Below are 72,089 nucleotides of genomic sequence, written 5' to 3'. Positions count from 1 at the left end.
GAGAAATACTTTTAACGCCTTAAGGAAAGCACAAAAGAGAAAGCATCCATCGCTGCTGCAAAGAAAGCTTCCCTGATTGCATTATCATAGAAATATCCTCCTCCTCCCCCACCTTCTGCCCCTCGCCTTAACTGTCATGCCATGCTGGTTATATACAATTTCACTGCCAGAGTGAAACATTCATGTGCAGGTTGCTCTCACTTATTTGTTGACACTCAGAATCTTGATATCTCGGAGAGTGATACCACTTCTGTGAGTTTCTCTTGCTATTTACACATCCAAGTTGTCCATATTGGCTTATAAGCCCCAGTGGAGCAGAGACGATCCCCACTGAGCTGGTTTAACAGATCAATAAACACAAATATTCTTCCCCTACCTTGTAATCTAAATCCTCCTTCCCTATGTGCTTTCTCGTGCGCGTCCAAGTTAGAAATTATTAGAAGCTACTGTGTACTTTTTGAAACCCATCAAGCTATCCCTGATGCAAAAGGGAAACAGCCCCCTTCAGCTGCTAGTGAAAAGCCCTTCTGTTAGGCAAACTCCCACTCTATAATTAGCTCACATTGCTTTCAATCTCTGGCAGCAGTAACAAATAGGCCATTTCAAACACGAAGAGTTGAAAAAGGTACACGGAAAATGAGCACGAGAGCACACAGCTACTGATGGGGACATTTACTTCCACATACTGCACATACTGCATATCTTGTCATTTTTATCTGCTAAGAGTAGGCAGAGAACTGAGAAATGGACATGGCATCCGGCTCTGAATTGCAACTATCTTTTTGGAGAGCATTTGCCTAAGAGATTGACTGCATCATAATAAAGCATCCTGTTTTCCCAGTATAATCAGAACTGTTTTTAACACACTACAGATGATAACCCTTTTGCTTAGCTATACCATACCTGAGTCTTTCGCTAGGCTCTCCTTTCTTTCTAGAATGCCATGTATAGCTGTCATGCCATTAAAAAGAGCACCACAGTACCCTGACGCTGCATCCAGTCTCCTAACCCGGGGGAGCCCCAGGGCATCCAAGCTCATCCAGGGTTTATCAAGATCCATCAGGGAGCAGCAAGCTCAACTAAGCAGAGGGAGGGCTAAGGGAGGGGAGCTAACATCTACTGAGAGCCTGCCTTGCTGCAAGAGCTGCAGCTTTGTCCCCTGGAGCCCTCACAACCACCCTAGGAGATGTACTTTCTCCATTTTGCATGTGAGAAAACTAATGATGAAAAAGTTTAACAAACTGACCAATGGCACATGACTTTTCAAGCCCAGATCTGGAGTCAAATGCCATGCTCTTTCCACTGTACCACATTGCTCTGATTCTGGAGCAGGGCACGGGGTATGGGAACATGAGAAATTGTGGGAGTTGACATTTTATCGTAAAGGCAAGAGTAAGTCATCGCTCACATTAAATTTTTTCCTATATATAACACCCTGGAAAGAATGTAGAAAACTTATTGAAGGAGGGTAAAATTGAAGATAAGGAGCCCAGTAAGATAGCGCACTATTTCAGAAGAGGGTTGATAAGGGCTGGAAAGAGTCATGTATCAGCTAGGCTTACTTGATTTTAAGCAACATAAACAAGCAAAAACAGCTGTTCAAATCTGCTATTTTGGAAGAGCTTTTATTGGCAGGGTTTGGTGGGCTCACCTGGGTGACAGGAGGCAGGAGAACTAGGCTTGAGTATATGCTAGAACCAAAAGCTCCAAAAGCCAGGGGACCAGAAAGAGAGATGCCTAGATGCAGTCTGGTTGGGACACTTTGGTCACCAGCCTGCAATGAGTGGCTCCAACCATCCCTCTGTCCTTCAACCTCTCACTCAAGTTTTAGAGTCCTGGAACAGAGCAGCTACTTGGCCAAATTGCATGCACCAGAGATCTAGTTTGAGGAAATGGGCATGGAGAGGATCTTGTACTCCGGGATTCCATAGTGGAATGCAGGTACCTGGAATTGCCTCCCCAAAAGAGGACACACGATAACTAAGAGGTATCCCCAGTGGAAATCAGAGTGCTACTCAGGAGACGGAAGGATGCTGGGCTGCCAGAAAAAAATAAAAACAATCAATATGCATAAGAAGAAGCACTAACAGTGGATCTAAGGAAGAGAGAATGGCATTTAAAATGCTATAAGCATCAAACACGCATTGAGAACCAACTATGTGTGAGGCAGTAGGCTACTACTATTAGAGATATATGGAAGTATAAGGCACTGATTTGGACTTTAAGAGATCCTCACACAGAATATAGGATATGAACGTCAGAAAGATAAGTGACAACATTAGTCACACATCTTATGTGCTAGATAAATGGTGCAGTTGATAACCTATGAGATTCAGAGAATGGGCAAGATTGCAAAATCTAAAATAATTAGGAAAGTCATCCCAAGCACAGTGAAACTCGAATAGTATGTATAATTGGGGCCAACAGACTGGAAAAGAGAGCATTCTAGGCAGGGAGAGTGAACTGAGCGGAGTCATGGATATGCAATCTACGCAGGGCATTTAGGAATGAACCCATGCATCGCGGTCATGGAGAAACCATGGTTCCTTCATATAAGGAACCATTCCTGACTGAGAGTCAATAATATTCAAAATGCACCAAAGTGCATCTTCCCTTCTCTTTCTTTAGCTGACTTTGGTCAATCACTCAGCAGTTCCATTTTAAGACTTTAGGGAGGAAAGTAAGGAAGGTGCTCTATTTGCAAGACTGAGAGGTTGGGCTCAAATGTGTCAGTGGTAGTGAGAGAAGAAAGAAAACAGATCTGAAACGGACTGGGATTGTGTGCCAAGTTCCTGACTCCCCTTCCTGGACCAGGGCCTAACTCCTCCAGCTCACTGTCAGGCTGCCAAATGCCCGGGTCTACCCCAGCTGCCCCATTACCCTCCCTGCTCTCGCTCCTCTCCACCCTTCAGCAATGCGGGCTCTCACCAGTCTGCACAGCCAAGCCCCAGGAAGAGGGACGGATCCACCTGGATCCTGGCCCCCCAGTGCCAGGGGTCTTTTGCCCTGGTAGCTGGTTCAACACCGGAACCAGACTCAATAGCACCCCACCCAGGGCTTGCTCAGCCTCCCCACATTCCTTAAGCGGTACTGCAGAATGGTGTAAAAAAGCAAGCTTGGCCATTGTGAATAGTACCGCAATGAACATAGGCGTGCTAATATCTCTTCAAGGTCCTGATTTCAACATTTTTTGAACAAATACCCAGAAGTGGGATTGTTGGATCATATGTCAGTTCTATTTTTAGTTTTTGAGCAATTTCCATACTTTTTTCCATAACTGCTGCACCTTTTTGTATTTCCAAAAGTGTAATTTTTCCGCATCTAAGACTTGCCAACGCTTGTCGTCTTTTGTTTTTTTATGATAATAGCCACCCTGACAGATGTGAAGTGATAATCTCATGGTTTCGATTTGCATTTTTCTGATGATTAGTGACACTGAGCACTTTTTCATATACCTGTTGACCATTTGTATGTTGTCTTTGGAGAAATGTTCATTCAAGTCTTTAGCCCATGTTTTAATTAGGTTAGTAGTTGGTTTATTTCTTTTCTTTTTTTTTACTGTTGACTTGTAGAAATAACCTAAATATCCATAAACAAATAACTGGATTTAAAAATGTGTTACATACATGCAATGGAATACTATTCAGCCTTAAAAAGGAAGGAAATCCTGCCATATGCAACAACATAGATGAACCTTGAGGACATTGTGGTCAGTGAAATAAGCCAGCCACACAAAGACAAATACTGCGTGATTCCACTTACATGAAGTGTCTAAAATAGTCAAATTCATAGAATCAAAGACTGGGATGGGAGTTTCCAGGGGCTGGGGAAAGGAAGAAATGGGAAGTTACTAATCACCAGGCATAAAGTTTCAGTCAAGCAAGATGAATAAGCTGTAGAGACTGGCTATTAACATTGTAACTATAGCCAACAATAACGTATTGTATATTTAAAAATTTGTTAAGAGAGTAGATCTCATGTTAAGTGCTCTTACCACAATGAAATAAAATAAAGTAAAATAAAATAACAATATGCTAATTACATCTCTAGCTGCTTACTTGTGGGAATTGGTCAAGATTCCAGACAGTCCTGCCAGCAGTTCTAGATGCTTGCATTTCCAGATACCTACAGCCACCAGGATGTGGCTGACTGCTGTTTTTCCCTCTCCCAGTTCTGCACCATAATGCACCAAGCTCAGTACACTGCATCAGTAAAACGGGATTGCAGAGGGGCAAGATACACAGCAATCACAGGCTGAAAGGAAGTCCTGAGAGCAAGCTTTTCCTTTAAAGAAACTCAGAGGAGTGTAAGATGCTTTGTCCCAGCAGAGAGGGCTAGCTCAGGCAACTTTGTTTCTTTCCACCATCTTATTTGCTCTATGGATCATGAAAACACTAGTCACTTTTATTACCTAAACCCAAGTTTGTAGCCAATGCTAAGAGTCAAGTATGTAAATACTTTCCATGCTTCTAATTTTTTATGATATTCAGTGGACTAAACAAGAGAAGCCAGAGATGTAGATTAGGCCCTCAAGAGCTCAATGGAGAGACAAGATCTAACTGCATGAAATCTAACCACTGAGACAAGCCTGGGACACTCAATTCCATTCAATGACTGTTTAGTATATTTTCCATGAGGAGCCACAGAATTCCTAGGCACAGTTGAAATGAAAACCAAGTTTGTGCAATTCAAGATATAATTGCTACCGAATTTAATGTAGATGTGACTATAAAAATACAAAAATAAATAAATAAGGTTTTGTAACAGAGCATCCCAAATGCCCTCTTCACTCTGTACTAGATTGATTACAAAAATGGTTTCAATTATCACACCCTTCACAGTGTAATCTTTCAGCTCTTCCCATTAAGAGGTGAGGTCTATCACACTCCTCCTTGAATTTAGGCTGAGCGATGTGACTTGGTTTGTCTAACAAAAGTAAAAGTGTTGGTTTTACATTTCCAAGCCTATATTGCAGGGGACTTGCATGTTTTTGCTAGCTCTTTGGAATCCTGTATCCATGATAAAATAATCCCAGGCTATACAGTGGATAATGAGAGACTAAGTAGAACAACTGGGGTGGTCATTTGAGGCATGTAGGCCATTAGCCCCCAAGTGACTTGGCAACTGACCATGGACACATGAGTCAATCAGCCAAGACCAGAAAGACCATCCAGATTAGATTTCCAACCTGCAGAAATGTGAGCTAAATGAATGGTTGTTTTAAGTCAGTGATTTTTGGGTCATTTTGTTATGTAGCAATAGGTAACTGATACACTTACCCTTAGGTTTTTGGACACCCTATTTCTTCTTGCACATCAGAAATCAATGTAATTGTTCCCTCCACAAGCTAAGCTATCACCACTCTGCACACCTGCCCCAAGCACCCTATAGAATACACAGATCTTTTCCGAATTTTGAAGTTAACATGTCTGAGAGTTCTACTTAGCCTTGCCCATCTTTCCTTTCCATCTCAGCTATCATCAGACCTTAATTTCCTTTGCTGGACACTGGAGACAGTGTCCTACTTGGTCTCTACTTCTAGCATTTCCCTGTTTTAGCCAACCTCACCACCTCTTGGCTTGGTCTGAAGATGACACTTTGCATGTCTGATCTTGTTCTTTCTGTGGTCCCTCGCTGTCTAGAGAATTAGGTTGAAATGCCTTATTTAAGGTCAGGACAAAACAAAAATAAATGGTATTGAGTGCCCGCGTGTGCCATACAAAGTTGAATAAGATAGAGAAGCTGAAGTCTACTTAGAGTGCTAGAGGCTCTCTTTACCCTAGTCCCATTCCACCTGTGCAGATTCCTGCTCCACAACTTATCTACCTAAAACATCTGCCCTATCCCTAATCAAGAAACCGCTACACTGGCATTTTTGCTCATGCCTGTTCTCCTAAAATCCTGCTGCCTAAAATCTCCTCCTTACTTTTCCCAGCTTCTCTAATTCTTCATTTTCCTTAAAAAGTCCAACTTGAGTTCTGACTCTGCTGAGACGTTCTCCTACTGCCTCTGTCCAGGTAATCTCTGTCTGCATTCTCTCTTGCCATGGTTCCTTCATGCTCCCTTAGCTGTTAGCTAGGGCATCGGCATAGCCGGTCACCACACTGGCCTGGGGACCAGGCCACCGCTTATACCCTCCCTACACCCAGCCCAGTGCCAGACCCACATGCCTGAGGGTGATAATAGTAGATAAAGACGGACTTCATTATACAACTCTCTCCCAGCACAGTGTAAAGTGTTGGCTTTCTTGCCTTTCAAATAAAAGGCTTATACCCTTAATTTTGGGTATTTGCTTTGATTAAAAAACAAACAAACAAACAAATATAGACCCTCACTATCCCTGCCTTGCCTCACAAGAAGTCAGGTAAAGAAGGGAATGCTTCCTAACGTGTAACTACCACTTACTGAACACTCACTAAGTACCAGGTACCACTGTGCACATTTCATTTGTGTTGTCTTATGTAAATCTTACAGTGGGCACCACAATTATTTGTATTATCGTATTTAAGTCTTACAACACTCACCACAACTATGTGGTGCATGTTATTTCCTCCATTTTACAGTAAAGGAAACCCATTAGCATGATTGATTTCTGTATCTAAAATTCCACAGCCAGCAGTGACAGAGTTGGGGTTTGACCCCCCATTCTGTCTGAACCTAAAGCATGTGTTCATAGTCAGTAAGCTATAACGCCTGGAATTTATGTGATTATTTTGCTCTTGAGACATTTGGAACAGTCTTTTATCATTATTGCACTCTCCCATCAATAGTCCTCAACTCCTAGCCTGGATTGCAAATCCATGGAGCCTAGGTGACCTTGTGTGGTAGGCACGGTGACGCCCCCACTCCAAAGATGTCCATGTCTTCTTCCCCAGAACCTATGACTATGTTGTGTTATGTGGTATGGGGAATTAAGATTGTAGATGGAGTTGAGAATTGCTGATCAGCTGACCTAGAGATGTGGGGATCATGCTGAATTATCCGGTGGACCCACTGCAATCACAGGGGCCTTTAGGGTTGAAAGAAGGAGGAAGGAGAGTCAGAGAAGGAGACGCAGTAACAGAAGCAGAGATCACAGTGATGACGCACTTGCTAGAAGGGCCCCTAAGCCTCTAGAAGCCGGAAAGGGCAAGGAAACAGATTCTCCCCTACAACCTCCAGTAAGAATGTTTAGTTTTAGCTCAGTGAAAACCATTTCAGACTTCTGACCTCCAAAACTATAAGGTCATAAGTTTGCGCTGTTTTGAACCACCAAGCTAGTGATCATTTGTCACAGCAGCAATAAGAAATGGTTTAAGAAAGGACAAGAGCAGACCCCTCTCTCCCCTCCTGGGCTCCTGCACCTGGTAGCAACATGTTCCGTTACGATTCTGATTAGCTGAGATTTCCTGTGGAACTAATGTGCTCTTGCTAGTTTCCAAATGATGTCTCTCTCCTCCCAGTAAAATCAAGAACCGCCAATGAGGTGCAGGCCAGCTGCTGGCCCCACTCTCTCAGCCATACCACATACACAAATAGGAAGATAGTCTCCAAGGCTGTAATTTCCTGGCCAGCAAGTGTCTTGGGTTTCACTTCAGTGGTTAATGATGTGTCACCCGGGCACTTTAGTATGGGACATTTCCAACCTTCAATTAAAGGACTATCATTTACTCTATATATTAACATCCAGAACAATAAACACAGTGGAACACAGTCATTAGAGGCAGCCATAATCCATGGCCTGCTGTGTATTGATGTCAACCCTGCTGCGTTTGACATCTGAAATAATCCCAAAGAAAGCACTGCATTTTCAAGGCTAGGACTGCATGGAGGATATCCACCCCTGGCTGCATTCCATCTTCCCACCTCCGCCTTCCAACCTATCAACATCTTGATTCAACCCCAGAGTTAAAAACCCCTTGTCTTTACAAAAGGACAGCCAGGCCAGCCTTCTCCCTTGCTGGGAATAATGCCACCAGTTTTGACTTGATTGGACCTAGTGGGTCTTCACTATAATATAATAAAACCCACCCAGGGCAAGCTATGATTACTCATCTAAAGGATGTCAGATGGCGTAGGGCTGAAGACATACCAACAAAACAAAACAGACAACCCTGAGCATATCAGGGTTGTGCTCAAAGTGATCAAAGTTGACAATACAGAAAACCAGAAAAGCAAATGAAAATTTCACTCAAATGCAGCTGAAATGTGGAGCCATGTGAAAAGTGCAGTAATTCTTCCTTAACTACAGGGCCCACGTCCTTCACGTTTTTTTGACACAGCGCTATTGTCATTTCTGGGGGACCAGCCAAGCTCAGCTTTTCCTCCAAGGGGATGCAAAATTAAAACAGAATGCAAATGCTTCCTCCCCGGTCAGGGAGTGGGGGTGGCAGGGCAGGGGAGTCTCAGGGGGTTTATCCTACACTGACAGGTTGCATGGGAGAGATGTGCTTGGGTCATCCAGGCTATGGAAAGATAATGCATAGTTAGATGGGGAAGGGCACAAAGAAAGCCTTCTCAGCAGCCCAGGGCACCCTGGGACCCAACAATTCCATGACCAGGACAAAAGGCAAGCCTTAATTATGCAATGACTGTAGGAACTTCCACTGCCTGACTGGGTGAATCTCATAAGTGAACCTTCCCTGGGAGAGGGTCTGATAAGGCTGGTCATCCAGTTTAATCTGCAGCGTCCCTACTGAGAGGTGCCGTTAGACCTGACCACTTCATAGGCAGGGGCCACCCTGTGCCCAGCCCACAGAGGCCGCCTCCGGCCGGTCATCAAGGCCTGGCCCGGCCTGCTGGGTGGCAGCAGAGCCAGTGAGCTGCCAGACACAGCACAAGGAAACTCCATGCACCTACAGCAGCAGTCCTCAGAGGGAGGTTTGTGAACACAGCAGGCGGGCAGATGCCATGTGTGCACATATCATTAAAGTCAGATATAAGTGACTTACTGGTCTTCTGAGTTATCCGTGCCATTGTGCCTCTCTACTGATCATTTTCTTTTTGCTTTTTTTTTTTTCGGGGAAGCAGATCCGAAAGAGTCTCAGCCACCACCTGATTCTCTGAGCACAGGCTCTGGGGACTTTCTGGAAATTATTATTGGGGGGAGGGTCCCAAGTTGCTAAGTGCGCTGTCTGTTCTTAACACCCGGGAGCCCTTATGGGGCAGGAGTGGAGAAAGTGAGCGGCTTGCTGGCGGAGGCTTCCTGGGCTCGCCCGTGGCGTGTGCCTACTAGTCTTTGCACACTTTGCCCGGGTCCGCGCGCACTCGCAACCTGGTCGACTCACTCTTTCAACCAAACCTTGGGAGCTTTCCCTGTGCGTGGTCGCCACCTGCTGGACAGGCCTGGAACTGCGCGCCGGGGCCGCGTGAGGCGGACACCTGGCCAAGGCAGGGAGGTGTGAGAGAACAGATTGTCAAGGTCATTCCATGGCTCTCATTCCAGAGGGAGCCACTAAACTGGCCTTGACACACAAGAATCTGTTTTTTAATAGTCTTGTGGAGACCTAAAGTCTACAAAGCCCTCTGGTAACTCATCTGAGAGTTTAATCACCTTCTCTCAGAAATATTTTCCCTATTTGGGATCTCCACGATGCTCCTGTTGAGGTTAATTTCCCTCTGATCTGTCTTGATCAGGGATGAAAAGCAGCTGCTGTCGCTTCTCTGGGTAACAGCCCTTCCTAGGCCTGGAGACAGATCAAGGAACGTGCCTCGCTTCCCTGGAAAAGCCCCAAGTGTTGTTTTTCTTTAAGTCTACTTTAGCCTATTTTAAAACTTGCTTATCATCTCTGTGGCTGTCCTCTGCATGCTCCCAACTTCTCTGCGTTTCTCCTTCCTTGGGGACGCGACACCCTTAGTAAGACTCTAGCTAAAGCCAAGTGTGCTGTTCCTGCTGTCACGTGTACCCCCCTAGATGACCATTCCCCGCGTGGCAGGTATTTTTGAGCACCTACTATGTGTGAGGTGCACAGGTAAGGTCCGCGCGAGATAGAGAAGGATTTCTCGTGGACTTTCCAAAGATTAAGGAGGTAACGCTAGGGCGCCTGCGCGCAGATCATGCCCACAGCGCGCGGCGAGGCAGGAGCAGGTGGCAGCAGGTGGCAACAGGCGTCAGGGCCGCCCGAGCCTGCGAGCACAGGATGCTGCAGCCAGGGTGCGCGGAGGGCTTCACGGAGGCGGCAGGGACTGGACTGGTCTTTGGAGGACACGTAGACTTTGGTTGGACCTGAGAAGAGAGAGAGGAGAAACAGCATTCCCAGCAGAGAGGACGGCCTGGGAAAAGCCCTGCAGGCCGTAAACGCAGGGACTAGATTTGATAAGCCGGAGGTGGCTGTATTTGGGTGAGCAGAAAGAAAGGAAAAATCCTGACCCGGCCAGCACCCAAAAGCCTCCCCTGCAACGGGGAGCCATGAAAGAATCCAAGCGTTGCATTCACTTCGTGTAACTCCTGTTTGATTTTATTAACGTGCAGACAACTTGTTTTTCACCATGCTGACCCTAAATCATTCTCAGCTGTTCTTAGTGTCACTTTGTCCCCATCCAGTACTGGCTCTTGGTTTTGATTTGTTTGTTCCACGTCCCAGTTCAGGGTTTACTCTGTTGTGTCTCTATTTCTGAGAAATCTGTCTTGCCCTGGCATTATCCACAGCTGCTCACACCGGACCTTTGGCAAGATCAGTTCCAGCTGACCAGCTCCGTCCCAGTCACGCCTCACCTCTTTCCCTGAGGCAGTGGGCCTTTGACACCCCTCATTCCCTTCAAGACACGTAGGAAGGCAGGACACCTGGAAGTGAGACCCTGGGCCAGGTGGCCTCAGTGTTCTCATCTCTAAAACAAGAGGGGAGGTGCCTATCTGACCTCTCTGGGCCTTCTAGAGCTTCCGCCCCAGAAGGCAGTAACCTCAGCTTTTTGTCCACAAGCCATACCCATACTCAGCCATTTCCATGGAATAATTTCAGCTTTCCGGAAAGAATTTGCCTATGAAATTGACTGAAAATGGAGTTCGAAACCAATTGGATCTGCTAGGAAGTCAACCAACTTTGAGTTATTTATTTCCAACGGGGATGAGGATAGAGGAAAAGATGAGCACAGGCCCAGCTTCCCTCCTTGCCAAAGGGCCTCTTCCCGGGAGATATTTTCAAAGACAAAGAAGAAGTGATGGATTCAAAAGCACAAAAATGAGCTGCAGGTGGCACCCACCACCCTGCTGCCTTCCTGAGTCAGCCAAACTCTTTCCTTTTCCTTGGCTTCTCCTGACCATCAGGCCAGCCCAGTTTGATTCAGCCTGTCAGCAAAGGCAAGACTTTCCTTCCAGTGTGGTTCTCACCATGGCCAGTTGCCTTGCAGATCCTGATGTACCCATCTCTGCCAAGTCTCACACATGGCTGCTTCCCTGCCACTTACGACCCTGGTTCTCAGTCTTCTCTTTGGTACTAATTGCCTCCAGCATCTACCTACGGGAGTATGATATGAAAAGTGCTAACACCCAGAAAATTAGCAAACTGCAGCCTCAATTTCTCATCAGGTACTGGAATCACCATGAGCCCATATATCAGGAAAAGTCTATAGGGTCCTGAGGGTGACAGAGGGAGGGCAGAGCTAGCAGTGAGGGCAGGGGGCACGAGGTCACGAAGAAGAATTCCACCCTGCCTTGCTACTTCCGTATTGCTTTTTTTATTATTTGGGGTGCTTCCATAAAATGACTCAACATCAATTATTTTAATTAATTCTCATGATAGCCCTATAAAATCAGGTATAATAAATCCCATTGTATACACAGGGAAATTAAGGTTTCAATTATTTTATGCTTTACAGTGAGTACACTTGGCAACCATTCTAATATGGCTTTCCTTGAATTGAAGGAAGAAAACATCAGCTGTTGAGATAGGGTCTGATGATAGAAGATTAGTAATGTTTTCGACACAAAGGAATGATCAATGTTGAAGGTGATGGATATCCTAAATTTGATTATCACACATGCATGTATCAAAATATCACATGTACCCCATAAATATGCATAATTATTATATATCAATTAAAACTTTTTTAAAGAAATAATGGGGAAAACAATGTGCACCATTGTTGTCCTGGTCCCTTAAAACCTCAGAAGTCTGCAGCTACTTAACGATAACAACATCAGGCTTCTCAGGGAGAAAAATTTCCATTTCCAGCCCTGAAGCTTCACCACGAGGGTGACTTAAGAAGATGCAAACTAGGCAAGGACAGTGACCAGAGGGTGGTGAAAAGTGACAGCAGCTGGATAGTCAGCTATATCGGGACCTTGCTGGGGGTGATTGCTTTGATCTGACTTGCCCATTTCTGCTCACTTCCAAAGAGAGGGAACAAAAAACACACTGATGAGACCAACCTGACTCAAACACCAGGGAAGTCTTAAAAATGCTACAGGAAGAAGAAAGGCCTTGCATTATGAGAGAGGACCCACAGGAATGTGGAATGTGCTCCTCTGACTTTATTTAAAAATACTGCAGATTCTTTTTGGTATTCTAGCATTTAAGTAGCTTGGACAAACAGCTGCAGCAGATTCCAAGATCTCTTCAAGCTTCGACTTCCCTCTATGCTTGACCCATCCTGGGCCAGTGAACACTTGTTAACTAGGTAAGCAACAGTGGTGGTTTGGTCCACAGCAGCCTCTATGCCTAGAAAGCCCCTTTTTTGTTTTGTCCTATTTCTTGTTTTGTTTTGGTCAACATTGTGTTAATCCTTTAACCCCAACTCAATTCCTACATTTTCCCTAACGCTTTCCAAGGTCACTTCAATTCACAGTATCTGGGTACCAAATCCAATTACTTAGACTATGCAGTTGGCACTTCTGTCCTTAAATAATTAACAACACTGGCAGCACAGAATACATTCTTTCTCCTACAAGGGAAGAAACTTTTAATATAGTTCACGGTTCTTTTAATAATAGTTAGTATTTATTGTTGCACTTCAGGTTTTCAAAGAACTCTGTGTACTGTGTCTCATCGGACCCACACAATCATGCTGCAAGGCAGGCAAGCTCCTTTGGTTGTAAGTGACAGAAGCCCAACTTGATGGAGCTTAAGAAATGGAAATTTAGTAGAAGAATACTGGGTGAGCGCATAGAACAAATTGTGGGCTCACAGACAAGAATGAGGGATTTGATGCCTCTGATAGTTGAATACCCCCCCACCTTCTCTCTTTCTCTCTCATACACACACATATACTTTTGTGTGTTCCATTCTCTCCTGTTTCCTTTGGCTTTCTTTTTTTTTTTTTTTCAGTCCCCATAGGGACCGTCAAAAATTGCCAATGCTGACTATATTGCAAGCCATCATGACAGAGTATTGGGGAAAGTTTTCAATTAGCAATAATCATCCCTCGGATGAACCTCATTGGCTGCGATACTGCCACTGCGCAAAGCTGTCCTTTGGCTTTCTGGGGAGAGGGCAGTGAAGGAGGGGGTATTCCCATCCCAGGTCAACATATATTAATATATAAATTCCACAGGCACAACAGAATCACAAGATTGTAGTGAGGAGGGAATAATTCCCCCAAACAAAGGCAAGGTCTGCACCTGAAGAAAAAGGAGGACACAGGATACAAAACATGAATCTGCACTAATGATAAGGTTACACTTGTTATTATTCTCTGAAACTACATTGAAACTGAAGTTTAAACAAGCTACACCGCTATTCTTTAACACATCCAAGATGAAAAATCAAGTGTCCCAGAGTTCTCTCCCCTATAATACACTGTTTCCGCACCTAGCATAAGGCTTTGCTCGTAGTAAGACTCAACAAAAATTTGTTGACAGAAAATTAATTTAAGCCTCCTCTATCCCATGCTTCCTTTCTAAATCAGAGTATTTAGGACTGTAAGAGAGAAATTGCTATAAGAAAACGAAGCCGCCCCTCAATAATTACAGTGACATGTAATTTGGAAATCCTTAACATAACAATTATAACAGCAACAACAAAACCTGACAAGGATCAGGTGCTTAAAGTATGCGAGGAACCATTCTTAGAGGTCCTCAGGTATTAATTCAGTGAGTTACTCCTCACAGCAATTCTATGGGGAAAGAACCATTATTTCCATTTTATAAAGAAAGAAACTGAGGCTTAAAGAGGTCGAATCAGGCCTGAGATCACACAGACGGCTGGTAGCAGTACAGAAATTCAAACTCCCGACAGTCTGGCGGTGAGCAGGCCTAGGCCCCTGCCTGCCCGCTTGCTGCCCGCCTCTGCAGGAGGGCTCCCAGAGGACTGACTACGACCCTGTCCTGGTCATTGCCAGGGCTGGACATTTCCACACGGCACCCAAGCCTCCCTTTTCTGATTTGAACTTCTATCACACTTCCTGGTTCTTTTTAAACATGGGGGAAATGGAAAGGAAATCTTTGGGGAACATAGGTGGTCAGGGATGTTTCCCGCAGCTATAGGAAGAGATGGCCTCAATATCCTCAAAACAGTTATGTTTATTCATTTTTTTCTTTTGCCCAAGCTGTTCCCTTTGCCTGAATCCCTTCTTAAATTTCTATGCTGTCCAAACCTCACTCACTTTAAGATCTCACTCGAACATCTCCTTCTCTCTGTAGCTTTCCTTGGCTCACCCCAAAACTAAATCAGACTCCTATAGACTGCAGCACTGGCCTCTAATACAAACTTGTCTTCTTCACATATATCCTGATGAGATTGTGAGGGCCTCCAAGGCAGGGACTATTTCTCCAGTGCCTTATCGGTGTTTGGGTCACCAGAGCCTAGCACTGAGCCAGTTGCATAGGATATGGTCAATGAATGCTTGTTAAATACATGGATAAGTGAATGAAAGAAAGCACGTTGATATTATCCACTTCTTTGATTGGAGGATCCACAAGTAGATTCCAACGTCATTTCCAATTTAGTCTCTTGTTACTTAGAGGTATCCTAAGACTAAAGTCCTGGGAAGGAAACCAGTGGTCTTGGAGGGAGATCAAAAGAAACAGTCCATGAACAGTCCCTACTATTGTTATGTCTGAAATGTCAGAGGAAGAAGAAAGAAAGAATAAACATAAGTTAAGCCATGTAACTACCAAGATGCTATAATCAAATTATTTTGGTCACTGCGTCTCGGTCCTAACCATAGGAGTCCACAAAGAAGATAATCTGATCTATGTCAAACACAGAAGAATTGTAGTGGGTGTATTTCCTCGGCTGTGTGCACAAGGAAATTGGCTCACTCATGGGTGTGGACCATGCAGTTGGTTTGATTTTCCCTGACCCTTCCACTCGGGCATCTGGGACCAGATGCTTCCCCCACCTGCACAGTGCAGTTCTATATGATGTCTAAAGATCATGCTCAATAATAAGTTCCAACTTTACATACCCAGAAATGTAAACACTGTTATTCTCGCCAATAACTACTGGGGACTAATGCACTTTCTGGGAGATTATAAACAGAAATAATAGAATCAAAAAATTGTGGACCTGGAAATTTTTTTAAAATATGCTACTACCCCTCATCTTACTCGTGGAAAAATACTACCTGAGAAATTAGGTGTCTGCAGGATTACATAGCTAATCAAGAGTACTGGTGACATACCCCTTAGAGAAGTTTATTCTTGTGCTTGTAATAAAAGTTCCTTTTTTTAGATAAGAATGTTCGATCATCATTACATCTATTTAAAATGATATCTGCAAAATAGACTCTAAGCTTCCCAGACTTTCAAATATGGGTCTAATTAGGTATAGTTCATCAAAAGATAAGGTAAATTTTCATTTATGATGCTCCCCAAGATGCAATATTTCTGGCCTCTTGGAGAACCAAAAATGTGCTAGAAACCAAAAAGTTTAGAGATTCAGAGGTAGGATCTTAAAAAGAGAACAATCAACTTGAAGGAATAGAGAAGTTCCTGGACAGAGAGAGAAGAAGTGAGGGACGAATTAGAGAGATGAGCCCAGCCATGGAGATAGGGTGTAGCACAACTGTTTACCAATATTTGCAGCCCAACCCTTGGGGGAGAGTATGCTTACTTCTTTAACATTAGGGTTGGCCATGTGACATCCTTCAGCCAAAGGTGCACGAGTTGGGGCAATGTGTGTTAGCTTCAGGCAGCAGTAGGTATTTCCCCATGTACTAGTTTGCCTGACTTTGGAATCATGAAATCCTGGTTTGGGTTTAGCTTCTATGAGCTAGATTCCAAGTGGCTATAATGAACGGTCCTTTTGCCAGTCAGTCCCTAATGAACATGTGGTGTGGGCAAGATCTATAACGTGCTATCTTAGGCTTCTGAGATTTAGGGGTGGGGTTTTTAGCATGCCATAGCCTAAACATTATAAAAGAGACTAGAGAATCAAACAAAAAGTGAAGTCATTAGTTTTGAGATGGAAGGATTATGATTTAAACTGAATGATGTTGGATTGGGGCTGGTTTATGTACCTGTAATTTGCCTACATGTACAATATTCATATTCTGCATTTGCTAAGTAAAGGATTTTTCAAAATCATCACAGGTCTCAAGCCAAATGATGATTCGCAACAAAGAAGGACCAGAAAAAACAATGGAGGAAAGCAGGGCCCAGGCAAAGGCTCAGGACTCTAAAAGCAGAGAAGACTAGTGTCAGTGCAAGAACTTACACAACCCCATTTATACAAATATTTTGCCCTTGGCATTGCCATCACATCTTTACTCCCATGTCACCCCCCAGTGGCCTGCCCATCTCATCTCTAGTAGCATCTGCTAAGCCTAGCAGGCAAGTCTGCTCATCTAATTGTATACACACAAGAGTATATGTGTGCCTGTGTGTATGCTCATGTGCACACTCAGATATTCAGAAAATACTTGCTAGATGCAGAGACTAATACTACCTACTCTTCTCTATAGAGATGCTCTCTTCTCTCTAAATAATCCAGCCTCCATCTAGTGACAGTAACATAGATCTAACTCTCATTGGTCGATTCCTGCTAGACTTTGGGGCCATGGTTACAGCCGCTATCAGTGGACCAGACCAGAGTATTGTTTCCACATCAAGTGCCAACGTGTTGGCAGATATTGATGGAAGAAGGTAAAGCCCTTAACTCATACATCATTTCAATCTACGCTCTCCTTCAAAGAGCATAAACAATTTACTATAAAATTTAAGCGCTGGAGATTTCTAATTGAATGTTTTAAAGATAGGTAAAAAAAGAACTAGCTGATTAATAGAATCCAGAAGCCCGAGCTGAAATTCACATTCTAGTGGATCCTTTCTAAATATTTGTATTCCTATGGTCACTTCTTTTATGTAGGGTCCACCTGTACATGAGAATCCCAGAGAGTGAGTGTTGGAAGGTGCACTAGTACAATCTCCTCTTTTTATCCAAGAGGAGGCTGAAGCCCAGGAGAGGCTAGGTGGTTTGCCAACTCCAGCAGGATGCTGCAACGCCTGGGGTTTAGAAGATATTCTAGCACCAGGCCAGCTACTGGCTACTTTGTACATAAGAAGACCAATCTTTGAAGCCCAAACTTGACTTGGAGGAACTTACTGATTGCTTTTTGTCTTTTTCATCAGCACAGGTACCGTCAGCCTTTCATTATGTGCCTGTTTACTTTGTGTTTCACTAAATGCCCTTTACAGAACTCCAAGAGGCTATTTTGGTAGCTTCCTACACATGGAAAATGTTTTGTTTAGGCTCCACCTTGTATTCAGGGTGTCTGGGCCTGTCGAAGTTGACTGAATTAGAGAAAAGAGACAAGAGGTCAAACAAACATAACGAAATAGTCATAGATATAACTAAAGAATCTCTCCCCTCCCCTCCCTTGCATACCTCTCTCTGTTTCTTCCTGCCACCTCCCCCCTTACAAGTTAAAGCTCTGCAGCAGCCATTGAAATCGTTCTGGAAAAGGAAATCCATGAACCTTGGAAATGAATCTCACACTCTAGAGAATGTGATATCAGATATCAGAGTTCCATCCATTATTGCAGTCTTAAATCAGAGAGTCCTTAGGAAGCATCTCTCTCTACCACAAATTATAATATAGCTATAAAATCTTTCTGTAATAAGTAATTTTCCATGAAAATAACACTTCTCAGTCTTCCGGGACATAGCTGAAACATGACTTGGATTGCAGTTGTATATATATATATATATATATATATATATATATATATATATATATATGAAAAGAAGACTTCAAATTCCCTAAGAGTTGTGCATTTTTAACCTTGCATGGCTTGACTTTTCAATAGAAAACCCATCTTAGGAAGCGGAGCTTATTCCTACAGGCACTTCTTTTACTTTATCCTCTAGAATATTGATTTATGAACTGTTCACATGTCTAGAAAGTCTTTGGGCAGAGAAAAGAAGCCAACCATTCTCCACTTTTCCTAAAAACAAGACAAGCTGCTTGTCTTGAGTCCAAACTGGAATGGAAGAATTAAGATCAGATATTAGGAAGCCTACTCTTATAGCAAGTATATGCTGAAATGGATCTCCTGTGGTGGGTGACATTAGGAAAATCTTCCTATACTGCATACAATTTAGAGAGTTTTAAACCAGTTCACACAGAGTTCTGAGGAAAGGAAAGGGTGTGCATTAGATGTCACATCCCAAAATCCCTGCTAGTCTGAGACCTGATCCCAGATAAAAATAGAGATCAAGACCTCAAGGTAGAAGAAAAAGATGTCACTTAAGTAGGACCAAAAAGACCAGTCCTCACCCTGTCAACAAGAAACAAGGATCCCTCTAGGGGATTCCCAGTCTGCTTTGACTGTGTGGGTTTTCTTACTCAACACAGACACCAAGAGGCAGATGACAAGAGATTAGGACCTCATATTTTGATGCTTTTCAGAGATTGATTTTTTTTTTAAGATAGAGAATTTGAAGCCATTAAGGCAAAGAAGGCATTAAGTGAGCAAATGTCCCAGGCATTAATAGCCTTTAGAAGCAAGAACATAGCCTGTCTTGGGGACTGAAGTGAAGAAAATGTAGGGGGAGTAAAGAGAGATTAGAATGGAGAGAGACCGACTAGATCACAGCAAGCACTGCAGGCCATGCTAAGGAATTCAGACATTAGTTCAAGAGCAAGGAAAAGCCATTGGTAGGTTTTAAGTAGGAAAGTAACATGACTAAATTTTCAATTTTGAAAAACCCATCTTAGTCACAGTGTGAAGAGTAGCTTACAGAGGAGGAAGGATGGTGCTAGGGAGTTCTGAGACTATCGAGTCTCCAGGCGAGAGACACTGGTGTACTGGCAGAGACGGTAGCAATGGACATGAAGAGAAAAGGACAGCTTCATGTGCTATTTAGGAAGGAGAATGGAGAAAACATGGCAATGGATTGGGTATGATAGGAACTAAGGAATAAGGTTAGGGTGATCCATGGGGATTTTATTTGAGCAATAGTAACTTGAGCAAATAATGATATCATGTGCTGAGCCAGGAAATGACATCTGGAAGAAAATGAAGGAGACTTTAAGATATTGAGTTTAGCCACAAATAAATGGTAGTGTGAGCCATTTCTCTCTGTCCTCATCAATTATTTCCTCACTATTGGATCTTTCCTATCTGTCAATATTTATGCTTCTATTTATTGCTTCTGGAAGAGGGTAGGGGAGACTCGTCATCTTACTTCTCTTCCTTATTTCCCTTTACAACGAAGGCGCCTCAAAAGAATTGTGTATACTCACTGCCTATCTCTACAATTCCTTTTCTTCCATTCTGTTTTATTCTACTCCAATCAGTTACCCCCACTGCTCCATCTAAACTGCTCTTATTAATTTCACTAAGGACCTACTCATTACTGAAAATAGTGGTTGGTTCTTAAATATCATCTTTCTTACTCTCTCAGCAGCGTTTGACATAGTTGGCCACACCATGCTCCTTGAAACATACTCTTTATTTGCCTTTCAGGACATCAACTACTTTCTTGGTTGTACTTCTACCCCACTGGCCAGTAATTCTCCAAATTGTATACTGGTTCCCTTTTATGTTTCCCCTTCAATGTTAGATTTCCTCAGGGCCCAGGCCCTGGAATTTCTTTTTTGTTTTTGTTTTTTTTTTTTTTATTTACACTTACTCCCTTGAAAGTGTCATCATCCAGACTCATGTTTATACATACTACAGACTGATAGCCATCTAATTTCTATCTCTAGCCCAGATACGAATTCTAGTTTCATATATCTAGCCACCTACTTGACATCTCTCCTTGGATGTCTAATGGTATCTCAAACTGACATATCCAGGACTGAGTTCCTGATCTTGCCCCCAAAACTGTTCCTTCCATGGCCTCCACAGGTCATTAAGTGTCAATTTCCTTCTTGTTCAACCCCCAAACCTTGGAATCATCCATGACTTCCCTCTTCCTTTCTTATCCCACATCCAATTGGTTGGCAAAGAAACCCACACCTTCTCACCACCCCTACTGCTAACAGCCTGGCCTAACCGACCATTGCCTTTGCCAGTATTATTTCAACAGCCTTAGAGTAGGTCTCCCTTCTTCTGACCTTGCCTTCCCACAGTCTATGTTAGCACAGCATCTAGAGTGATCCTATTCAAATAGTGATCAGATCATGACACTCCTCCACTCAAAACTATCAATGACTTCCCATACAAGAGAGAAAAAGAAAAGATTCATTCGATAAACTAAGATGCTTCACACTGCAGCCTCCCCCCACCCCCACACAGTGGTGTGCTGGAACCAGTTCACACCAGTTCCAAACAGCAAATTGGTAAATTTTCTGAAATTTTGTAAGCCAATTATTAAACACAGCCATTATTAAACTTAAATTATATAAACTTATAATTAAGTTGTATTTAAAACAAAAGTAATAAATACTCATAACTCATCACTTTTTAATTATCTAATTCACTTTGCTATGATTTATGCAGTTGAGGTTATTTTTGTCTATTGTGTGGGGGAAATGTGTGTGCTACTGTGCATCTCCTTCCAACTCCACATTCAATGGCTTCAAGTTGGTAGTTTGAAATCATCTAGGGTGGGATGCAAAATGGTACAGACATTCTAGAAATCAATTTGGCAGGTCTTACAAAGTTAAACACATGCTTGCAATATGACCCAGCAATCCTACTTGTAGGCACTTATGCTAGATAAATTAAAACTTATTTCTACCCAAAAACCAGCACACAAATATTTGTAGTAGCATTATTCATAATTGCCAAATACTAAAAACAAATCAAATGTCCTTCAATATGGTACATCCAGACAATAGAACATATTCAGCAATAAAAAGAAACAACATATTGATATACATAACATGCGTTATATAGAGTGAAAGAAGTGAGTCTCCAAAAGTCAACCTACTGTAGAATTCCATTCGTATGACATTCTGGAAATAGCAAAGCTATGGGATCAAAGAACAGATCAGTAACAGCCAGAGATTGAGACAGGGAGAGGTTTGACCACAAAAGAGCAGCACAAGGGAATTTTGGAGGGTAATGAAATTGTTTTTATTTTTCTAGTGGTGGTTACACAAATCTATGCATATGTTAAAACTCAGAGTTATATTAATTCAACAAATAATCATTTTACTCTATATAAATTTTAAAAATAAAATGATAATGATAACTAAAAAGACATCTGAAGCAAATGATTGCAAAATACTATCATCTTATAATTTATTTGGTAGATATATGTCTGTTATATTATTTGCTATACCCTACTGCTGCGGGCCCCAACCCCTGGGCCGTGGACTGGTATCAGCCAGTGGCCTGTTAGGCACCAGGCCCCAGAGCTCCACTGCACCCCACCCCCGGTCTCTGGAAAAATAGTCTTCGATGCATCTTAGGAACTGGGGGGCTGCACAGCAGGAGGTGATCTGCAGGTGGGCAAGCAAAGCTTCGTCTGTCTTTACAGTTGCTCCCTGTCACTCACGTCACCATCTGAGCTCTGTCCCTGGCATCCCCCCACCCTCTTAACCCCCACACCCAGTCACCCAGTCGGTGGAAATAGTCTACCATGAAACCAGTCCCTAATGCCAAAAAGATTGGGAACTACTACTCTACTGTATTTGAAATATATTGAGTAAATATTTTTAAATGTAAAATTAATATTAGCTTATTCTTAATCCCCTGAGAACTGTGTAGTGTGCTATTCATCACCCATAGCTAAATTGTACTTATAACCATCTTGGTGCCAAGAGATCACCTGAGTTGTAGCATTTAGCCTTCAATGTACTGATGAGCATATCTAATTACTGTTAAACTGACGTCCTAATGTCAAAAATGACAATAAGTACCCCCCAGCCACTATGTTTACTAATGCTGAATTATTTTATTGGTAAGAAGGTTAAAACTTGCAGTGGGCAGTTTGTAATTAAGACGTTTTAATAGACTAAGACTCTTGTTTGTTAAATTATTTAGAAAATTGAGATTTAAACGGACACTATGTGCTATATTAGTTACCAAAGATCAGTGGGAAAAGGGGAGGGGATACGACTTGTAAATGATGCACTAACACCAACTGAAGAGCCAGTGGCTTCACAGTGCATCACACGAACTTTGCTGGAAGTTAAAATAGTGGGAAGTAGTGGAAAGACTGAGTCATCCCATAGCACAGAGTAATGAAGTGCAGATGTGCCAAGTTCAATGAGTCTGAATTTAGTTTGACATTATATTTGACTGTATATAGTGTATAAAATTTGTAAGCACAAAGAGTTTATTCCTAGTTTTATATTTTTACATACATATTTAAGTAACATTATCTTAAAAATAATTTATTTCAATACTAGGGATTCTGGAGAATTCTTTTTCTTTTACTATTTCAGAACCACTTCCATAAAACAACTTATTCTACAAAGGAATCACTTTCACAAGAGTAAAAAATTCTTCATGCTTTGGAAACTCAAGTTGTCTTTTTTGATCAAAATGCTATGAGGCCAAGCACATTTTCAGGCTGTGGCAGGCAGTCCAGTCTGCTCTGGGCTGCTCGCTGATGGACAGACAATTCCTTGGGAGTCGAGTTCGGGCCCCAGAGCTTCCACAGGGCAGTGTGCCTCGCAGCTGAACTGCCTCTGCCTCCTCATCCCCGGGTCCCTGCAGGCCTTGCCAGTACAGCACACTACTTTACTAAGGTCTATTTCCCCTTTAAATTCTACCTGGATCCCAGAACACTCATTTCCTCACTGCCACCGTTAGTACCCAACCTATGACCAAGAATCTGAGTCTGTATCATCTTTGTTAGGCTCTCCTGAAACAGTCAGGAATTAGGGAAGTGGCTGACTGGAGACATCAGGTGTGGGATCAGCCCGGAGGGAAAGAAGGGTCTCAGATAAAGGCAAGGGAGGAATGGGCACAGCTCAGGTGTAGTTCAGCAGGAAAGGTGCCAGAGCCTGCCAGAGGAGACTTCATGGAAAGAAATTCTGAAGCAGAACAGGAAGAAAAATAAAAAGATATCAGCGAAGATTGACCCAAGAGAAGCTCGCAGCCCAGTGAAGGGGTAGGTGGGGGTTTCGCTTCTCCTTACCACACACCTCTGGTACTCAGTGGGCTGCCAAGTTGCTTGGAAGTGTTTGCATCTGCATGAGCCTGAGTGCTGCTATAACCACTGAACCTTCTTGAAAATAAAGCACAAGACTTCCAGCCCCTTTGGGATCTCCACCCCACACACCCTGCGACCATGGCCCGGTGCAGAGAAGGCAGTCTCTGCAGGGGCGCCTGAGATCTTTTGTGATCCCAGAGCTTGGACATTCCAGGAGGACTTCCTCCCAGGGAAAGGGACCTGAAGAGCTGGAGTGCGACTCCCTTCCACTCAGCATCTTAACCTTCCCAGCTCCCCCGCCTCTCCCCCACCCATTGTAGCCAAGAGAGTCGAATGAGCTGAGACTCTCAAGGGCAGCTGCCTCCCCTCTGCTGATGTGCCCTCCAGTCTGACGTCTCCACAGAGAGTGTGGCCCGCACCTCTCCCCTTGAGGAGCTGCAGTAGACCCAGGGGTGCTTGGTCTGGAAGTTCCCCACCCACCAGCACTCTCCAGAGATGCCTGCCAGTGGACAGACATGCTGGGTGGGTCCTGTACCCCCAGGATTCAGTTGGGATGTTAGGGTGCACAAAGGGGAGATCTGGGAGCCAGACTCAGGAGGCAAGGGAGCTCACATGGGCAGAACTGACCAGAGAGTGCAGTGTGGGTCTTAGCCATGGCAATCTGGTAGAGCACCTATCCCCCATAGGAAAGCAACACTTTCAAACTGGAGCAGATCCTTTGGCAGGGAGTTCCCAGCTCCTGGTGCCATTACTTGGCAAATTCAGGCACCTATTTGCAGCCAGACACTGGAGGGAGATTCTTGGGGCAAGGGTAAAGTGAGAGGGGCAGAGCTCACTCCTGATAGCCTATGGGTGACTCGCAGATGGTCCCTTTCAAATGAGCAGCAGACTTTCTGGTTTGGTGAAGCTGTTTTGGCCCCCTTCCCAGTGGCTTTTCCCTGCAGCTTTCCCCAGCGGCCTGGGAGCTGACCTTTGATCCCTGCTGAGACAGCGCTAGGACCTACCTGTATATATGCTGAAGGCAAGCTCGTCCAACCTAACCCCACCCAGCCTTGCTCCTCCTTTCCCCACTTCTGCTGTGGTGGAGTTCAAGCAATCCCCTGGGAGCTACATGGCATTCAGGTGCTTTTTCCTGAGCCTATTACAGGCACAAAAGAATAGTACTGCAGTTGAGTCTTTCCTGCAAGCACCAACCACTGACAGGGAGAACAACTGTACAGCCCATTACAGCATCTACTGACTCAATCAAACAAGGAGTGGCCAATTCTTATTCAGAAGTCCCACCCACAATCTCAGAGATTAAGCTGGATGTCCCAATACAGTTCACACTGCTGGAAAAAGGAGAAGACAGAAAAATACAAGCAACCTGAGGGGGCACCACTTTTTAGGAGAGGAATAAAAGTTGCAGACAGCTTGAGCTGTGAGGGCTCTCTCCTTGACTGCAGACCCCTGGGCTGATCAGAGAGCTACTCAGAGTGTGCAGAGAGCAGGTGCTACTCAGAGTAAGCTACTCAGAGTGTGCAAAGAGCAAGTACAGCAGAGATCTGGTGGCTGCGAATCCTGGGTTTCTGCAACTGATGCCATCCTCATCACTCTGGTGCATGGTGCCAAGTCCTCTCAGGACCCAGCCTTCCAGCAGTAGCCTTTGCATCACCCCCACCAGGCAGGGGAGAGAGCAGATGGAACAGATCCTCCCATGTGTTGTGCCCTGTCCCTGTGACTGTGGGCTGAGCATGCCTTCAGCCCTGCATGGCATCTGAGCAGAGGAGAAGCTTCATATGCCACAGGCACCACCTGGGAAGCCTTGAGCAACTGACTGAGTGGTTCCTAGGTGTCAGGGGAGAACCTTGGCCAACCAGCAGCTATAGCCCACTTACATAGTCCCTTGGCCACTGACACAAACCCCTGCCTGCACAACTGGGTATCAGCAGTTTCCACCCTGGTGGAATGGCCTATAATCCCCAGAGCCAGCTCTGAATCTCTCACTGCACCTGAGTCTGAGGCTCTGCCCCATGACTCCAGGGCCCCTTCCAGGATGACAACACCACCCCTGAGATTCCAGAGTTGTGCCTGAGCCCCAAGACCCCACCACTGGGTCTCCCTCACTGCTGCTGAGCCAGCCAACCCCCCGACACACAAAACGTCTAACACTTTACTGGGCACCCCTCCCCTCACTGAGCCCTGAGTAGCCATTACTCCTAGACCTGGCTTGTACAAATGCTCACAGCTTGGTCTTCCACAACCGCTACCTAAATAGACTCATCCAGCTGCCACTGTTGCCTCCACTGGATGACCTCAGCCAGAGTAATACCCTACAGCAATATCTGTAATGGAGAGGGTTGTATCCAAATCAACTTCCAGCTGGGAACAACTTCCAAGCTGGGGAACAACCCTCCACCCCACATGGAAATCATCTAGCACTGGCTCAAACTGGCCATCACAGGGGAACAGGTCAAAACAGTACAGCTGTTCTACAAGCTGTCAATGTGCCCACCCCTCCCCTGACAGGACAACATTCCAGACTAGGACACAAAAGCTCCATCTAAGGTCCTACTAAGGTCCATCTAAGGTCCCCTAACTAAACAAGAGAGTTTCCACCAAAGGAGAAAAGGTGCCCTGCCATCCTATTAACTCAGAGCCAATGAGATGAGCCAGATGAGAAGAAACCAGCACAAAAACACTGGCAACATGAAAAAAAAAAAGTTCAGCACCCCAAGGAATCACAATGAAGCCTTAGTACTGGACTTTACCTCCAAGGAAATTGCCAAAATGACAGAATTAGAATTCAAAATATGGATGGCAAATAAGATGAATGGAATTGAAGAGAAAGTTGAAAATCAGCAAAATAAAACCAAAAAAACAATATTTCAGAACATCAATGAAAATGTTGCTAAAGAGCTAGACAATATAAGAAAGGATATAATGGAACTTAAAGAAATGAAAGAATCATTAAGGGGATTTCAAGACACAGCAGAAAGCTTCAACAGCCGACTAAACCAAGGAAAAGAAAGAATCTCAGAACTTGAAGACAAGGCTTTCAAGATAACTCAGTCATTCAAAGAGGCAGAGAAGAGGAAATGTTGGAGCAATCACTGAGAGAGATAGGGAACTATGTGAAGCAAACTAACATTTGAATTATAGATATCCCTGAGGGAGAAGAAGACATAGCTAAAAGCATGCAAAATCTATTTGAAGGAATTATTGAGGAAAATTTTTCTGGTATTGCCAGAGATTCAGACACACATATTCAAGATGGTCATTAAACACCAGGAAGATTCATAGTATATAGGACATCTCCAAGACACATAGTATTCAATCTGGCCAAAGTCAAAATGAAGCAGAAAATTCTGCAAGCAGCAAGATGAAAGCAACAAATAACCTACAAAGGAAAATCCATCAGGCTAAATGTAGACTTCAGTGGAAACCTTACAAGCCAAAAGGGATTGGGGCTCCATCCTCAATTCTCTTAAACAGAACAACTGCCACCCTAGAATTTCACATCCAGCAAAACTAAACTTCACAATTGATGGAGAAATTAAGTCTCTTCTAGACAAGGAAACTTTGAGGGAAGTTGCCATGATTAGATTTGCCCTGCAGGAAATACTGAGAACTGCATTATACACAAATCAGCACAACAGAAACCCACCAGTGTAAAAGCACCCAAAAAACCCTAAAACTCATAATTTTTATAAAACAATAGCACAAGAGGGAAAACAAAGCAATAAGTTACTACCCAACATGATGGACAGCCTCAACATCCCACATATCAATTCTATCACTCAATGTTAATGATCTGAATGTTCCTCTCAAAAAACATAGGCTGGCCAAGTGGATGAAAAAACACAACCCAAGTATCTGCTATCTGCAGGAAACACATCTAATCCACAAGGACACACACAGACTCAATGTGAAAGGATGGAAAAAATATTCCATGCAAATGCAAATCAAAGAAAGCAGGTGTAGCCATTGGCATATCAGATAAAATTGACTTTAAACCAGCAAAGATAAAGAAAGACAAAGATGGTCATTATATAACGGTAAAATAAACAATTAAACATGATGTAACAATACTAAATATATATGTGCCTAACACAGGAACCCCCAGTGCAAAAGTGACCCATGTAACCAAAAGCATTTGTACCCCCTTAATATTTTGAAATTTTAAAAAAAGAAATCTCTAGTGGACTGTGAAAAAAATAAATAAATAAAATTTAAAAAGCCAACCTGCTTCCCCAAAAATCCATATGATAGGATCTTTAGATCCTTTGATATTGCTCCTTCCCACTCCCACCTTTTAATTTTACCCACTTTCATTCATCTAACAAATACTTACTGAGTACCTACTGTGTTCTAGCTGCAGTACTAATGGAATATCTGAAACATTCAGTTTCTCCTACTTCCTCCCTTCCTCTGACAGTGGTTTACAAACTCTTCTTAGTCCCCGTTAATGATTTCTTGCTGCAGATCTCAGTTGTCCCATCTAGTGGCCTTCATGGCTGTTGCCACCATGTCTGGCCATGCCTTGTCTCCTGGACCCATTATCTAGACAAAGCAAGAATGACTCTCTAACAAGATTATACCCCTCAACTCCTACAAATAAGGGTCTCATTCTCAGTTCTCTTAAATGACATGTGTGTCAAGTGTTTTATTATGTGCTAAAGCATCTTCCCCTTTGCCCATTAAAAGAAAAACAACAAAAAAACTTATGATAATTTCATTGAGTACATAGTGAGGGACATTTTAAATGACACCAAATAATTTTGTAGCCAAGAGTCCTCCTACCAGACCCACATCTGAATACTTGAACTGAATCCAAGCAGGGCCACTCTATCACCTCAAATTAATGTAACTCAATTACTTGCTCAATTTAATACTTGCCCAGAGGTTAAGAATGTTTCATTCAAAAATCTTTGTCCCACTAGCAATCAGCACATCCACTAAGTCTGGTTATATCCTTATAAGAGTCTCTATAGGAAGTTGTCACTCAATACATTTTGCATCACTTAATAAACATTATACTAGGCATAAAAAGAAAATCTGAGCTATAACCAAGCTATTTAAATTTTATTTGCCCAACCTTCAAATGCAGTTATTCTCTAATTTCCCTAACTCCCTTCATCCTTCCCAATCTCAAAAATGCCTCACATTTAAACAAAGCTGAACCCTAATCAATTAATCAATCAGTCAACCAAAATAGTCACCTGTAAAAAGTCACCTGTAAAAGTCACCTGTAGGCAGTAGTGGGAAATATTTGCATAGCACCTTACCACTTCCCTCTAGGGGTTCAGTGTGCTTTTTTTCTGATAGTCATTTCATAAAGGTTAGAAATCAATTGTTTTCAATCTACTAAAAATGAATGATGATGTTTCTAGTAATGTTTGCATTCATAAACAAAAAGAGCAAAAACCAGGAAATATGTAACTTACAATAGATAATTTGAGCATCTTATGGAATGCCACAAGGTGTATTTTACCTAAAATTTCTGAACGGTTTTCACCAAATGCTACTTCTTCAACTAGAGAAGAAAGTCAATTTCTCCATCAGTACCTTCTCATTTCATATTCCACCCCAAAAGGGAAAAAATTGCATGTGTGTAGAGGCTCAGGACAAGAAATCTATTACTTTAATAACTGAGTTCACAGGTCTCTCTAGCTAACTTTTCAAACCCTCTGTCGTCAGTTTGGCAGCAGTCCTAGTATATTTTGGCCTATTCCACCAGCCTCAGCTCAGCTCATGCTGACACATATGGAGGGGGCTGAATTCAATATCAGGGTAGACAATTTACGAGCACTTATACATGCACCACCCACGTACAATTAAACCTGAAAAGAAACTATGGATATTCTCTGCTGCAATGTGAAAATCCCCATCCTTCCGTACCTCACTTTTTCCAGATTACCTTCTCTAAGGCATGAGGGCTTGTAGTCTGGAGCCAGGGAGCAGGAAGCCATTTCTCACAGCCTGAAACATTCCTTTGATTTCAGCTCTACTGTGAACAAGAGTGTTCCCCTGTGGATCTTTCCACCCCATGTCATAGTGACTTTTCACACAAAACTACAGAGAGCTGAAAAACCCTGACCACACACCAGCCATCCAACAATGAAAAGGTATGACTACAAGTGTCAGCATGCACATTTTTGAATTTGACCTTGAGCTGGAAAAAAAAAAATACAGTATGAAGAGGAAATGCCATAGCAGAGACCTACTGGGAATGAGCTATATCTGGAATAAATGACTTCGTTTTCCATCATCTACTGTGTTGCTTTAGGTTTCTTCCAATTTCCATTTGACAAATGGGTCTGTTGACACACCACCGATCTGTCTGTCAGCAGGACTTCCAGTGGCACGATGGATTGGGGTTGATTGACAGATGTCAGGTCAATAATCCAGGAAGTCGAGGAAGAGAGCTGGGGTTCAAAAAGAAAAAGACATGGGCCAGAGGAAAGGATGAAGTGCGTCTAGAGGGAAGCTTAGGCAGGCAATCCTGTTGAACGGGGGCTGAAGTGAGCTGAAAAGTGATTGGGACATGGCAGACCAGGGAGCCCAGACAGCTCAAAAACAAGGGAGGCATCCAGGGCAGTGAAGAAAGAGATGTAGGATTTTTCCAGAAGACGTCATGGGGACAATTCTGGGGCAGCAACAATAAAACTGGTATCCTGATTGTTTCAGATATTTGACCTGGAACTGAGAGGAACCTGGCAAAACTTGACTGAGTACTTACAGCTTCCTCAGTGCTAGGTGATTTGAGATGAGACAGACCAGCATTATAAAGACCACACACGTGCACGCATGCACACACACACACACACACACACATACGATTAAATTGCTGTAATTGTAACTGTAATTGTTATAATGTTTCCAATCCTCATCTTTATCCACTTAATAATTATTCATTGAGCTTTCACCACAGTGCTCACAATACCATAGAGAAGAAAGTAGATGTGGCCACTGATTGCAAAAATGCATTCAATGAGATTCAAGCTCCACAATGGCAGAGTCTTTGTTTTTTGCTCATTTCCATATTTTCAGATCTTAGCACAGTGTCTGGCATACAGTAAGTATTCACTAAATATTTGCCAGATGAGTGAATAAAGCAAACTTATAGCCTAGTAATGGACTATCGTCTTTACTACCACTTGAAGACTCGGGTAAATTGGCTTTGCTCACTAGAATGCTAACAGAGTGAATAATGCACCCATTTGTAAGTTCAGAGGACTTGGCACATGGGCAAGGCAGTGACTGAAATTTCATAACCCAGAAGAGAAAGAAACCTATAGTGGCTGTTCTGGAAGTCACCAGAGCCCAAGAAAAAGAAGCTGTCTTTGGATCTGTACTTCTCTCAACATATGCACACAAACCATGGGTAAGCAGCTCTTGGGATGCAAGCATGTGAGCTGGTGGAGATGAGCGAAGGATTCTATATCCTAAATAGAGCATGGCCTTGATTTTTTCATGAAAGTCTCTTTGGTCACCCATTTGAAAGAGATCAGTTATTCAAATGGTTGACCAAAGAGAGTTTCATGAAAGGGCTATTAGTAAATAAGGACAGAGTTAAGGGAAACCACCAAGAGTCAGTGTTGGGAGCCTTTAATTTAAAGACCGAAGGCACAGGGCGAGAGGGCGAGAGTAGTCACTGATGCCCAGGAATAGTCACAGCTGGAGGACGGGACTAAGCAACAGGAGCCAGGGCTCCAGAAAGAGGAAAACAGCCAGTGCCAATCTGTGGCCCAGGCAGGAGGGAGCCAGGAAAGGCACAGCTTAGTCTTTCTTTCCTCCAGCACTCTGATCTGCCATTGCCATTGCCATGAAAAGCCACTGTACATGGGAGCCTGGTTAAAGTAGTTCACAGAGATCAACCCCTCTGTGTACAGAGCTGGGTGGGAAAGGGTAGCAAACAGATCTAAAGCGTCAGAGAATATACATCTAGCACAATCAGTACTTGTCTGTCAATGTCAGTATCTCCTTTTTCCTTTTGTCCAATTAAAAATCACCTGTCGAATGGGCACGGTGGCTCGCGCCTATAATCCTAGCACTCTGGGAGGCCGAGGCGGGTGGATTGCTCGAGGTCAGGAGTTCAAAACCAGCCTGAGCAAGAGCGAGACCCTGTCTCTACTATAAATAGAAAGAAATTAATTGGCCAACTAATATATATAGAAAAAATTAGCTGGGCATGGTGGTGCATGCCTGTAGTCCCAGCTACTCAGGAGGCTGAGGCAGCAGGATTGCTTGAGCCCAGGAGTCTGAAGTTGCTGTGAGCTAGGCTGACGCCACAGCACTCACTCTAGCCTGGGCAACAAAACAAGACTCTGTCTCAAAAAAAAAAAAAAATCATGTGTCCCCAATCTAGAAAACACATAATTCCAATCAGTTGATATGCCATCATGAAGTGTTGTCAATTCACTCATACACCCACATGACCAAACACGTAAAACACAGGCCAACATCAGTGTTCTCCAATAACAAAACACAGGCCATAGGCCAAGAACAGGGGAAAGAGTCCTCCTACCTTTGTCTGTTGATTCAGCAGCATGAGAAGCCAGTTGGTCCCAATTTTCAATTTGATGGAATCATTACTGTCCCATCTTAGAGGTATTCTTCCCTGGGGCACTAGAACCTCCAAAACCACCAATCCTGAGTGGTGGAGTCAGGAAGAAAAAATTCTTTAATTGAGTTATTAGGTATAATAGTGAAAAGGACCTCTTCCACCTCAACATTTTGATTCCCAGATCCATGAATTCTGGCTATCAGAGAGATGGCACCATATTTTGACCACATATTTGAGGCATATACCCTAACTTCACAGCTCGTTGTCTCCCTGTAATCACAACTGAGCCTGCAGTGGTTCATTTCATGACTATATGAATGATGGGCAGTGGCTTTAGTGGGCATGAACCCACTGCCACACTTTATTGGCCACTCAATGAGTTATATGGGATAAAATGGGGGAAATAGGCATCCTGTGGCCTAGGAATGGTGGTACTGGCAGAAGACTTGAGGGCAAGGAAGAAAACATGCATTTATAAATGCAATGTATAGTTATTACTTTGAGCAGAAATAGCTGCTGCATCCATGGTGGAAAGAGTACAGTAATATGGTAGCAGCTTGATCCCCCTAGAGAATGATCCTATATCAAAGGCTCAGCATTGGTCTCTGCTGTTGACAGGTTAGATGTTGAGCAGTGGCAGTAGTCAGATCAGTCCTGATGAGAGAGATCACATTGTCCGGCCTCAACCCCTGCTGCCATAGAAATTTTTTATAAGGGGTCTATAGCATAAACACCATGCTGGCTCAGAAATATTTTGAATGACAGCCACAGGATGCTTTCATCTTATCCACCTCATTATCCACATCCTCTCTACAATGAAATCTCTCTGATAGGTATTTCTATGGTAAAAGAATCTTCTGGGCCCATTACAGGAAATCCATCCTCATACATTTCTCTTTGTCACCAATCTTCATATCATGATCTTTTAAAGTCCCTGAACAACTCGTTAAGTTTTTAGCCACCGCCCATGTAGATGCAGACACGCACCTGAAGTCATCTTTGTGGCCTAAGAAAATGACCAAATAAATGCATTGCTTAAAATTCTTCTAATTGTAGTAATTTCTCTTCACCGTGGTCTTTTGGGCCTGGGATTATAATGCAGTGGCTATCCACTTCTGCCTTGTGCCTACATATCCTAAGACCTATACAAAAGTCAGGCCCAGTTTTTTTCTTCACAGTCACATGGTTATAGGAAACTCACATAAGGCCAGAGTGTAAATTCAGAGGAAGCCAATGTGTCAGGAGTAGGTATTGAAAGAGTAAGTCACCTGCTAGTGCTAAACCAATCTGTCTTTTTGTCTTTGCCATTTACACATGACAGTTTGCTGCTACACATTCCCAGCTTTGTGAATGGTGGGTCAGATAACACCCAGTTCATCACAGGCAGCTCAGGTCACATGGTCAGTTTTCCATCATCGGTGTAATGAATTGAATGGTGGCTCCCCCCAAAAAATACGTCCCACAGAGCCTGTGAATGTAATCTTACTTGGAAAAAGCACTTTTGCAGACAAAATTAAGGATTTTGAAAAGGGATCATTCTGAATTACTGGGTATGCCCTAAATCCAATGATAAGTGTCCTTATAAGAGACAGAAGAGAAGAAGACACCAAAGAGACACAGAGAAGAAAGCCATGTGAAAACAGAGGCAGAGATTGGAGCTGCATAGTCCCAGCCAAAGAACTCCTAGAACAACAGAAGCTGGAAGAGGCAAGGAAGGATTGTCCTCTGGAGCCTTCAAAGAGAATGTGGCCCTGCTGACACCTTACAGATTTCCAGCCTCCAGAATGGTGAGAAAACAAATTGCTGCTGTTTTAAGCAGCCAGATTTGTGATAATTTGTTACAGCAACCAAAAAATAAAAATAAAAAAAACTAATATGGGCTGGCATTAAGTTTCTACTAGAGCCCAATGCCAAAGCAGAAGCTGTTTCAAGGGAGGATAGTTATCTGCAGAAGGGATCGAGTTATACCATGAAACAGGAGAGGCCTGCACTACGATTCTCCTAGTGGGGCTTGCAAAAGATGCGCAGGAGAAGCCCATTGCCTCAGATGTGATTCAGTCAGGAGCAGGACTTCTTCCCTAGGCAATGAAGGGGATCCAGGGAATTTAGAGGTTCACAGTCCTCAATCTTCTCTGTGTCTGCCCTTATATCCCCATCCTATATCTCAGGGACCCACTCTTTTTCCATCTATGCCTTTATCTTATCCTAAGAGACCAAGCAGTGTTGCACATTCATTAATGCACCAACTTGTCTTTCAGAGTGACTCATTAACTTGCCCAATGCCATATAGGAAGCATGTGTCAGAGTTGAGAGTCAGTCCCAGGTACATTTGAATCCTTAGCACATGCATCTTCTATCTTACCAGGTTGTGAGCCCCTAGAAATCTCTGTTAATGCGAGAAGTGAAAGGATACAGTACATGTGTCTAGCTTCACGTGATCTTTAATCATGTTTGCCCTGCAGCTATAGCAGATAGATTCTTGAGAAGCTTCCCTGGGCTAGATATATCTGCCCTGCATGTAGGGCAGGGTAGAAGGTAAAAGCTTCTTTAAATACTTCCAAAGAGCTATTGGATTTTCTGCATGCCCTGAATTGGACACTGAAGGATGATAATTTGTCCTTTTCTCTGTTTCTGCTCTCTAGGATTTCATAAGTAGCCAGGCTGAGTAATCTAAATCACCTGACAAAACAACTATGCTGCAGTCACACAATCTCCCGATGCCTTCCCTTCACCTGCACGCCTCCCCTGCACCAGCTGTTGGCAATTTGAGTAATTGTTATTCCACCACATACCACGTTATCTATTTCACCCTGGCAAGGAGATTATCTGTGCCCTGTGCCCTCAGCAAATATGTGAGCAACATAATTACACAATCCCATAGTGAGGATCTGTTTTCTAGAACAAAACCTGGTTTTATTTACCAAATCAGTCAGATTCCTAGCAACAAACAGATGCTGCCACGCTCAAAAGGGATAATTAAAAAGAGTTGAATGAAAGGACATTTACAAGAGTGTGGGCAAGGTTGTGTTATACCAACAAGAAATGGTAAAACACCTGGGATAGTAAGAGTACGGTGGTTTCACCAGCCCCAGGCATGAAGGTACAAGGAGAAGAAGTATTTGCTGACTTAGGGACAGCCAAGAATGTAGGGAAAAGCCATCCAGTGGGAGCTGTGGCTTTTGGTATAGGAATCCAGCCACAACAAATATAATAACTTTGACAGGACAGGTGCCAGGGGGCTGAGTGCCCTGACATTTCTTCCCTCACATCTTTCAGTCTCCTACTGATGCTTCCCACTGGGCAAACCCAATCAGAAGCCAAAGGAAAGGGGAGCCAGCCCACTGATAGAGCCCGAGGAAGTCAACCTCCCAAGGCCCAGAGAAGGACGATGAATCTGAGAGGGTGGGGGCAGAAAATGTCCAGCAAGGTATTTTTGCTAACTAGCACTGGGATCCCTGTATAGCAGTAGCCAACATGTCCTGACACAGTCATTGACTGGGGTGTGAATGAGGCATGGTGGGGCCAGATCTCCTTTAGCTTCCTGGTCCTTCCATCCATGATTACCTAAACAAGAGGAGGCAAACCCCATGCCACCTCCTGGGGCTGAATATGTGTCTCTGAGCACACCTTTCCCTTATTAAACAGACTTCCAGGGCCTTGGAAGGTGCATGTGTTTAGGAATCAAACACACCTGGACCAGACCCCCGTAGCTCTGGCGGACAACCTACGTAATACTTAGAAAGTTACTTAGTTACTTTGAACATTAGCTGCTCAGTCTGTAGAATTTGGAATAATAACACCATAAAGAAAATGTTGGGAAGAATAAAGGAAACAACAAAAAGTTCTTACTTAACAGCATTTTCACACATAGCAAACACTCTTTCTATGTTCCTTTTCCATTATTGACCTTCTTCTTGTGATGCTGTAGCCACCACTTAATGCATATTTATAACTCACTTTATAAGAATACATATTCCAAGTTCCAAATAATCATCTTATAAAACAAAAATCTTTTGAACACAACCTGTTTTTGAGAACAGTCTGTATTTAGGTGCAACTGTCAAGGGCTGGCTCCTAAAGACTGGTTGATGATTGTATTTTCAGAACTGACAGGATCATTTGAATTGAGATAAAGTGAATTCACTCTGTGAGAAATAAATACATAATTATATTTGTATATAATTATATAATTGCATAACAAAGGGAAGTAACCCAAAATCTATGCGTACAGTCTAAAGAAAATGCTCTGGAAGAACATACACAAGACTATGAACTGTGGTTAATTCCAGAAATTTCTGGAATTAAAGGATTCTGGATTAAAGGCCGTGAGCAGGGAAAGTAGACTTTCACTTATTTCTCTAGATATTTAAATGCCATTCAAATATTTTACCACGAACACACACTACGAGATATTTAAATGTCATTCAAATATTTTATCATGAACACGCATTATGCTGTGTTTTGAATGTGGTTTGTTGGGGTCCTCCAAGCCTCATGTTGACATATGATCTTCCGTATCAGAGGTGGGGCCTGGTGGGAGGTTTTCGGATCCTAGGGGCTGATCCCTCATGAATGGCTCAGTGCCATCCTCACCAGAGTGAGGCCTCATGCTTAGTTCCCAAGAGAAGCCTGGCGCCTCCTCCTCTCTCTCTTGCTCCCCCTCTTGCCGTGTGGTCTGCACACACTGGCTCCCTTCTCTTTTCCCCATGAGTGGAAGCAGCCTGAGCCCTCACCAGAAGCACATACCAACACCACACCTCATGGACAGCCTGCAGAACTGTGAGCCAAATAAACCTCTTTTCTTTATAAATTAACCAGCCTCAGGTATTCCTTTGCAAAAATACAAACAGACTAAGATACATACTCGTTATGCCTAACTTTTTAAAACATTTAAGTTTCTTGCATGGTTCAAGTACAAGACAAGATGACAATATTACAGACTAAGCAGAATTACTACTGTAGAGAATAGTAATGAACTATAGATAAAAACGATGATATATAATAAATAAGCTGGCATTAGGCTCATTCATTTATCAAAGAGGAAAAGCATTTTAATGATTTAACATATAGTGTATAAACTAATGCTGCTAGCCATTATATCATACCACAAGCTCCAGTAGGCTGTGTCTATTTATACTTATTTATTCCTAATACCTTGTCTAATCAATGTTATATGTGCAGTAAGTATTGTATGAATAATGAATATTTTTTAAATTGAGAGAAAGAGTGGTATGTGGAAGAAAACACAACTAAATCAATTGTTGTGAGCACTTCGCAGCTTTGCTGGGTCTCAGTCCTCTCATCAATAATATGGAGATGTTGGTAATGCTAGTAGTTCCAGTATTATAATTTTAACAAACCCATAAGTGTTTAAAGTTTTGGGAAATTATACTGAGTCTCTAAAATTCTTCATTATACCAATTAAAGACCTAACACACACACATACACACCACAAATGCACACAAAATTGTTTGGAAAATTTGACAAAGATTCATGGCAGATTTTGAATCAGAAGACTAAATGAACTCTGGAGTCTCTTCATCTCTAAGATTTTGTAAATGCTCTTTTATTTCTTTTAATTTACTTAATGTTTTCCAATTAGAAAATACATGCCTATTTGAAAAAAAAAATAGAAGAAAAGAAGAAAATCCAAACAAAACTGATGTGTATGAAATAGAAAGAAGAGGAATGAAGACCCACCCCAAACCCCCTTCCACCCCCACACCTCAAGTTAATCACTACTAAAGTGTAGTATGTCATCTTCTAGGCTATTTTCCATTTAGATATAAACATACATACACTAGCACAAAGATTTTTTTAAAGTAATAGAACTTATTCGAAACTATCAGTTTGCAAAATAGGGAGCTAGAGATGTACTAATGGTCAACTGACTCAACTGTTAATAATTCTTAGGGAAAATTTATGTTGGGTTCAATTGAAGCGTCTCTTTGCCATATGCTCATCGTAGCTGGGCAGGAGGCTTGAGCATGAAGCTTTTCCTGATCCCAGTAGGTGGTTCTTTTCCATGTGCTGCACATGATATGCCCAGCATGGCTGCCAAAGAAGACGATAAAAAGCTGAGAGTGTCCAGAACTAAGAGAGCAGCTGAATATTTGAAGCAGAAGTGAAAGGGGTCAACCAAGTAAGTCATCCTCTGAGGGCTAGAAGTCAAGGGAAAGAAACCAGCATGTTGAAGGTGGGTAATGGCCCCATCAGCAAGCCAGGTATCTATGGTCGTGTTTGGGGGCACAGTCTTAGTGATTGGAAAGATTGTTGTCTCTGAAAGTTCATGCCATCTCCTCATTCTCTAAAAGCACACACCAGAGCTGGAAAACACCTGGGAGGCTGGAGCTATGGCTCCTCAATGTTAATACCTGTCAGCCTTTTCCCATGTGGATCCATGTTTAATCACAGATCAGAATTAATAGGCAAAAGGACCTAATATTGCCTTCCATGTGGTCTTACTGTTCTTGGTCTGTGAGCCTTCCTAGCTATGGTGGACTATGGAGGTTCTCTCTTTCTTATCTTCTTCTGTTCATTACCAAGTAAATTCTTCATGCAGTTCAAATTTTTTCCTCCCATTCTTTTTACAGGTGATCTATGGTCTCCCTGGAACTGCTTACAACCAATCAGAGAGGTTCCTAAACTTTGGGTTTTGAGGTTGGGAAATGAAGGACCCACAGAAGGGGTGATATAGACTTCAGTAGCAACAGCACCCCAAGAATGGGATGGGAGGTCACCATATCAGAAATACCACTGCTCATGGGAATACCCAAGGCTTCTCAGAAGCCACACAGCAGCAAGAACATCTCCCCACATGTATTTCTTAAACCTGGCAATATAGTTGCTCAGTCAAACAAGTATGATCACTTATTTAGAAAACTGTTAAACAACAAAAAGGAGAGTTCTTTACTAAGTGTGTGAAACTTTAACACTAATGTGTATTATGAATCACTAAAAGGAGGTCAGATTGTGGCACATTTCTCAAAATCATTTAACCCCAGAGCCTTTTTTTCAAGGCCCATCTTATGAGACTAGGGTTCCACAGAACACCTGCAGGGAAATGAAGCTCTGTCATTCTAAAGGCAGCTTCCTCATTTACAGATGAAAAATTGAAAAATCAGTCTTGCCCAGACAATTTATAGGCAGAACTGGGACAAGAATGCAGGTAGTTCAAAGACAGGTTTTGGTCCTATTTTAATACCAGAGCTCCTTAACATAGTGCCTAAAGGCAAGGTAAGAGTTTAATTCCAATGTATTTGTGAAAATGAGTCTTCTCTTCTTCTGTGGGTCTGGCTTTACGATGTTTAGCACTGAGTATTGATGTTACCTATAGATGCTAGAGCTGAAAATAACCTGGGAGGATATCCACTCTGATTCCCTAGTTTTATAGGCAAGAAAACTGTGGCTCAGAGAGGCTATAAGACTTGGCCAAGATTGTATAACAGAGTTAGGACTAGACCTTAGTCAGCTAACACCAGTTTCAAATATGGAACCCAATATATGCAGCTACTAATTCCTGGACTGTACAAGATAGAAAAGATGCTAATCGAAGGTAAGATAGATGCTTTACTATTAAAAGGTTATATCTTGTAAATGTCATATATTTATGTGTGTGAGTGTGTGTGTGCGTGTGTGTGTGTGTGTGTGTGTGTATATAATCTCCCTTTTCTAGCCCCTGAAGGATTATCTATGAGGGATAGGGGTTAGGGAAATGATGAAGGAGAATGTGATGGGTTTAGTTATCAATAGATAAAACATGCAAAAAAAATTCTTCTATGGAAGTGAAAAAAAAAAAGCTCAGTCAAGTCATCCAAAAGAAACCCAACTTCTCTCTATCAGCAGTCAGTGGTTCTCCACTGTGGCCATATGTAAGAATCCCCTAGAGATCTTTTCAATAATGCCCACTCTTGGGACTCATCCCAGCAGATCCTATTTCAAGAGTCCTGCAGTGGGGTGGGGCTGGCGGGCGGGCGGCTGAGGCGCGGGGCCTGGTCCCGCCGGCACCATGGCCAAGACCGTGGCCTATTTCTATGACCCGGACGTGGGCAACTTCCACTACGGGGCTGGGCACCCTATGAAGCCCCATCGGCTGGCGTTGACCCACAGCCTGGTCCTGCATTATGGTCTCTACAAGAAGATGATCGTCTTCAAGCCATACCAGGCCTCCCAGCATGACATGTGCCGCTTCCACTCGGAGGACTACATTGACTTCCTGCAGAGAGTCAGCCCCACCAATATGCAAGGCTTCACCAAGAGCCTTAATGCCTTCAACGTGGGCGATGACTGGTGAGGGAGGACTGAGACTTTTGATTTCTAGCAGTTTGATGCCAGGGCCTTCAAGGAGGTCTGTGGCCACAGTGGAAAGAGATGAAGGGGAGTCTACTTGCCACTGAATCATCATTCACTCATTTGTTTATTTAATAAATATTTCTTGGTCATTTGCTCTAGGCCAGGCCCTGTGCTAAGTGCTGGGGATGCAATGGTAACAACAGCAACATTTTATTATTGTAATTGTGCTGAGTTTTAGGAAGGAGAGGTGTATGACAGACTATGAGAGTGTATACTTGGGAGAATTATCTAGCTTGGGGGGTGGCTGGTCAGTGGGGGCTTCTTAGAGGAAGTAGTGAATATTGAGCTGAGATCTGAAAAAAGTAGGAGGGGATTAGGTGAAAGGTGGTTGGAAGGTGAGGGGAGGAATGTAGTCGGCAGTAGGAACAACATGTGCTAAGGGTCTATATGACTCATTTGAGTAACAGAAAAAAGGCTGAGTACAGCATATGAAGAGAAGTGTATCTGAATGGGGACTAAAGAGATACGTGGGTCCTTTAAAAAGTAAACAGCCCTATTGTGAATTGGGGTTTTTACCCCTAGAGTAGAGGAAAGTCATGAAAGTGTTTTAAAAAGCAAAGGAATGATTTGACATGATCAGGTTTACATTGAGCTTATATTATCCATAGTAGACTCAGGGTTAGACCCTGCATGGAAGCCATGATCCTTGCTTACACTCTAATGTACATCCATGAGAATAAAATAACCATAGCAGTTAAAAAAAAAAAAAAAAAAAGAGTCCTGCAGTGGGGCTCAGACATGAGCAAGCTGTAACTGCCTCACAGGTGATTGCATTGTGCAGACAGGAGAGAGAACTACTCAATGAACCAAGGGGATCCGAGGTAGATTTTCTTGACTCCCTACATTGTCCAGCTTCTGAGTCTACGGGGAAAATGTCCAGCAGAGAGGTTTTCCAGACATTTGTTCATGGCTGATGCTTGCTTACAGCCTTGCCATGAGCATGGAGCCAGAGCCAACAATTCTCAGCTTCCTTCTGGGCTTTTAGCTACCCAAGGCTGCCTTGTTGGCTTCTGCCTCCCTCTTAGCTCTTATTGTCAATCCAAAAAGACTAAGAAAGCTAAAATGAACTCTATTTGTTTCTGTGGCAACAAACTCAGAGTCTGTGCCGAAAAAATGTCCTTGGCCTCTGACAAAGCCACTTTGGAGATGCCTCTGTCTGTTTCAAATAGGTCACAAAGGAGCCCGGAAACCAGTGCCTTCCACCGAGAGCCAATCTGCTGAATAAGCCTGTATTCGCAAAGAGAGACAGGGTGATTCAAATGCAAGGGTGTTTTTGACATTTTTTTGTATCATTTAGCTTCAGAAGAATGCAGAACTTTTAAGGCAGGGACTTGGATTTGATTATGGAGAATAAGTCAAATAGAGATTGATTTATGTGATTGATATTTTCAAGTTTCGGGAATTCTTGACATGCAATGATGAGGGAAAGGAATCAAGGGTTTATGACATTCATTTTTAAAGAAAAGTGCTCATTATTAGGAGGCTAATATATTATCCACCTTTAAAAGCCAAGGAGGAGAGTTTAGGCCAGGGCTAAATCTTTGAGACCTCAGAAAGGTATCCAGACGTCAACGGCAAGGAAAGCCTGCTCTCCTTTTTATATGGAAGAAGAGAAAAATAAAATAATCATCCTAAAAGTAACACAAATTTAGAAGCCTCCTTTACTCTGTGTTGAAAAGAATCCCCCAGGTTGATGTTGAGAAAATTAGACATTAATAAAGGTACAGGTGGTGTGAGAGTAGACTCGGCACTACCATGAGAAGAGATGGGAAAGCCAAAATCGCTTTTTACTGTGGGCTCTACCCACATGAGGAATGCTTGTTATTTTCGGGGAGCTGTAGAAAAACTCAATTTCTCTGCCATCATGAAATCTGCCACCCAGATGAAGAGACAAAAGGAAGGTGCAATGTTACATGGCAAAAGAATTTCTAGATCCTGATGCCAAATACAGAAATACAAATGATATTCCATGAGAAAGTGAAAGGTAGGCTCACAGAGTGACCGTGAGAGGGCTCCAGACCTGGAAGAGGGGACTTTTGACTAAAGGAACCAGGGAAGAATCCACAGAGGTGGGGGCCAAGCAGCCAGGTATGGAAGGAGGGGCTGAGAGTCGGGAGGTTGGGAGAGCATCGGGAGGGGCACACCTTGCACCAGTCTGGAGTTTTTAGGAAACATGAAGGACACTAGAAAGTTTCTCCTTTGGCATTTTACTGCTCTGGAGAGCTTCAGTGATGTTCTGAATGCTACTTTTGACCTCAATTGGGTAACACGTAAGCAGAACATTCAGCCTGCTTGAATGAGCAAGCATAGAGCAAGTTCTTCATGGAAAGACTCACCGTGAAGCAAACTGGGGAAGAAAGGAGAAAGTGAGGGAAACTCACATGCATTTAGCAGCTCCACAAACCCACCCTGTGCTAGACACTTTAAATGTGTAGGCATTTGGTCCTCAAAATAAAAACACCAATATCAATAACCAGACATGGATGGTGTTATTGCTCTCAGTTTATAGAAGAGGAAACAGAGATCTACAGAAGTTAAGTAATTTGCCAAAGGTCACAGAGCAAACAAATAGAAATGCTAGGGAGTGATGGAGATGTTGAATGTGGTCAAAGGCAATTCCTTAGAGGTTGGTGTTATTTCATTGGCCTCCGGTTTTTCCCGGTAGATGCCTTGCTTTCCCCACCCTACAACTGTAGTCACATCAGAGAATTTCAGAGATAAAAGTGTCCTTAGAAAAGTATGGAACCCCCTCCTTTGAGTTGCAAGAACACAGGGGCTCAGAGAGCTGAGCCTGTGCATGCCAGGGTCCCACAGGGAGCAAGGGCAAGGCTCAGGATCCAGCCTTCTTCTGTGCTCCTTCAGTAGGAGCCAGCCCTGGAGGGCAACTAGGTGAGCAAGAAGAGCAGAGCCCTGCGTTGGCTGTAGGCCCCTGTAGGAATTTAGCTTCCTGTCAGTTGTCTGCACCACCCCTTGACAGAGACATAGGACTGTCTGCCAATCCCAAATCTTAACACATCCCTGCTATCTCTGGCTTTCGAGAGGGCTTGGTACAGAACAGCAGAGCATGCCATTCCCATGTGGCAACTCTTCTTTACCTTGAGCTAGGCGGAGAGAGGGTTCATTGGAAAATAGAGTGGGTCATGGAGACTCAGAGTTTTTCACCCTCATACCCACCTGAGACGACTGGGAGACAAGCCAGGGTAGACACATCCCTGGAAGCTGTAAGTGTTTGCCTGAAGATTGCAAACAAAATATTGTCAAGAAACGAGACCTGTTACAGGCATAGCATCTGAGTTTACTCAGAGGCAACTGGACCATGGATGAATGGTGGCTGTGGTCTTGAGTTTCCAACATCTAAACACAGACTCAAAGAAGTGGGCCAAAGGCCAGCTGGGGGTCAGAGCAGAGATCCTGTCTTATTTCATACCAATGTCTCTGGTCTCTGAATAGGGAGTGGACAAGTCAGCCTTCACCACTGGAGAGAGGGGCCCCAGTTTCTGTTGCTTTTGGGGAAAAGTTACTGATGGTTCTTGAAGCCAAGTAGACTAGAAAATAGTGTATGGGCTAACTGTCTTCAGCCCAAAGGCTAGTCACCACCAAAGCTTACTCTCAGGGACTTGGCCAGCAACACTGTCATAGTTGGCAGAAACTTCTCTAACTGCCATCGGTTCCCTCCCAACACACACACATAGACAAACATACCCACACATGCACAGACATCATGAGGAAAGATTGTGCACTCTACATGAAAACAATTAAAGCCTTTCTTGATCCTATCATCTCAAACTACTAAAAACCCTAGAATTCCTGTTAAATAAGAATGACCACATGGACAGTTTTATTTGAAACCAAATCTCAGACTTTAGAACTGACTTCAATACAGTTTTCTCTTTTCCCTTGGGTGCTTATTCTGTAGACTTCTGGGCAGTCTTACACGGCTCCTACCAGCTAAATGAAGGTGGTTTAATCAACCTGCCAGCCACCTCCGCTAGCAGTTAAGTGCATAAACAGAATCCTAAATTAAAGCCGAGAGCTTCCTCTTCTTTCTTAAATATAGAAATGAATTAAGATAAGCCAACAAATAAACATCTACCAGTCAATTGTCCTAGTCCCAGCTGCACCCCAACCCAGGGTGTATTTGTATCATATAGCAATTTTCCGGTAAGTTGAGCAATATAGAAAAAGTTTAGATCAGGGCTCCCAATCGGCATACTGAAGTCAATACATGGAAAATCTTTACCTAGTCACTAACTTTTGTGATACATTCTCCGCAAAACCTACAGGTGTTTCCAGTTGGGAGGAATGTGTGATTCAATGGTACTGACCCACTCCACCCCTGCCCTCCACTGAATACCATCACTGGGGCCTGGGTGAGAGTGACCAAAGCTAGTAATAATAAAGAATATCATCTTCTTGTAAAGTGGGGAGGAGAAGCTCCCTGGCCTCTGTCGCTAAAAACTAGTTCTTAAATTCTTCCAGAACTAAATTTCAAAAGATAATTTTTAAGTCTGTTCTAAAATTATCTGGATAATGGCCTCTGTCTTTCACTTCTTATTGTCTCGGTAGATAAATTCTTCCTAGAATGTTCTGCAAACTTCAGTCTCCTTGGATTTCAGTTTTAATATTATTCATTAGGGAGACTTTATGCTCAACAACGTCTTAGTACTAAGATGGAAACCATCTATAATAATTCAATATTGTGCTTTACTGGAAATTAGCTTCTCATGGTGTGGTGCATGATGGTGTAATTGGTTGTATCCCAAATCACCAAATTAACAATATCCAAGATCATGAATTTTACTCAACCTTACCCAAATATTTGGAGTAAAATATATCTTTGTGTGAAAATAATTAAAACTATATAACCTAGTATAGAAGCAAAATGTCTATGACTATCAGAATAAAAAAATGAAGATTTCAAAAAAATGTATAATTTGCCAATTTGAAGCTGTATGCCAGACCACCCAGGGTAGCTTGGCCACTATCTATGGGAGGTAGATCACCCAGGGAAGGGGGACATAACTCCTCTCTCCTGCCATGTATGGTGCTTCAGTGGAGACATCTGAGAAATATAGACAACATGTACATAGTAAAGGTGCTTTGGAGTAAAGAAAATGGATGCTTCATGAAAGCCCTGGGGCCATGTTTCCTAGAGAGTGGTCCACTTACCTCTAGTTAGAGTGGTTTTCCATAATACATGGAATTAGCACTTCATATTTTAATGTATTTGAATGTTTTTCTCTATACAGGAAACTATACACATGTTCCTCATTTTCTTAAAAATTTTCTCTTAAACTAATTTAAGTAAATTGAGCAAAAGAAAAAAGATTAAGTAAATAATAGCACAGTGGTAATAGATACAATAAAGTCATGAAGATAGTAAGTGAATAGCTGAACAACCTATGTCCATCTTTACCTTTATAATATTTCTCTATCTAATAACATTAAGAATTATTTTACTGGATCAGTCCCATGGGCTATTAGACCTAAAAATAGCTCCAATGAATACTTATTTCCTCATAAATTTATTGAGCACCTACTGTGGACTTATGTACAGCCTTATGTTAAAAAGCTATAAGTCTAGTGAGAAGACAGACTTATACCAAACCACTGCAATTCAAGGTCAGCATTGTGCTGGTGGCCATACCCAAAAGGTTCAAAGAGAAACCAGATACAGCAACACGTAAGTCTGCTAGATCTGGAGCCAGAGAATGCTTTACAGAGTAGAGGACTTTGGAGTTAAAGCTTAAAAAAAGAATAGAAGTTTACAGGGAGCAATGCATTGGAAGATATAGTTACCTTCCATAAAAAAAAAAAAAAATGACAAATGTAGTAAATAAAACTTAGACACGTGAATAATTAACATATGTTAAATTATTTTAACAGTTTCTTCTTTTAGTTCCAGAATAGATTACCTTGTTTCTATCCTTCCCAATCCAAACCATGGTCTTATCCATCATTCTTAAGGAAGAAGTTTTAGGAGTGTGGGCAGTCTCCTTTGCAGCGTAGGTATTCCTTCTGTAACGTACTCAGGGTATGCCTGTGTCTTCAGATTACCTTTTGCTGAAAGTGACTAAAGTGTATAAGAATAAAGAACCATGCCCAGGGCAGACTGCCACCACCAAGCCTTGAGTCACATCCCCAGTCCTCTCATGGAATGCTCCCCCTTGGTTCTTCATTTGTCCAAATGCCATGCACTTTTTAAGAGGATGGCTGAATCTTAATTTTAAAATGTTTTCAATTTATCCAGTCCTTCTTCATCACTCTCTTCCCTGGGCACCTGGAGTATCTTCTTGCCTAGTTATCTAGTGATTTCAAGGCAGCTAGACTCAAATTCCCTACCAGATTATAAGCCAAAGGAGGTCAGGGATCAACATACAACTTTTAGTATCCCCCACAGATTCTGGTACAATGCTGAACTTCATCGATTTTGGAGCCTGAGATGCTGTAACTAAAGCAAGGAAGCTGGTCGAAAAGAAAGATGTGACTAAGCAGCTGAAATAAGGACTTGACTTTCATCCTACATTCAACACACACACCTCCCCCTATGTCTATTACCAAAATAAACAGGTGGGACACATGCCATCTACGCCACCACCATTACCACCACCTTTTAATGTGTGTATCCCTCTTAATTTCCTCCTTCCTGCTGCTTTAAAGTTACCTTGATGTTTTCTCACACATACACACACACACACACACACACACACACACAGAGACATATACACACACACACAAAATCAGCATTCTCTATGTCAAGACTACAGAAATATGTAGAAGTAAACCCTCATGAATCTTATCACTGATTAACTGCCACAAGAATGTACATAACTAGAATACAAAGAAGGGAAAAGGTCCTACTCAAGAAAGCCACAGGTATGAGGGCAAAAGAAATCATTAGTTCTAAATAACTATCAAAATATTAAGGAAGATAGGAGAACTGTTGAAGCTGAAACATTCCTATGGACCAAACCTTCTAGAGATAACTTCGCAGTCAGCAGGGCCCCAAACACAGTCTTGGGCAGGGCAGCAAATGCCACTCCCCAAATATTAATTATCAATTGACACTATGTAATTTCCTATTGTGTGACAGTGACACATTCACCAAACACATCTGGTCAGCACTTTTAGTGTCTAGAGGACCCTCTTTATCTCTATGGCACTACAAATAAACACATCAGCAAGAAGCTCTTGGGGAGAGACCACCTACCTAGCCTGGGCAGGAAGGTTTAGACGTTATCTGTGGTAACTCTTCTACCCACACCAAAGAGCATCCAAAAGGTACAATCTTGGTTCTCACTAAGAATTTGATGAGTATAAAAAAGATTAAAGAACAAAAGATTTCTTAATTACCTCCTCCTTAGAAACAACTAGGAATAGAATGAATTCTATTTCCAAAGACCCTTGGAAAAATTTCCCTTGGATGAACTCCAAGAATTAGAGAGATTAAACTAATTTGAATACTTTCTTCACCATTTTCAGGGGCTGAAGACTGCTGCCTTCGTCCCCAACCTCTTTTATGATTGAAGAATCAGACACTAGCATTTCATATATTCACGTTCCTTTCTTTTTTGAGTATTAGAAATGGCTAAAGATATGGCAACAATAGGACTTCTGATAACTTAAGCCCACTTGCATTATATTAATAATTCTCCCAGGATAGACCTCCTTTCCAGAAATGACCCTTAAGAAATTCCAAATATATGGGTATATAAATTCGAGTTATTGACTTGGCAAGAAACTCCATCTGCCACCTACTCCAACTTTATGCCAAGTAGCTTACAAATTGAAAAGTCATTAGGGTGTCTCCAGACGTCTTTATTCTCCACATATAAAAGGTGGCAGAAAATATTCTAAATTGGCAACCTTTTACCCATCACAACCCCAGCCACTATAACTGCACACAGTAAATATCTCTGTAAACCTGTGATCCAACCCTTTTTGGACAGCCACTTGTGTCCACCTTACTGTCTTGCTCACTGGATTGCCAGCTCTTCTTCATCCTTAGCTTCCACACCCAGAAGTTAGCACAGTGCCTTACACAGAGCAGGTGCTCCAGAAATGTAAATGACTGAGAAATGAGTCCATTTTACTAATTATTTTATCTCTTCTAGTCCCCAAAACTCAATGCAGTCCAGCCCAACATGTGAAAATTAACCAAGTTTGGTTGGTCCAGATCAAATCAGAGGTGGGACAAAGTTGAACACGGTGCCAAGTCATAATCAGTAGCAAAATGATAGGCAAAAGCCAGTGAAAGCATTAGAGCTTCTAGAGTTTGCTGTTGTAGCATCGTATGAAACCGTCTAATATAGTCCAAAGTTCAATACCATCCAGGTATGTACAAATATTAGTTGACATTCATTATAAGAACTCTAGCTTGGAAAATTGGATAGCCACACGTAGAAGACAGAAACAGGATCCGCATCTCTCACATCTCACAAAAATCAACGATAAATAACAGACTGAAACCTAAGCCATGAAACCATAAGAATTCTAGAAGAAATGTTGGGAAAACTCTTACAGACATTGGCTAGGCAAAGAGTTTATGAAAAAGATCCCAAAAGCAATCATAGCAACAAAAATAAATAAATGGGATCTGATCAATGAAAAAGTTTTGGCACAGTCAAAGGAACTACCACTAGAGCAAATAGACAACCTACAGAATGGGAGAAAATATTTTCATGCTTTTTATCCAATAAAGGGCTGATAACTAGAATCTATATAGAACTCAGGAAAATCAGCAAAAAAAAAAAAAAATAACTCCATTAAAAAGTGGGCAAAGGACATGTACAGAAACTTTTCAAAAGAAGATACACTGATGGCCAACAAACATATGAAAAAATGCTCAACATCTTTAATCAGGGAAATGCAAATCAAAACCACAATGAGATATATCACTTAACTCCAGTGAGAATGGCTTTTATCAAAAAGTTCCAAAATAACAAATGTTGGCATGGATGTGGAGAGATAGGAGCACTCATATGCTGCTGGTGGGACTGCAAACTAGTACAACCTCTATGGAAAGCAGTACAGAGATACTTCAAAGAACTAAAAGTAGAACTACCATTTGAGCCAGCAATACCACTACTGGGTATCTATCCAAAGGAAAAAAACACATTCTAAAATAAAGACATCTATATTCAAATGTTTAGAGCAGCACAATTCATGATTGCAAAGATGTGGAAACAACCCAAGTGCCCATCAATACATGCGTGGATTAATAAAATGTGGTTTATGCTTACCATGAAGTACGACTCAGCCATAAAAACCAATGTGAACTACCTGGTATATTATTCTGGATAGAGCTGGAGCCCATTCTTATAAGTGAAGTAGCATAAGAACGAAAAGATATCACATGTACTCACCATTAAATTGGTACTAATTGATCAACACTAATGTGCGCATATGGGAAGTAACATTCATAGGGTGTTGGGCAGGTGGCTGGGAGGTGGGGATGGGTAAATCCACACCTAAGGGATGCGGACTGTGCTGTCTAGGGGATGAGCATTCTTGTCAGGTGGTACAAAGGCAGTTTATGTAACCAAAGCATTTGCACCCCCATAATACCCTGAAATAAGAATAATGAGTTAATTAATTTTTAAAATTCTTATTTTAGGTTCTCAAAGGAATCTACAAGAGCTTGGCATTAGAACTAACTTGATTTCTCTAGCTTACTATGGCCCTTGCTAATTTTCTTACGTATGCATTTCAAGGACTGCGTACTATTAATACATCTGGGAATTGTATGTCCAACTAAGTCTAGTAGATACAAGGGATGGGAGAGTAAAAGAATAGAAGGTAATTTTGCTATGCCAATAAAGTTGGCATAATTTGTGCTTTGTCTTCAAATGTAAATAGAATTTCCTTAAGTGTGGTTATTTTAGTCCAACCTCTTTCTATAGCAATCTAACATAATTATTCCTCCCTGAAATTAAGTGAGCAAATATACTTTTTTTAAAAAAAAGGCAATACCAATGCTTACCAGATAACTATTTTATTCCTGACACTGGACTACATGATTAACATACATACATAGCCCATCAATAGCCTTTGAGATATTACAGATAGGTAATATTGTTTCCATTTTACATACTAAGAAACTGAGGCTCCGAGAGTAAGAAACTTGCCAAACATCACAGACTTCATTAACATGTGAGGGATTCAAACAAAACAATTCTATTTGATTTCCACACATGCTCTTTCCACTACATCACGATACTTTTTAACTGCTTTCAAAGAAAATGAAACTGGTGCCATTTGCAGCTGCAAGGAACAGGTAGAAAAACTTTCAAAGGAAAAAATGAAAATGTAAACTCTTCTACACAATGAAACAGCGTGGTTAATAGCAACAGAAGGGAAAGGGCTGAAATTAATACCTGTATTTTCAAGATCAGAGAAGAAAGGCCTGAGCTGTATTGAGGTAGAGAAAGGTATTCTGTATTCTGTATTCTGTATTCTGAAGGTGTGTTTGTAATGAGGAAGAAAGCAAATTTATTTTGGGTATTGCTTATTCCACCCTGTCTACACTTTTATAATGCTTTTGAACATAGAGATGTCTGCCCCAGAACTTTCCCCTATGGTTATAGCACAAAATTAGTTTATTGTCAACACACATAATTGGTGGTAGTCACCTCTGCCAAAAAGATACACAAAATGCACATTCCTGAAGTCCCTGAAATTGTCCACCTTGCTATATTTCAAGATTAACTATAATCTTTTGTCACTTCTCCCAGAGACATTGCTAGGAAAACAGCTTGTTTCTGGGCCTGGTCTGGCTAACCCTTCTAGGCTAGTTGTTTTCAACCCCAGATACACATGAGGATGATCCGAAGAATTTGTTTTAAATACCAATTCCTGGGCTTCATTCCCAGAGGTTCTGATTCAGTTGGTTTGGGGTTGGTCCTGGGCACTGGCATTATTTAGTTCTCCCCAGGTTATTTTCATGAGCAACCAGGGTTGAGAATCACTGGCTCCTGTTCCCTGCCCCTCCCCTGCCTCAGATACACATACTCCCACCATCTGATATCCCACACTGCTGGAAAATGCTAGAAATAAATAAGGCGTGTATTGCCCCTCTCCTTGAGCATCCCATGTCTCCTTTTACTTCTCACGCCTCTCTCTTTTGCTAAAATGCTTCACTCAAAAACTACACTCAAAAATTCTTACAGGCAAATAGTTCAGAGAGGCAAGAAACACCTTACTTACCTGCCCCTGGGTATGTTCCCACTCTTGCCTATTTTTCTAATGCTTTTGGATAGCCAACAGGAAGATTAAACTCCCAAGAATATTTGCGGAAAATACCCAAATGGTTTGGAAACTTATTTGGTTGTTCCATGGACTTAATTTCCTGTAGTGGTAATATTGTAGTTATGAACTTCTATTTGGGGAGGAATGTGGTAAACAAGACTAGATTGCCTTCACTTCTCAGGATGGACGTGATGCCAGGCTGCTAGGAGTATCCAGAAGGAGAGAAAGGGACATCATAAGTATCAAGGTCAAGTCATTGTCACTGTACATGTGTCCTGTGTGATAGCCACGGTGCACGTGATGGCATCTGCAGAGTCTGCATGAGATTGAGCCTCCACACACAGAAAATTCAGGATCGGGGTGGAAATTCAATGTATAAACATGAAAAATCTGTGGAAGTGTTTGTTAAAACCCTTCTTAATGGAGGAGAGAAAGGAAGGGATTATCTATACACATATTTTGACCCTGATATTTCAGGCTTTCTTTTTCATTGAATCACTACGATTGCACAACTATTTCCATTTTAAGGATGAAAGAATTGAGGCTCATAAAAGTTAACCTGGAGTCAATACAGCACATGGGTAAGAAATCCACATTCAAATCCTGACAATATCCCCACCTCTGAGCCACTCAAGGTGGCCTTGAGTAAGTTCTTTTCTATGAGCTTCTATTTCCCTATCCATAAAATGTACAGGTAATATGAGCTCCTATATATACAGTTGTGGTTAAAATTAAGTAAAAATATACATGTAATATAGCAATCACCAATCATTTAATAATCCCTGTCTAAAAGGTTACTGGAGCTGAAATTCTCTCAAGATAACATAAGAGTCAGAGCCAAGAAATAAACACGGGTTTGTGAAACCCCATTTCCTTTCTGTAACACAAAAGATGGAGACCAAAGGAGCTCAAAGGAAAGAACGATAAGATGGATTGAGAAATTCAGGGAAGACTCCAAAACTGAAGAGGTAAGAAGTTAGCTGAGTATTAAAAAAAAAAAAAAATAGATAAGAAGACGCTTGTGTTCTTCCCTTACTTCTTGACACCCAACTTCAGAAATTATATTTAATTGTTCTTTGGTACACAGCTACAAACTTTAGCATGACATCAAGCAACTATGAGAAAAAGCAGAGAACAAAAATTAGGATGGCAAATTTGCGAATCCCTCTGCTAGATCTATTAACACACCAGCCATTTGTTCTCCAAGCTCTGGTCTCTCTGAGACAGGCCTTGCAAAAAAGGTGAGGTGTGGTCACACGTCTCTCTGAGGGCAGACACAGAGACCAGAGCCTCTGGAAACTTGACATCTGTGAAGTCTGAATGAAAGGGCACGTCTTGGAGTGTGCCGGCTCTTGCAACCACCTTCCAAGGTGCCTGAACCACTCCTCTGACTTAATGGACTCCACATGCTGCCGCAGCTATTTATAGCAACATCCCAGCGGTGTGTTTTGTTAAAGCCTCTGGGTCATATTTCTTCGCTTCGTAAGTCTACTTCCTACAATTGGTCCATTAAATTGTGCCTCCCTTTCCTCCTCCTCCACATTCTTGGAAATCCAACCGGCTATACAAACAAAGGTACAGGATTATCAAAATATTTTTAAGCCATTATTTGCCCTCTCTGTTTTTCTTATGCTTCCATAAGTGTGAATTTCTGTAGCAACGTCTTCCTGGAAACTTGGCTCGGACAGGGCAGTCCAACAGAAGGTTAATTCAGCTGAAGGGTCAGAAGAGGAAGATTCCAAGGAGATCGGCAAGGTGAATAGCTAAGTCTGCTCCCGCATACAAGCACACTGGGCCAGGAAAGGGCAGCAGGAAAGCAAAAAAAAAATAATAATAATCTTGAGACAAAATAAAAGTGCAAACAAAAGGGTAGCAGAGACAAAAAAGGCTGCAGTAGCGACTAAATCAAGAAACTAGAAAAGATTTAGCTACAGAAAATGGAGAAACTAGAAACAAAGAGAGTCCAGTCTGATGAAGTAGGAGGGAAACAAGCCAAGTCTGCATGATGTCACACACCATGTCTTACAGTGGTCTTTGTCTTTCCTCTGGTACCAGTCAGAGGAAAACTTTATCAACTATTTGCAAAGGCAAGTATTTTTAGCACCTCTGGAAACACGTTTTCCAAGCATAGGGAATCCTACTTCATCCCATTTTTAAAACACGTTTAGGTAAGTGCAAATGCTTTTTTTTTTTTTTAGGATGTGAAATCTTGTGCTGGTTGTTTATCTTTCTGAGCAATCATAAAATAGTGGGATATTGAATTATGAGAAATTTCAATTGCCTTCAGTATCAACTCAATATTCCATAGGTTGGGATGGGGTAGTTTGTATATCCTATAACACAAAGCATATCAAATGGCAATTAACAGTCACAGTCATGCATTTAATTTGTCTTAAGCATTTTAAATTACTTCTATTCTCATGTTGGCTTTTAGTAGAATTGTTTTCTAAAAACAAATTGTTTCCTGTTCTAGGCCTTGATGTGCTCTGTGCCATCTTTGGCCATGGCAGTCCATTTTTCCCACCAACTTTGCTAATGTCCTGGGAAAAATGAGAAATTGGATTAGGTAGGGTATGAGATATATTCCATTAATTATGAATTAGTGGAACTGACATTGTGTTCACATGGTTCCTAATATACTGATCCACAAACAAAAACTAATATAATCTCAATTTTTAAGAGATCTAGGTACATATTAGGATTACTTTCCTCAATTTCTTTGTGTTAATAGGATATAAAAAATAGGATTTTCCAAAAAAAAAAAAAAGAGAGAGAAATTCTTAGTCCAGTAATCTATAAATTTTTGTTTCGGTTCGATTTTGTTTTATGCCAAGATGAACAACATTTACTATGTTCTAGGCACTAGTGCCTTTTCTCCTTTAACTTCTTTCACAATCGTGATTTAGATATTATCCCATTTTACAGGCAAAAACAATGGGGCTGAGGGAGGGAGAGTAACTTATCCAGAGTCGCACAGCTAGTGGGCGGCTGAGCAGGAGCCACACCCAGGGGACTCCAGGGCCTCAGCATCTAACCCCGTCACGTGTTCCCACACCTGTGGCACAAGGTTTGCATTTCTGGCTGCTTTAAGGATGTGTCTGTCTGTAGTTGCCTGGGCAGCTCTTAATCCTTAGAGCATAAAACTAAGCTAATCCTCTTCCCTAAAGGCCCCGATCACAGTGCTGCCTTCAGAGCCCCCTCCCCTGTGCCAGGGATCCCCTAAGATCCGGTGTCACCCACCACCCCCTGCTCTCCGCGCTGCACAACCGCCACATCTCATCACGCGCGTCTCCATCACGGCTCCTCCTTCCAGCCCCACCTTCCGTCTTCTCTCCGCGCCTTACGCAGGCTCTCCTAAGTCCTCTCCGAGACCACTGCAATAGTCCGATACTATTGGAAAGAAGTCTCTGGATCCAAGGGACACAAACTCACCCAGAAGCAGCCTAGGTCAAACAGAGCGTGGCTGGAAGGACACTGGGAGGAACGGCTGCCGAACAGAAGGCTGATGCGTGGGACCCCTGGGCCTTGGGAGACCAGGAAATGAGGCTCCTCTGCCTCCCCACCTCTTGCCCCTGCCTCTCTGCCTGTCACCTCCACTCTCCCCGTGCAGGTGGCGTTTCCCCACGCGTCAGGACACACCTCCACCTAGGGCTCCCAGCGTGCCAGCCCACTGCGTCTGCAACTGAGAGAGGCACCCTCATTCTCAGATGTTTGGAAAAAGGAATCCCAGAGAAACAGGCCTCTAGATCAATGAGACCGAGCAGCAGAGTCAGGTAAGGACGTGGAAACATGTGCTTAAAACTAAAGGGGGGACAGATCCCAGAACACCCTGCTTCTCCAGCCGCTGTAGATTCGTCTTGCTGCTTCCTCCTGCGCATGCTCAGTGTGGTCTTGCCGCACAACCTGCCCGCAAGGCCATTTTGAATCCCCCGACCCCACCGTAGCGGTCGTTTCCTCCAGGGGTCCACTTTTCCTCATTGATCCTGCATAAGGGATAATGTTTGCAAGTTTCCTGGCAGAAATAAGATCCCTGAGAGGAGACCGTAATTACATGTCTATTCTCAAAAAATACAAAGCAAAATTCTTGCCAGTGACAGATACTCAGTAATTGTTTTCAGAGTAGTTGAGTGTATACATCTAAATGGCTGAGAAAAGTTTCAGTAACCACCCTGGGTGTTAGATTCCTCTCGAACAGCGCAGACTCTCCACAGTGTTGCTGGAATAATGTCCTTTGTTGGAGAAAGGATGCACCAGGACTTTTCTCTTTGCGGGGTTTAGTGATGTCCGAGTATTGCTTTACTAATCCAGACCTGGTGAGGGCATGGCTCAACAGCCCAGCTGACACAGCTGTGGATACCAGAGAGACCCTTTTGGATTCATTCCAGTTATACCTGGGCTCAGATGTCACCTCTGCTTTCACAGCCTTGATGCAAGCTACTTAAAGTCTCTGTTTCCTGTTACTGAGTGGGAGTTAAGAGTACCGTAGCTCCCTTACTGTATTGTCCTTAGCCCTGGAGAGATCATCCCCTGGCCCAGCTTTGAGGCAAGTGACCCATGCAATCTCGCAGAACTGCTGCTCAGAAGGGGATTCTCACACAGGAGGTTTAATGCTCCCCAGTCATGGTCCTGAAATTCTTAATCATTATGTCCTTGAATTTGTGTTTTGTCAGGGAAGTCCAATAGAGCAAGGGCGCATGCCGCAGGAGGCTCACAGCCTGCTCCAGCCATGGTCCTGCCTCCCACCACCTCCCAGGCACAGCTTCTTGGCCACCCACTTACTCACCATCTGGTGCCTGGGCTCCACCTGGTGACTTCCCTCTCCCCTCGCCAATGGGGGCCCACATGCTAGCACAGGGAGGATCACCACGCCCTGCTTTGGCCTGTGCGTGCCAAAGCAGGGCGTGGTGACACCTTCCTGTGGCTAGCAAAGGCAGCATGTGTTTGTTGGACAACTCAGCAGGGGCAGACCTCTCACCTGCCCCATCCAGTTACTTAATGGGTTCCGGCACGGGGGTCACCAGTCCACCGTGGGTTGGAGAAGGGGAGATGCCTGGTTCAACTTCCTTGCACAGCCCGGACCTGGCACAGCAGACAGTGGAACACACACACACACACACACACACACAGGAACTTATGAGGTCTGTACTCACTCCACAACCATCCCCATCCCCAAAGGAGTGCAACATTAAACAACAAATAAAAGCCACATTAACAGGTAGAGAAAAACCAAAGAGGAAAAGAAAAAGCTTTCTATTTTAGTATCTTTCACTGCACTTTCATCCTTCTTTTTGAACAAAGCTTCACACTTTTATTTTGCAGTGAGCCCTGCAAATTACATAGTCAAGCCTTTAAGTCACCTGGCACTGTGCCAAGTACCTAAAAAGTGCTCAGCATTTGATAAATATCTTGTTATTATTAATAAATGTCCACACAAAGGCTGACAGTTTCACATGATGAGTTTGCAAAATTATTTGACATCTATAATCTCATTTGAGCTTCTGAACCAGGTAAGATATGGGTATTTTGTCCATTTATGTAAATGAGAAAATTCAAAGTCAGAAGGCCTAAACTCATGTCACCAATTAGTGGCAATGCAGGGCCTGGAACCAGGGTGTACTGACTTGCAGCCTGTGTTTTCTCCGGGCACCTGCCCGTCAGTGACCCCTGGGGCAGCTGAGCAGCCCTGTTCTCACTTCCCTGGAGGAAGGAGGAACCAACAACATTGAGCCATCCTGGAAACTTTGCCGGGTGCCATGGCGCAGTGAGCATTTGCCCCAGCCACTGCAAGAAGGAGTCCCACCCTTGCCCTGCATTTATTTTCTTTCCCAAACCTCACAAGACCATAAAACTCAAAGATGATTCCTAAGCAGCCAGCCATCCAACTCTCTGCACACCCAGCCCCAGGCTGCGGACGGCAACACCACAAGACTTGTTTCTTTGCTCCTGTTGACTTAGGTCTGTTTACCTGGCTCCGTAGTTCCAATTTCCTTGCCTCGGAACTTGTGCAGCCCTCAGATTTATGCTCTAGGCAGACTGGGGATTTATGGCGTGTTCATCACCCATCCCACCCCAGGACACGGCACCTCTCCCTGCAGCTGTCAAAACCACCCACTCGTACCCAGCAGGGTGTCACGCAGTTCACTGAGGGAAACTCCTCAGAAACAGTGCTCAGTTCTAGCCAAAAAAGGTTTTGCCCAATTGCTCAAGCCCTGGTGATAAAAATGCCAAATATAATGTGGAGTGAAAAACAGAGGTCAGACTAGCCCAGAGGGCAGGGTGGGGCAGGAATCATAGGCTGGGATTAGGGGACAGAGGAGGTTTGGCAGGATCTATGCTCCTGAATTTGCCCTGATGTGCCCTGGCCTCAGAGATTCTTAGAGTAGATGGAGTTACACTCCTTGGGGACCATCTTTAAAGCCGACAAGCTCTTGGGATTGGACTAAATCCAGAAGCTGGCTTCCCTGAGTCTTGGGAGAATGCTTTTTTAAATGACTTCAGCTTTCATTTTGGGAATGTTAAATGAAAGATGAGTGTGGAGTCAGTGCCTAGAATGTGACTGGGGCAGTCATTTATCTACATGGGTCATTGAGCCAGAAAACATATAGGTTAATAATCGCTACCTATATTGGATATGAGCCATTTGCCTTCCATTGGGCCTCACATTCATTATTTCTAATCCTCACAGTATCTCTGGGTCACATGTATTATTGAGCCCCTTTTAAAGATGAGAAAATTGCGATTTGAGAGTTAGCATAACTTGCCCAAGTTCTTACAATAAGTTGCCATTGCCAGTTGTTGAACCTAAGGACAATATTTCTCCACCAAGCAAGTTCAACTCAGGCCCTTTTCACTGAGCTTCTCGTTGCTCATTATTCTTTCATGGGAAACAATAATAATGGCTGCCACTCCTGACATCAAAGGATTTACCCAGTCTGCTTTGCAGGAAGATGGCCAATCTCTGAGATGGCTGGGGGCTCTGGGTCCCACAGATGCCTCTCCATGGGTGAAGGAAAAATAAGGTAAGCCTCTCTATACTGGAGTAGAATGGATGCAGATGTTGTAAGCTTTCCATTCACCAATTTATTCTGTCACTTATTTTTTCTTCTCTTCACTTCTAGCCATTTTTTTACTTGCATTAGCATCTCTTCTAGCAACATACAAGTTATGGCTAAAAAGAAAGACCAAAATGCTGTACTTCTACAACAATGCCTGCTAGCACTTGGCCAATAAGAAATGAAAATAGAGATCACATCACCACTATCACTAGAAAGAAACTTGGGTTTATTGAAAAAAAATCAGTTTTGAAGTAATCTGGAATTTTATAATCCTGGCTCTTGTTTTTCTTATCAGCTCAGGTGATTGAAAGGTTTTTGATAAGTACATAGACAATCGTTAGGTAGAGCTCTATAGAAGTGACTTTATTAAAAAAAAATTTAAAGCCTCATAATTTGCATGGAAAATAAATTGTTTTGGCTCTCATTTATTTTCTAGTATTCAGTTTCTTCATCTATAAAAGAGAAATTTAATTCAGTAAGTATTTATTAAGAGATGACTACATAAAATATCCTCGGAGGGCACTCTATAAATATTTATTATTTACACAATAAATAAGATATTCCAGAGTATCAAAAGCCAATAGGTAAAGCTGATGTCCACATAAATAATATTAACACTGGCCTGACTATGGTCTGGAAGTAGTAGAAACCTACACAACAAGGTGTTAGGCATCCAGGAATGATAGTGCTTGCCTTCATCACCCCATCACCATGGTCATTAAGATGTAATTGTGATAAACGTGAAAGTGCTCTGTAAAGAATTATAGAACTAAGGGCTTTTAAAAAATCATTGTTCTTCTTACTAAGCATAGTGGCTAACAGTGTGGTCTCTGTAATCAACCTGCCTGGGTTAGTCCTCTAGCTCTGCCACTTACAAACTATATAACCTTAGATTTGCTGAACTTCTTTAAGTTTTAGTTTCTTCATCTATAAAAAGGAGATAATAATAGGTTCAACCACATATAAATTTAATAAGTTAATATATGAGCAAAGAGACTTCAGAAAGTTCATGAAAAAATGGAATTAAAAGATAAAAATAAAAAATACAAACCTTATTTCTCAACATAAGCTCCATCAAGTTCAAGACACTTTTGTAAGTGATGATACCAGCCATTTAGTCCATCCCTAAAGAACTGAGTGTCCTGGAAATTTTACAATGTTAATGTAGTCTTTTTTACATTATTTGCTGAAGGAAAATTGGTGCCCTTTAATGATTTTTTAAGATTAGGAAACACAAAGAAGTCAAAGTCTCAAATCAGGACTGTAAGGAGGATCATCTAATGATAGGACACCACCAAAACTCTCATAGAATTTTCCTTTTTTGATGAGAGTAATGAGCAGGAGCATTGTCATAGGGAAGAAGGACTTGCTGGTGAAGATTTTCCAGGCATTTTTCTGCTAAAGCTTCAGCTAACTTTCTCAAGACATTCTCATAATAAGCAGATGTTATTTTTCTTTGGCCCCCCAGAAAGTCAACATGCAAAATGCCGTGAGCATCCAAAAAACTGCTGCCATGACATTTGCTCTTGAATAATCCACTTTTGCTTTGACTGCACCACTTCCACCTCTTGGTAGCCATTGCTTTGATTGTGCTTTGTCTTCAGGATTGTACAGGTAAAGCTGTATTTCACCTTCTGTTAAAATTTTTTGAAGAAATGCTTTAGGATCTTGATTCTTCTACTTGTTTAAAATTTTTTTTGACTGCTCTGCTCTTGTCTGTGGCTGGTCTAAACACAACAGTTTTGGCACCCATTGAGTGGAAAGTTTGCTCAACTTTAATTTTTCAGTCAGAATTGTTTAAACTGAACCAGTTGGATGCCTCTGGTGTTTGCTATTGTTTCTGCTGTGAACCATTGGTCCTTTCCAATTAGGGAACAAACAAGATGAATTTTTTCCTAGTAAATTGATGAGGATGGTCTGCTGCTATGGGCTTCATCTTCAACATTGTCTTATCTCTTCTTAAAATGAGTTATCCATCTGGAAACTGCTGATTTCTTTGGGGGCATTCTCCCCATAAACTTTTCTTAAAGCATTAATGATCTCACCATTCTTCCACTCAATAGTCATCATAAGTTTGATGTTTGTTCTGGCTTCACTTTTAGCATAATTCATGTTGCTCTGACATGGGCTCTTTTCAAACTGATGCCTTATCCTTTTTAGTGTCTCAAACTAGATCCTGTTCAGACATGTTATGACAAGTTAATACTAGTTTATTTTGGTGCAAAAAAAGTTTGAAATTCACATATGGTTTTTTCATAATATGCATTTTCCATGAACATTGTGAAGTCCTCTATTAAAGGAATTGCACATTGCTCAGCCCAATACAAGACCATGAAAATGTTACTAATATTAATATTAGTAGTTCATGTTCACCAGCTTCACCGGCTAAGAGGCAATGCAAAGCCTTTTGTAAGAATTTATCCAAAATATTTAAAGTCAGTCTATCCAAGTGAATAATTTCTCAATTGACATTCTTTGAGCAGCTATCCTATTTATTTAGGATATTCACATATTCATTATGTAATGATGGGATTTGCACCAGGCAAGTTGTACCTACTCAATTGGAACATATAGCCTAAAATATATATATTATATATACATATAATATATATATTATATATATATATATATATATATATATATATATATACTATAGTCCTTTCAGAATTGAGTGAAAAAAAATCCTTTGAAGAACAAAGTGAATTGGAATTGCATAATTCTTCCAATTCAGTCAATATGGAAAATGAACAATTCAGGAACAAAATGATTTATTTGTATAAATCATTGGCTTGTTCTCTATGTTGCCAGTATCTTTGAAGTGGCTTTGGATAGCCAATGTTTGCCATGTTTGTCTTTGGTCTTCAATTTCACCGCGTGAATTTTACCATTGTTCAACTTGTCTGTTAGTTAAGTAGACTCGGTTCAAGGGCTCCCTCCTCTGTCCCTCCATGGGAAAGCTTAACCTCTGCCCATGTCTCACAGCATGATGCCCAGCTCTGCCCACAGAACAGGCCCACACCTGTTCAACTGGCATGGAACAGTGGCCAGCAGGCCAGATTTGACCTTCAGAATGAAGCTCCTGGTGGTATGGAGAACACAATTGTCATTTTAGAAAGATACTCTAGAGTGTGGCGAAAAGATTAGAGTGTGGCGAAAAGATTAAAGGAGAAAAGCCTAGATAAGGAAAGATCAGTGAGAAAAGATCTGTGTGAGATGTGACAAGGATCTGCTAAGGATATTGGTAGGAGACAAATTTGAAAGATCCATAACTGATAGATGTTGATTAACCATGGATGTGGGTTAGTGGGGAATAAAGGCTTATATATAACAGGCTCCTCTCTTGGAAAAATCCGTAGGTAATGGGGTCATCAAAGAGAACTGGGGCTGCAAGAGGAAAAGCAGGCCAGAGAAGCACGATCACAGAATCTTTTCCTGGATATATTGAGTTTGAGGTGTCTATATAACATTTGCATAAAAATGTCTAGCAAATACTTTAATATCTGGGTCAGAAGATTACAGGAGAAAGCCAGCCTGGAAATATAGATTCCAAGGCAGTGGTGGTTACCTGGTTCCATCACATGTGGTACTCAGAGAAGATACTGACTAAAAAGGTCAGAGCCTAGGGCCTGAGAGGCCACAACGCATAAGGTGGGGGTGAAGAAAGAAGAGTGAAAAGGGAACCTGGGAAGCAGCCTGAGAGCTAGGAGGAAAAACAGAAGACAGAACAGTTACTGAAGTGAAGGGAGAACCTGTGCTTAACAAGGTTCTTTCAAGACATAATTCCTCTGCTTAAAGGTTTTCTGCAGACAGAGTTCCTGTTAAGTATCCCTGTGCAGTGTGGGGAGGATGGCACACTGACCCCTCTTCACATGCAAGTGTGGGTGGGTTCACCAGAGTAACTAGAAGCTACTGAATTAAGTACAGAGTGGAACACCAGGTAAGTGTTCATGTGAGAAGAACCACTGAGAACAGGTCCAAGCATAGAATACAAACTGAAAAAAAGAGTCCCAGTGTGTAGAAATCAAATCTGAACTGTCAAAAATAGCATCAGGTAAATTTCCTATGCAAAAGAATGCCAGATAATTTATGTTGTCACTTAGTCCTCATGGAAGCATAGCTTCCCACTCCTTAAGTGTGCTTGGTGACTTCCTTCCAAAGCGTACAGTATGAAAAGAGGGGAAAACACTAACCTTCCAATGGAGAAACCTGACAAACACTGCCTCAGTCAGGTGACCAAGGTTAACACACTTATCAACCAAGATAAGCATGCACCCTTGATATGATGAAAATGGCAGTTCACCTCTGTGGTTTTGCTCCCCAAAACCCATAACCCCTATTGAATCATGAGAAAGCCATCAGACAAATCCAATAAAGGAGCACTGTAGAATGTACCAGACCAGTACTCCCCCAAAACTGTCAAGGTCAACAAAAACAAGGAAGGTCTGAGAAACTATCAGAGCCAAGTAGAGCCTAAGAAGATGTAACAATTAAATGCAGTGTGACATCCTGAAAGGACCCTGAAACAGGTGAAAGATGAGTATACCTTAATGGAGTGTGGGCTTTAGTTAATAATTGTATCAATATTTATTTATTAGAATGATGACAAATATACCATACTAATGAAGGATCTTAACAGTGAGGAAGGCTGAATCTGAGGTATATGGAAGCTAAAGGATGTTTCTTTGACTTTTTCATGAGGTGCCCAGTTGTCTTCCCCAGGGAGCCAGCCGAGGAGCCAGCTGGAGGCAGTTACAGGAAAAGAGATGATGCAGATTTTAACAATGCGATTACGACCGTCATGTTTTGACAGCCCTAGTCTAAGGGCAAAAACAAGGAGGGATGGGAGGTTAAGTGTTGGCTGGTTTTGATCCTTGTGACAGAATGGTCTCATTCTGTTTTTCTCCTAAAAACAAACTGGAAGGTGTATTCAATAGCTGTCTCCATTTGGATGTAGACTTTTGGTTGCTATGAGAGCCTAACCTCTTAGGTAAAAGGTTTACTTATATGTTAAAGTACTGATTTATAATTCTCAGTGTTATTGGTCTTCATATACTCACTGGTAATACAATACTAAACTTGACCTTGGCTATATATCATGTTACTCAATGGCTCTTTTTTTTCCCCCCAGAGCAGAGGTAAACACTGGTCATCCAATTCTATCATTTTTCCCTAGTGAAAATTTTCCAGGCCAATCTTGGCTTCTTGAAAAATTGTGATGCGAGCAAAGGTTAACTTGACTGACTTTACCTTGTGTTTCCTCAGCTCTCATGACATGATTATGTCTCCATGATGCCATTAAAAAAAACTACTTATGTTAGGATATTGTTTTAGATTTCTATTATAGAAAAATTGTAAAGATAGTACAAACAGCTTCTGTATACCTCAGATTCAGCCTTCCTTACTGGACTCCTGTTGACCCATCAGTTATCTTCTCAGGGAGTCCAGGTAAGCAGGCACCCCAAGGGTTTTTTTTAACTGCATTAATGCCAAGAAGTCTTCCAATATTAAAATCACAGGCAACAAGCATTCCTTTCTACCTCCCCTTCGAAATAATTTCTAAATGCATTAATAATCTGACCAACTTTGTTTTTCTGTCATACTTTCTGTTTCTGTAGATATATAAGCATGTGTCCTAATTAAGTTCTTATGTGGATTGTGTTAAGTCTGTGGGTTTTGGTGACTGCTAAAGTGCTCTGTGGTTTTGTTCTTTAATGTCAGGAAATACTTTTCCAAATTATCCTCTCATGCTAATGTTCTTGTATTCAGGAAGCTCACGATATTGCCAGTAGTTGTTGCTCATTTTCCTCTTGAACAGAGGAAGATGGGTTGAGTATCCAGCGGAGAGATATGGAAGAAGGAGACATCTCTCTAAACAACTATAAAAGAACAAACACCAGCAACATGTATCAGTTATCAAATTCTTAGTGGATTGTCTGTTGCTTCTGATAGTTGGGGGCTATCCACTATCTCATCTGGAAACACATAAATATCACAGCTTTCAATTATAGGGTATGCAGTCCCAAAAGATTAGCCAAGGCTTTGAGGCAGTTTTTATTTAAAAGCTTCTAGATTTTAATCTATTTTATTTAATGTTTACATTTATGAGTTCACATATACAGACTATCAGTCTGGCATTGCTAAACTCTAACACTATTACAGCAGGGATAAAGTTTAGTTCACTATTCTATTCTAGTAGCTCACCCGGTCCCCCATAAAGTAGACATGCAGAAAAAGGGAGTGGGGGGCTCTGAGGAAAGAATGAATTATTGAATATTTACCACTAAGCAAACTCAAGCTCTTCCAAACTTATTCGTTCATTCTGCTTCTCCTTGGCCATGCCACCTCTTAAGGCTTTTCTAAAAGCTTGTCAATTACTAGGGTCTAGAGGAAATCCATTTTTATCAAGTTTAATCCTCTTAAGTCTCATGTTTTTGATCAAGAATTGATGGAAGTTGTGGCTTTCACTAATTTTAGTTGCATTGCTAGGGCTGATGTCAGCCTTGCTTTTTTTTTACATCTGTATGTTTAGTGGGCAAGAGTATATGGAACATGGAATGAGCTCATAGATGTGCTGAGCTCTCAGGCCACTAAAATGATGGTGCAAATAATAGTTTAGTGGGAGGGTAAGCTATTAGAAGGGGGAACAAATGATTACTATGGGAATAATAGAAGTAAAGGGTGTTTAATTCTATCCAGGGTGCTTAAGTCCCCAGTGAAGGATGAGGGTCTGTCATGAAGAACCCTAACCATATCTCTACATATATAGCCACTAATTTACTGGAAAATGAACCAGGCAGGGAAATTTCTATCCAAATTAGAGCTTGAGAAATGGAGAATCAAAATATTAGTTTATAACTCAAATCTTCCTTTCTTTATCTCCCCAAACACAGCCCCTCAAATAAGCTGAGGTTTGGTAGCAGAGGCAAGAGCATTTGGCTGTCTCACTAATTTCTCCTGTGTTCCTCGTAGGATGACGAATCGTCCTGGTATGCCCAGGACCATCCTGGCTTTACCGCTAAAAGCCCTGCATCCCAGAAACCACATAGCCCTGTGCAAACCCAAAAAAATCGGTCCCCCTAAGAGAGAGAAAAAGGGAGTATTTATAACGTTTTAGCAACACAGTCTTCGCCAGCAAGAGAATATAGAAGCTTTGCAGTTGGAGTCAGCCCACCCTCCTGTTCCTAGTTAGTTCAGTATCGTGTCAACCAGCAGGTCACAGAAGCAGTAAACATGGAGACTGGAGACGGGGGGTGAGGGAGACACAACATCTTCCTTTTCAGCTCCAGGTATTCGGCAGATTCTCTCATTTACAGCCCTTTGGGTGAGGGCAGGGGTAATTTTCCTTTTCGCTCCATTTTATGGATGGGGAAATGGAAACACAGCAGAGGCCACATGAAACACGGTTCTTCTGAACCCTAAATCTGATGCTTCCTAATGAGCACCATGACGTGGCAGGGACTTCTAATGCTCAGGGAAATCATGTCTGGCTAATTTAGGAATGAAGTGAGGCTGAATATCCTCCCTCTATCCCCTTCGTGTCAGTCTGGGGAAGTAGCATTTGACTGTGGGGGTGGCACCTGCAGCCCCTACCTCAGTGTACCTAAAACAGGCTCGAGTCTGAAGTCATGCGCTGCCCACTGCAGGAGCTGATCGTCACCCCACCCTCAGCCTTAAAGCCTTGGGTTGTGTTACAGGAGCAGAAGCTGCTGGGAAGCGACAGCCTGGGAAGATGCCCACACTCTCCCACACCCAGCTCACGTCGGAACCCCGGTGCCTTTCATCCCTGCAAGCCAGAGATGCCTTCCCCGTGGGGCACCCCTGGGGGCCAGGCGCAGACCACAGCCAGCCGAGTGTGTGCAGCCTCGGAACCACCCAGCTGGCCCATAGACAAGTCTGCCTCAATTTTCTACTGGCATGTTATCCTCCTTTTATCCGTGTTTTCAAGAAAATTATACTATGGAGAGCATAGTGCACTTCCACAGAGGTTAGGCAGAGGTTTTCTACCTCTGGAATTCACTTCCAGAAGAAGGTGGCAGCGTCCAGCACTGAAGGTCCCACAGAAACAGGTGTACATAGAGTCTAAGGAGGCGGCCCTGGGGGTCCCTGAGAGGCTTGGAGGGGAAAGAAACCAGAATGTCCAGGGCTCCTCTGGGACAGGAGAGGGGCTTCTCTGTAAGACAGGCTGAGCTCAATGTGTGAACACGTTGTTTAGAGCTTCCTGTGTATAAAGCCACAGAACCTTGTACTGTGACCCGAACTGAGACAATTAAAAATTAGAACCGAAAGAGTCAGACAATGCATATCCTTCCCTTCAGGAGTTTTGTGCCACATGCTGGGAAAATCAAGAAATAAGCATAGAAAGGATTTGAGAGTGATGGCAAGATGAGAAGTCCTGTCGGTTGACTCCGAGTACAGTGACATCAGACGACAAAGGACAAAAATCACAAATTGCACCCACCTCAAATGCAGGCTGCCTGGTTCCTTGGACTTCCAGGGAACTCAATCCATACTGAGAAGCATTGACGGTCCCTCTGAATATTTATGGCTCTACTGGATCCTTCAGGTTGCAAGCTACTTTTCTCAGGGGACATTTGAAACCAAGAGGGGGCTAGGATTCTCTGGTATTCTGCTCCTGACACACAAGAGAAAGTTTATTGAAAAACCTGTTTGTCATTCCTTCCTCATGCAGGCAAATTGAAATAAGGTCACTTTACTTCACACACAATTCTTAGACCCGAGCATCGCTCACTGGCTCCGCGTACGCAGACTGTGTGCCAGGTTCTGGGTCGTGCTACGCCCGTGGAGGTGGAAAGACTAAATGCTTTGCGTGGTCTTGCCATCAAATCCTCTGCTCCAGGGCTTCCCTGGGCCAAGATCATAAGACCTTAAAACTTACTAGGCTGGAGAGTAAAGTGAGGTGGAGGGAAGGGTGAGAAGAGAGGGTGCCCAAGGACAGTGACGACTGTCGGCTCTAGACCTTCTCTTGCTCTCCATCCAACCAAGGGCTTCCAAGCTGTTGCAAACTCCACTTTCTCACTCATGCAAACAGACAGCCATCGTGTAGAGACAAAGACTCAGTTGTACTATATAAGGGTCCAGAATTCCATCCCTGATGCTATCATTTGCTTCCCCAGGGAAGATTTTTTTCAATAGATAGTACAACCTAGTTTAATAAAAATAAAAAAATAAAATTGAGCTTACCTTGCAGCCCAGGTAGGCACTTCACATTTGGTAACACTGATAATGATGATGGTGATGATGGTTGCTGCCTCCGTGACATTAGCTAAAGGCAACATCTATATAGTTATATAGATATTATAAACATCCTATAAACCTTACCTGATCAACTAGGACTGTAAACTGTGCCAAAACCATCATCATCCACCCCTTAGGACTGCAGGAAAGGAATTCCTAGGTATGCACCTGATACTCCAGGCCTCCCTGTCAAGCAACAGATGAGCTCTGTGATGCCATGGAGCTGTTGGGACTCCAGCCATCCTGCCACATGTCCTCGCAGGATGGCTTGTTCCCACCAGAGCTCGTATCATATCCTAGTGCTTAATACAGTTCTCCCAGGGCAGGGCCAGGTCTATTTTTATTCTCTGTGGTCTTCCCAAGCACAATGCCTCAGGAAGAGTATACCCATAACAGGTGCTTAATAAATATGCATTGTATGAATGAAAAAAATGGACAAACCGAAGTATGTAAGATTGGTCAGATGGGCTTTCTCATACATAAGAGATGAATGGGGGCTGATTCAGGAAACACCCCAGCCAGTAGAGACTTAGGTAGGCTTCGTTTATCACAGAATGTGTGGCCTGGCAAATGTAATTGATCAGGAAAGAAAATACCCAAATATGTGCTAGTGAGAAGTAGATATGAGCTTTTTTTTTTTTTTTTTTTTTAATAAAATCAGCCTAGCCAAGGAACCAGGGGAGCCCCTAGCTTGTGTGATGAAGCCACAAAATAACTGCAAAAACAGCAGATGGGGTGGGTCTAGTCCCACAAAAGCCCCGATCCAACCCACCACCCTCACCACAGCACACAGCACACGCCCTACCGGCGCTGTTCGCTGTTTGTTGCCTTAGGCATTGGCCAGATCACTTTAGGGACATGAAAAACAAAGCCGTATGTTTGCCAAAGCTCTTGGATTTTCAGCCCTTGTGGTTTCCCCTCAAACCATTGGTAAGGGATTGCAGGCTTCCATTTCCTTGGTTGTTTCAATCCACAGTGAGTCCAACAAAAAGAGAAACGTCAAACCGTCGCCAGCTAAAGCTGAGGAAGGAATTCCTGTCCTGGGCCTATGGGCGGGGGGGACAGAGGCCCCTGCTGTAGACCCTGCGCCTCCACTGCAGGCTGGGTGGCCTCGGCCAGGGCCTTTGCGGCTCCTTCTTCTGCTTATTAGCCCAGAAAAGGGGAAGTGAGGTTCACCGTGGAGGCCTCCTCCAGGGGAAGTGGTGTGATTTAATGAACCTTTGGAAAAGTATTCGCTTCTCACACCTGCGAGTGGTCTTTTGGTATGTGTGCCCCAGGACTCCCCACACTGCTTCTAATAGCAAGTGTAATTAACTGCATCCGAGCCATCCTGTTGTGAATGGGGGGCCGAGGGCCTGTTCCCCCAGAAGAGGAATTCCTCGTCTGCTTTTCGGCTGGATCTCAGGATGGGACCTCTCTGCTGGATCGTGACTCTCCGCAGTATATGGAAAATAGAAGTTCTCTTCAAAAGTTAGACTGGATTTATGTCAATCATGAATAACTTCTGCCAACCCCGTCATAGAAGGTAGGAAAGAGAAAGCATTTTAATCTGCGTTCCTGGTCATTGCTTCCCAGCTAGTGCCTTGGTTCACGTCAGTGTGTTCTTGGGGCCCCAGATTTCTTTCTTTCCCTTCACCCACCTAAGACACATGGTGGCCAAATCATCAACGTGCCTCCAATTTCACAAATGCCCTCTGAGAGTCTGATTCAATAGATGTGTGACTGTTATTTTAACCAAATCTAAGACCAATGAAGACTAAATAAGTAAATGATGAGGAATCTTCTGTGTTTGAAGAGATTTTAAAGACATAGTTAAATAATGCATTAAGTAAAAATAAATCAGGTTAAAAATTATACATATGATATGACCTCAAAGATAGTCATAAATGAAGGGGAAGTATCAATACATTATGATGAGATTATAACTGAGTTTCATTCTTTTCTCTGTACTTTCTTGCATTTTTAAATTTTCTATTATGAGCATGTATGACTTTCTTTATTGAAAAATATTTTTAATGCAGAAAAAGTGTAAGCATTACTTTTTATAATTTTGTAATGCAACATAACAGTGAGTCTGAAAAATAATAGAATTTTTATTCATATACCTTGAAGAAGGATTTTAGCATTCTGAAAAAATAACACAAGGGGGGCACGGGCAATATATGTAACCTTAACATTTGTACCCCCATAATGTACTGAAATTTTAAAAAATGGAAAAAAATAACACAAGAATATGTGAATATATACATAATAAATTCAGAAATATATTTTTTAAAAAACACATTATTTCAGCATCTGAGACCCTTTTCTCAACAGTACCACTATTAACAGTTCGGGTTGTAACCTTTTCCACAAATTTACATATGGGTATATTTTATATTTGCACATGTATGGGTTTGAGATTTTTAAACCTTAAATGGGATCATATCATATGTATTGTTCCATAACTTTCTTTTTCTCACTTAACATCGCTTACCAATAAATCTTAGAAATTTGTCTTTATACAGAAGGATGTACTTCATTTATTTTAAACTACCATATTATTACATAGCATAGACGTATCATGTATTTATCCATTTTCTTACCAATGCAAGCTACTACTAGTTCCAAGTTACTACTACTACTGTGTTCTTGAGCATACAATGGTATGTCCAAGGATGTTCACAACAATATTACAATGAATATCCTTTACAATTAACCTTCTTTTGTGCATAGCTTTGTGCACACGTGAAATATCTCTGAAGATTAAGTTTCTACAAATAAAAATTGGTTAAATATTGTATACATTTTAATTTTTGATTGGCACTGCTGAATTGTACTGCCAAAAAAAAAAAAAAAAGACTGTATTAACTAACTCTCCAATCAATAGCATAAGCACGTTATCTTACAAAAAGTTTACTTCCCAGATTTAGAAGGAGGACTTTCTCCTGGTGTCCTTCTGATTGGTCTGACTTGGAGATCATCAAGACAATAATCAAGACAAAAGCAAACACAGAAACCATCATCACATACATCAACCTATGTTATGACCTGGTCGTTGTCGTGGCTGTCAAGTCCCTCGAAACAAAATCCAAGTGTGGAGAAAACAGGACTGTTCTGGGAATGACTAGACCATTAAGGAATTGTTAACTTTTGAAGAATTAGAATAGAATAATCAACACTTCAGCTGTACCGATTGTTATTTAATAGTTCTTAAGTGATTCAGAACATATTTTTTTTTATTTTAGAATCCCTCAAAAGAAAATTTAGGCACTTGCATTACTTCATTGGGTGTGTTAGGGATGAATGGACAGAATCCATCACCCTCCTGATTAAAATCAGCTGATAGATGCTGCAGACAGGTCATCTCTGCACCTAGCGTAAAGCGATCACTAGAAGCCTGAAAAATCCCTGCTACGTGAGAAACTGTGTATTGGCTTTCTCTTCTAGTGTCCCTCCATTAAGAAAGTACAGCATTTCTCTACTCTTACTCATGGTCAAACTTCAAAGTGCTGGCAATGAACTCCATGCATATTTCCTCACCTCTTGCTTGCTTTTTAAATTTTTAAAAAATTATTCAATTGTACAATAAACATAAGAGGCTAATAAAACAGATATCCAGCTACCTACCATCTAAATATTTTGATTTCCACTATGGCTTCTTCTATGCCACATGAGTTGTGTGTGTGTGCTATTGATTTTTGAAATTGGAAAATCAGAAGAATATTGATCAGAAGGGTATTGATTCTACACTATTTGTTTTCTCTTTTTCATTGTCTAGTGTGTGGTCAGTTTTGAAAAACAAAATTCCAGCATGTGTACTATGGATGCAGGATTCTCTTTGTCTCCATTAGATCAAGCTTTTGTGACAGACAGTGGTCCTTAAGAATGCGGCACCTCCCCCCACCCCCTTCTGTCTGTGTCCTCTGCTGTCAGTCAGGGCCATATGACTGGCTCTAGTCAGTGTACCAGTAACATGAACGGAAGGGTCATTTTTCTCCCTGGCTGAGGCAATGAAAAGCCATGCATAATTCTTTGCTCTCTTTTCCCCTTCTGCAGTGAATGAAGTAGACCACTTGTCCGAGGTGGTGGAGCTAAAAGATAGTAAACCTCTAGTAGTCTCTATAGACTCTTTTGGACAAAGTATGAGTGAAAAATAAATCATGACTATTAAGTCGTTGACATTTGGGGGTTAAATGTTTCTGCAGCATCACCTCTCCTAACCTCACAAATATGGCTTAT

General features: G+C 42.2%; 1 long non-coding RNA gene and 1 other non-coding gene across 3 annotated transcripts; one reads left to right on the top strand and one right to left on the bottom strand.

Moving 5' to 3' along the window:
* Nucleotides 1-13,241: 13,241 nt before the first annotated feature.
* On the bottom strand, nucleotides 13,242-13,382 carry LOC142871594 (U4 spliceosomal RNA). Its single transcript, XR_012919835.1, has one exon. It is a non-coding gene; the product is annotated as a U4 spliceosomal RNA (small nuclear RNA).
* Nucleotides 13,383-55,233: 41,851 nt separating this feature from the next.
* LOC105872418 (uncharacterized) lies at nucleotides 55,234-59,039 on the top strand. Of its 2 annotated transcripts, none has more exons than XR_002223350.2 (3): nucleotides 55,234-55,331; nucleotides 58,490-58,577; nucleotides 58,677-59,039. It is a non-coding gene; the product is annotated as an uncharacterized LOC105872418 (long non-coding RNA). The 2 variants fall into 2 exon arrangements; XR_002223351.2 differs by having other exon boundaries at nucleotides 55,243-55,331; nucleotides 58,502-58,577.
* Nucleotides 59,040-72,089: the final 13,050 nt, after the last annotated feature.

The sequence above is a fragment of the Microcebus murinus genome, chromosome 6 (genome assembly GCF_040939455.1).
Source record: "Microcebus murinus isolate Inina chromosome 6, M.murinus_Inina_mat1.0, whole genome shotgun sequence".
Lineage (NCBI taxonomy): Eukaryota > Metazoa > Chordata > Mammalia > Primates > Cheirogaleidae > Microcebus > Microcebus murinus.
The sequence above is the reverse complement of the archived record's forward strand: the minus strand, read 5'-3'. Positions and strand labels throughout refer to the sequence as shown.